General features: G+C 36.4%; 6 protein-coding genes, 1 long non-coding RNA gene and 1 other non-coding gene across 8 annotated transcripts in view; 2 read left to right on the forward strand and 6 right to left on the reverse strand.

The window, feature by feature from the left end:
- The first annotated feature begins 6496 nt into the window (after positions 1-6496).
- On the forward strand, positions 6497-13493 carry LOC111801912 (alpha/beta-Hydrolases superfamily protein). Its single transcript, XM_023686141.2, has 11 exons — positions 6497-6980; positions 8284-8375; positions 8875-8993; positions 9228-9363; positions 9689-9740; positions 9847-9947; positions 10888-11070; positions 11304-11461; positions 11583-11637; positions 11789-11842; positions 12925-13493. The coding sequence occupies exons 1-11, from the start codon at positions 6740-6742 to the stop codon at positions 13345-13347; spliced, it is 1614 nt and encodes a 537-aa protein (XP_023541909.2). The 5' UTR covers positions 6497-6739; the 3' UTR covers positions 13348-13493.
- A 1215-nt stretch (positions 13494-14708) lies between these two features.
- On the forward strand, positions 14709-17597 carry LOC111801319 (DNA-directed RNA polymerases II and IV subunit 5A-like). The gene is made up of 5 exons (XM_023685269.2): positions 14709-14816; positions 15937-16146; positions 16233-16412; positions 16497-16610; positions 17296-17597. Exons 2-5 carry the CDS (start codon positions 15946-15948, stop codon positions 17419-17421), a joined length of 621 nt encoding a protein of 206 aa, XP_023541037.2. The 5' UTR covers positions 14709-14816; positions 15937-15945; the 3' UTR covers positions 17422-17597.
- Positions 17598-19749: 2152 nt separating this feature from the next.
- On the reverse strand, positions 19750-19856 carry LOC147791300 (small nucleolar RNA R71). The gene has a single exon (XR_015422550.1). It is a non-coding gene; the product is annotated as a small nucleolar RNA R71 (small nucleolar RNA).
- Positions 19857-22227: 2371 nt separating this feature from the next.
- LOC111802632 (protein PHLOEM PROTEIN 2-LIKE A9-like) lies at positions 22228-23041 on the reverse strand. Its single transcript, XM_023687064.2, has 3 exons — positions 22907-23041; positions 22757-22848; positions 22228-22683 (listed from the first exon to the last, which is right to left on the reverse strand). Exons 1-3 carry the CDS (start codon positions 22970-22972, stop codon positions 22275-22277), a joined length of 567 nt encoding a protein of 188 aa, XP_023542832.2. The 5' UTR covers positions 22973-23041; the 3' UTR covers positions 22228-22274.
- A 7685-nt stretch (positions 23042-30726) lies between these two features.
- On the reverse strand, positions 30727-32474 carry LOC111801529 (protein PHLOEM PROTEIN 2-LIKE A9). Its single transcript, XM_023685551.2, has 3 exons — positions 32264-32474; positions 32005-32084; positions 30727-31347 (listed from the first exon to the last, which is right to left on the reverse strand). The coding sequence occupies exons 1-3, from the start codon at positions 32354-32356 to the stop codon at positions 30957-30959; spliced, it is 564 nt and encodes a 187-aa protein (XP_023541319.2). The 5' UTR covers positions 32357-32474; the 3' UTR covers positions 30727-30956.
- A 17468-nt stretch (positions 32475-49942) lies between these two features.
- LOC111801993 (protein PHLOEM PROTEIN 2-LIKE A9-like) lies at positions 49943-52136 on the reverse strand. The gene is made up of 3 exons (XM_023686254.2): positions 51923-52136; positions 51754-51824; positions 49943-50526 (listed from the first exon to the last, which is right to left on the reverse strand). The coding sequence occupies exons 1-3, from the start codon at positions 52064-52066 to the stop codon at positions 50097-50099; spliced, it is 645 nt and encodes a 214-aa protein (XP_023542022.2). The 5' UTR covers positions 52067-52136; the 3' UTR covers positions 49943-50096.
- A 15223-nt stretch (positions 52137-67359) lies between these two features.
- Positions 67360-69197, reverse strand: LOC147791301 (uncharacterized). The gene is made up of 3 exons (XR_015422526.1): positions 69125-69197; positions 68671-68909; positions 67360-68583 (listed from the first exon to the last, which is right to left on the reverse strand). It is a non-coding gene; the product is annotated as an uncharacterized LOC147791301 (long non-coding RNA).
- Positions 69198-70433: 1236 nt separating this feature from the next.
- LOC111801528 (protein PHLOEM PROTEIN 2-LIKE A9) overlaps positions 70434-71366 on the reverse strand; it is a 1920-nt gene continuing 987 nt past the window's right edge. The window contains exon 3 of the mRNA XM_023685550.2: positions 70434-70965. Within this exon, the coding sequence (XP_023541318.2) occupies positions 70596-70965 (370 nt within the window). The 3' untranslated portion in view covers positions 70434-70595. The remainder of the gene's footprint in view (positions 70966-71366) is intronic.

Raw genomic sequence — 71366 nt, forward strand, 5'->3', positions numbered from 1 at the left:
AGTGAAATAGAGATAAAGTAAGAGAGGGTTGTGAATATAATTGAAAGATAAAAGAGGGAAAGACACGGTAAGAGGAAAGAAAATATCTGTAAAATGTTAAACTGAAGTCCAATTCTCGAGTTTCTCAATCTAATCGATTTGGGACAACTTTTTTTTCTTCTTTCTAATTTTCGGTTGTTACCTGGTTTGAATATCATTCTTTTATACTTAATCCATACAAACATTTTAGTTACCTACACGTTAGCTTCTTGATGTTCTCAATTCAATCTTACGTTCAACATTCTAATAAATTTCTACTTCAAATGTGATTTTAGATTGATCTTTTAAAGTCAAACACTACCTGTAATTATTGGTGTGAATGACTAAATGTTAATCTAGCTTTTGCGATGCCCCAACTTTTAAAAACAAGAAATTGAAAGATTCCAAATTAGTGGGACACATTGATTTAAAATTGGACAAGAAATGAAAAAAAAAGTCAATGCCAAAATTGGAAGCTTTCCTGTTGGCTATTTGGTTGGTGGAAACTCTGATTTGACCATTCAAATTTGTTTCATGGAAAGTAGAATGATTTGGAAATTCATGTCCTTTTCTATTATTGAATAGTTCTGGTATCATTTTCGATTCAAATGATCGTTTAAGTCTATGATATTATTTTATTTAGACTTTTCTTTTGAGGTTCCACATCGTTCTTCTCTTGAATCGAGGTGGGATCTCACAATCCAGCCCCCTTTAGAACCTGACATTTTCACTGATACTCGTTTCCTTCTTCAATCGATGTGATACCGGTTAGGATCGCACAACAACGCATACACTCGATTTAGATGAACACAAAAAACAGGATTGAGAAAATGCAAGGAGAATATTGGCTAAAATTTTTTTTTATTGATGATTTCCGGTATGTACAGTAAGAGAATACAGAAACTACATTTTCAAAGCTCTAACGGGAGAGATATATATATGATTGAGCTTACTATATGCATAGTTTTACCCGATATAACCATCTACTATATATATATATATATAAACATCTACCCTATATATATAGCTTTATTTATATGACCATTTATTTTATATGTCATTTATCATATATAGTTTTACTATGTATAACCGTTGACTAAGCTATAAATAACCTAACAATATCCCTCAATCCACCCCTTTTGACCTAGCGTCATTACTAGCACACCACCTCGTGTCCACCCCTTCAAGGCTTAGCCTCCTCGCTGGCACATCGCCTAGTGTCTGGCTCTCATACCATTTGTAAAGGCTCAAGCCCACTGCTAGTAGATATTGTTCTCTTTGAATTTTCCCTTTAGGGCTTCTCTTCAAGGTTTTTAAAATACAATCTGCTAGAGAGAAGTTTCCACACCGTTAAAGGGTGTTTCGTTCTTCTCCCCAACCGACGTAATATCTCACATCAAAAGTGATACATCCTTGTAAAAGACCTAACTTTCTAAAACCCTAGATCGACCTATTTTACCATATATATACTTGGAGTGGAAAAAAAAAAAAAACATGCCGGTTGTAAACTCAAATTTTATAGGAGTACTTTTTTAAAAGTCAAAGCAATTAAAATAGAATAAGAGAGAGATTGCACTCTATTTAATAATTTTCTAGGAAAAATCTAGAATAATTAACATGTCAGTTGTCTCCCGTCGCTACTAGAACACCCTCACATCATAGCTTGTGCATGCTTTTGCTTTTACGTGCAAGCGTTTTTAGAGAATACTAGGTGTTGAAAATACTCGATAAGTAATCCCTTGCTAACCGTTCAAAAACATTTCAAACACAGATTTTACCTCGAACTTAAGCTATAACCAAGTTAGAACCACTCGAATTCTCCTTAATTGAGCAAAATACTATAAATTTGGTATCAAAATACCTTAAATCATCATTTTAAGATTTAAATTTAGGTACAAATTAGAAGGTGGGGTTGATGGGCCTCTAGATTGGGCTAGATTTGAGTTAATAAACATGGACTTGGGATATGGGTTTGAAACCACATCAACATTTCCATGGCGTCGAGACATGTGAGGGTTGTTAGATGCCAAAAAGTAGGCCATGTAACTCCAAATCTAGCTTCCAAGAGGAGTGATGACGACCAAGGTATTCAGAACACAAACTACCATAAATCTTTGATAAGGTAAGAGTGTAACCGTCCAAGCTCATCACCGATGTGGAATCTTACAATCCACCTTCTTCAGTGGCCAACGTCTTTGCTGGCACTTGTTTCTTTCTTCAATTGATGCGGGACCCCTCCACCAAATCCATTCTCCTTAAGGGCTTAGCGTCTTTAGTTCTCCTCCCCAACTGATATGGGATCTTACAATCCAGTCCCTTCAGGACCTAGTGTACTCGCTAGCATTCGTTCCTTTCTCCAATCAATGTGGGACTCCCACCAAATCCACCTCTCTTTGGGGCCCAGCGTCCTCACTGGCAAACTGTCTCATGTCTACCCCCCTTCGGGGAACAGCCTCCTCGCTGCACATCGCTCGGTGTCTAGCTCTAATACCATTTGTAACGGCCCAAGCCCACCGCTAGCAAATATTGTCCTTTTTGGGCTTTCTCTTTCGTCCTTACCTTCAAGGTTTTTAAAAAGCGTCTACTAGGAGAGATTCTACACCCTTATAAAGGGTGTTTCGTTCTCCTCCCCAACCGATGTGGGATCTTGCATAGAGTGTAGTACTATGGTATCCTATACGGATATGAGCGAGAGACTATAAGTAGTCTATTTATTGAGTTTTATACTCACTCTACTAATGACTAGAAGTTGTTCAAGGATACGAGCAGATCTAGAGTCGGTATTATGTGTGTTTGTTCTCGAATCTAAAATCATTTGATGTTAAGAATGAGAAATAAAAGTGGGATCTATAGTGCTATCTTCATTAATATTCACGACCTTTAAATATGAAACAAACTACCATTTAATATCTAAAAATAAGGGAAAAATATAAACTAATAAATCTTCCGAACAAGATAAAATATACTACTAATCAAATTTTAAAATAAAATATTAATGATTACTGTTGTTTATAATATATTTCATAACTAATTATTATATTTTAATATTTGATTCTGTAATTCTAAAAGCCAAAAATTTTATTAAGCGGTCATAATTTGTGATAATTATTTTATTTTATTTTATTTTATTTTATTTTTCAAATGACTTAGAAGCTACGTCTACTAAAAGAAAAGAAAGTCAATTAAAACGGTTACGTGAAGAGGTTGAATTATCTGTATATTTCTTGCATTCAAAATTTTGAATTACTTTGCCATTAAAATATAATATAATTAATATATGAAAAAGAAAAAAAAACATGTTGCCACGTGTTAAGTAGTATATGAATTAGGATTAAATTGTAAATTAGTTTTATAAAATTTAATTTTAATCACAATTTAAAATTTTTATAATTTTCATCGTTAAAAATATTATAAATACTAAATGATAATATAGATTAATAATAATAATAATAATAATAGTTTTAGTTGGATGCTACTTTGGAACATAAATTTATAATCAATAATTAAAGATTCCTTCGTTTTTTAAAAATAATTAAATAAGTAAATAAGATTCATTCATCTAAAACTCTCATGAATTTTTCTTATATATAATTTTATTTTATAAAATAGAAAATGTTATTCGAAAAATCTAATTTTTATTTATTAGATAACGAACATTTGCTGCAAGGCCATGACAAATAAGGTCGGCACTGCAAGCATTTCTAGAGCTCTGATATCAATTGTAATGGCCTTATGTTCCTATTAAAAATAAGATCGTCATTGCATGCATGACATATAAACATTTCATAAACGAGGTTATGAGTTTAAACTATTTCAAAAAAATTCATTCAAATCAAAGTAAACATCAATGGAACAGTAAAAACGAAATAACGATAAGTTCAAAGTAATGGTTACGCCTTGTTTAAATCTTAGGGCTACAATTAGACAGAAATGCAACTATCATAACAGCATTCCTATGGTATACATAATGATGTTGTCATTCATACATGTGCTTGAATATTTAAAAATAATCAGTAAGTATCACCACTATTGAAGTCGAGAAATGCAATCACATGCAATCATGGTGGGATCTATCTTTTTTTTTTTTTTTTTTTTTTTTTAAAAAACATCATAGTTTTGAACTCTATTTTGGTGAAAATTGGATATGTAGTTCTTCTTTACACATGACTCGTACACACGTGCATGGATCCACCAGGCAGGCGTATAAATATCTCTGGGCCTGCCCTTCAGCTAGCATACGCTCACGCTACCAGTGCCATATCATAACATACATAGTTATTGTAATGTACACGTCCGTACTAATCATAATGGAGAAATATCTCGATGCACGTGATATATAAAACGGCATGAAGTCGCCACACATAAGCTCATGACAGAGGACTAACATAGTATTTCTATGAGACATACATAAAATTATCACATCTTTCGTAGATACATATATGACTTTCTAATGTCTTATAGACATATGGTGAACATGTTAGCATAGTTTTGGTGTGGCTTATGGAGGGACATGCATCTTACAACATCGATATCACATCATAATTCCACAACATAGCGTAATGGCATCATAATGTAACTTATACATATCTAAGTTGTAATCATGATATAATGCATATCATAGTATAAACTTAACGTAATACATGTAAAAAAAAATCATAAAACACTACACGTGTAGGGGCCCTTGGGCATGCGTCGTTCATACAACAATTAAGTCATCCAACCAAGCCACGCTAAAACTAATTACTTGTTGTCCTAAGTCAAAGTCACTACACTTCGTTCATGATAACTTAAAACTACTTCTCGAAATCTAATTCCACCCAATGAGTCCACGACAATAAATTAGAATTCTATTATGAAAATTGACTTATCTTAGCATAAAATAATCTAAACTTAGCTCTAAATAATTTAAATTAACTAAAAAGCAGTAATACTAACCTTAAAAATCGCTGAAAGTGTAAGAACATTTTCCGAAAAGTCGAAATTGGTAGGAAAGGATCCAAGAATATCAAACTTGAGCCGAATTAGCGAAAAGCCCAATGTAGAGCAGTTAGAAAATGTCTTCTCCAACTAGCTCCGAATGGCCAATGGGATGAAAGGGAGTAATGGTTGTAACTTAGCAAGCTAATGGATCTTCGAGTCCAACTTCCCTCTTTCTCAAGTTAATCCGATAATTTTTTTTTTCTATTTTCTATTCATAGTTCTAATTTTTCGGTTGTTACACTTGTTTACCTGTTCATGAGCAATACTTCGAATTGACATGCTTAATTTTACGACAAAGTTTGACTATGCTCAAGCTGGGCTCTGTACGAGTATTTAATAAGTCGATCTTTATAATTAATTCAATACTTTTAAAGAGTTCGACCGTATGGAGAGTGGAGATATTTTGAACATCTAACCTTTTGGTCGTATGTATAAACGTGCTTGCCATGTGTTGAACTACACTATAACCTGATTTTGGTTAACTTTATTAATTTAAACATGTTTGCGGTTATTAAATAATACCTATGATATTACTATAAATATATAATAATACAACATATTTATCAAACAAAAAAAAAAAAAAAAAAAAGGAAAGAGCTAAAATTCATCGAATCATGAAACATTATACGTGTAAGGGTCACAGGGCATGTGTCGTTCATACAATAATCAAGTCATCCAATCAAGCCACAGTATAACTACTTACTTGGTTGTCCTGAACCTAAGTGACTATGCTTCCTTGATGCTAGTTTAAAACTACTCCTTGAAATCTAATTCTGCCTAAGGAGTCCCACAACCATAAATTAGAATTCTATTATAGAAATTGACTCAGCTCTATCTAAAAAATAGTCATACTAACCTTAAATGTTTCTAAAAGTATTTAAAACGCTTTTCAAAGAGTTGAAAATGGTAGGAAAGGATCTAAACATATTAAACAATAGCCAAATTAGCTGAAAGCCCGACCTAGAGCTGTTAGAAAATATATTCTCAAACTAGCTCCAAATCACAAAATTGGGATGAAACAGAGGAACGATTGTGACTCAGTAAGTCGATGAATCTTCCCAAGTTCCCACTTTTTCAATCTAGTCAACGTGGGATAATTTTTTATTTTGTTTTTTTCTTCCTAGTTCTAATTTTTCAGTTGTTGCACTTGCTTATCTGTTCATGAGCAATATTTTGAATTGACCGGTTTAATTTTATGTCAAAGCATGAATATGCTCAAATTAGGTTCTGTACAAGTATTTAATAAGTCGATCCTTATAATTCATTCAATATTTTTGACAAGTTCAACCATATGAATTGTGGAAATATTTTGAACATCTAACCTTTAAGCATTCTAAATTTAAGGATCAGTAAAAATACAAAATTTTTAAATGAACTCTAAAAAAAAAAAAAAAAGAAAAAACATTGGGAACTCATGTTATTTCTGTGGATTTTTCCCACATTTTTTTTTAAAATTTTCTAAATAGAAATAAATTATGGATTTATCTGTTGAGGTGGAGCCGTGGAGGACATCGACCGACGACTTCGATTCAATCATTTGCAAGTCCGGACAAACCTCCGCCTCTTTCCTTCAGATTTCTGGTTGCCACGCTTCAGGCATTTCCAAATCCTTATCCGATCCTCATTATTCTGCTCGCCGTCGCCGTCGCCGTCGCTGTCTTCTTCTTCTTCTTTCTTCTCCGATTTGGGGTTCGTTGACCAGCTTTCTGCCTGCGAATTGACCTTCTTTGGTTTGATTGGTATGGCTGTGCTCTTGGAGGAGATAGTGAAGTCGGTGGAGTTGTGGTTGAAGCTGATCAAGAAACCCGAGCCGTACGTCGATCCGAATCTCGATCCTGTTCTTTTGGTTCCGGGAGTTGCTGGTTCGATCTTGAACGCGGTTCATGAGGATACGGGCAAAGAGGAGCGAGTTTGGGTCAGGATATTAGGGGCTGATACTAAATTCCGAACCGACCTCTGGTCTTTTTACGATCCTTCTTCTGGTAATGTTATTGGCTTTCTATTTTGTTTCGTACACTAGTTTTTCTTTGTAAATTTCAGGTAGCTTTGGTGATTGGGGGTCGTTTTTATAGCTTTCAATTTGTGTTCTTGTTTTAGGGTTTGGGTTCCCTTGGAATATGATGTTTCGAAATGATTTCATTGCTCAAAAATTTTGGGAAAACAAGGAGATGGAAGTCATCAATGTAGTAACTTGTATATGAAGGTGTAAAAACTTAGCTCAGCTTCTCCAGCTTTAGCATATTTTAGATGGCCTTCTAATTTATGAAGTTTGTTATGATTCCCGTATTATCAGTTGTTCAATTGTGTCGTGAGAACTTCATTAATAAATGACTCAAATGTTGTGAGATCCCTCGTTTGTTGGGGAAGAGAACGAAGTATTCTTTAAAAGGGTGTGGAAATCACTCCCTAGCAGACACGTTTTAAAAACATGAGAGGAAGCCGGAAAGGGAAAGCCAAAGCAGACGATATTTGCTAGCGGTGGGCTTGGGCTGTTACAAATGGTACTAGAGCTAGACACCGGACGATGTGCTAGCGAGGAGGTTGAGCCCCGAAGGGGGGTAGACATGAGGCGGTGTGTCAGCAAGGACGCTGGCCCCAAAGGGGGTGGATTGAGGGGTCCCATAATCGATTGGAGAAAGGAACGAGTGCCAGCGAGGATGCTGGGCTCCAAAGGGGGTGGATTGTGAGATCCCACATCGGTTGAGGAGGAGAACGAAACATTCTTTATAAGGGTGTGGAGACGCGTTTTAAAACTGTGAGGGGAAAGCCTGAAAAGAAAAGCTCAAAGCGGACAATATCTGCTAGCAGCGGGCTTGGACTATTACAAATTTAGTCAATCCTCGGTTTTAAGAAGAAATGGATTCTACTTAAAGGTCATACTAATTTGTCTTGAAGAGAGCTTGCAAAGATTGCCATGAATTAGACGTAGTTTACAATGAATAGGTGGGTACTTAAGTCAATGCTGCCTCAGTATTGATTTTATCCAACGTTACGAATCGATTATAGAACTTGTCAAGTAGTTGGCTGGAAACTGATTTAGTTTTGCAAGACTTGGCTAGTCTGGTTGAGCTGCTAACTTTTCATTTTTCATAGTTATGTCGATAACACTTTTCCCCTCGAAAACTTGTGATACAATTTTTTTCCGGTTTGCTCTGGTGCTTGTGATATGTGATGAGAAAATGCTTTCAATTGTGGAGGGGGGAAAAAGAACACGAAAAAAGACGAGAAAAGCTTGCCATCATTCTATGTCTTTTTCTAGTGCACTAATATCTTCTTGTGAAACAGGTGAGACTGTATGTTTTGATCCAAAGGTCAAAATCAAAGTTCCTGATGAGAGAAACGGATTGTATGCAATCGATACTTTGGACCCTGACATGGTATACTTTTAGTCTTACTATATACTGAATTTTGCTTTTAAAAATACTTAAGTCCAAACCCGTTGGCACTTGGGATGGACCGAAAGATCTAATCCTTTTCTTCACGTGCATCTGCACACACTAAGACATGTACGTTTTATTTTTAACGATCGGTTTGTATATAATTATGTTTAATCATAGATAAATTTGGGTTTTGTAGATAAAGTATCAGTATATACATGCATGTGTTATGCATACAAGCACGTTCCAACTCTCAATTTCATGAATATGTTGTATTGTGTTTAATGTATGTGGAAAATCTTATAGGGCTTAGCGATGATTCTTGTCGAAACCGTGTGTAATTTTTATATTTTATCCCAAAACTTCAAGCCATATGAATTCTTGAAAATATTCGATTCAGTGTACAAATATTTTCTGATTGTCTTTCTTCAATTTAGCCAATTAAAGTAGTTGAAACTTATACCTAATAGACTGAACAAGATTTTTATTTGCATCATAGATCATTGGATGCGATTCTGTTTACTATTTCCATGACATGATTGTCGAAATGACCAAGTGGGGTTTTCAAGAAGGAAAAACGCTTTTTGGGTTCGGATATGATTTTCGTCAAAGTAACAGGTATCAACTAAACTTCGGATTATTTTATCACTACCGACATCTTCTTTCAATACCTTTGATATTTTCATTTTCGTGATGTAACTTACATATCAGGTCATATAATACTGTCCCTGCTTTGCACTTTCTGCACGACTTGTAATATCCTTATTGAGTTTTCCGATATCGATTGTTTATATTATTCTTAGGTTCCTTGTTCGGGGTCTTGTAACACTTTTTCTTACCTGTTTTTTCTAGGTTGCCTGAAACGTTGGATCTCTTAGCTGCGAAACTGGAAGCAGTATATAATGCTTCAGGAGGGAAAAAGATTAATCTTATTAGTCATTCAATGGGCGGTCTTTTAGTGAAATGCTTCATGAGCCTGCGCAGCGACGTAAAGATTTTCGTTCTCCACATTCTTTATCTATAATCATCTATAACCGTTTTCATCCGAACTCCTATGGAACTAACATTTTTTTTCAATGGAGGGGCAAAAATCTTGCATTGTATAATTTGGGTGATCCATTCTCTTTACAATTTGCACTGATTAGTTGATTCACATAAAAACACTCCAAGTTATTTTGTTAGTTTATTTCATTTTATCGTTTCCTTCGGAGAAGGGTGGAGGCTCGATTCTTCTGTTTCATGTCTATTTTCGTGTATTCCTTCTCCGCTACATGAAGAGTTTTAATCAAATAGTTTCTTATGTTTGTTTGCAGATTTTTGAGAAGTATGTGCAGAATTGGATTGCAATTGCTGCTCCATTCCAGGGTGAGATTCAAAAGTATTTAAGATATGAAAGATTTCTTACCATATTTATGAGAGTTCATTGTTTTTGCAATTGCTAGACTGAATAATTGAAATATGGGTTTAACAGGTGCACCTGGATATGTTACATCTACCTTTGTGAGTGGAATGTCATTCGTAAATGGATGGAGAGAGAACTTCTTCATATCAAAGTGGAGCATGCACCAACTGGTATGAATCAAAAGGACGATGTCCATTATATGTTTCACGCTCATATTTATTTTATTTTTTAAGACGGAGGAATTTGGTCTCGTGATTGACGTGGTAGTGTCGAGCCATCTTTTCTCTGGTTACTATCTTTTGACTTTTCAGTTGAGCTTAGTTCTTTCGGTTTGTCGTTAGATTTTAGCCTTTAAGTGGTTTAATACTTATGATAGATTGAATATGTGAGATCCCATATCGGTTGGGGAAGAGAATGAAACACCCTTTATAAGGGTGTGGAAACCTCTCCCTAGCAGACGTGTTTTAAAAACCTTGAGGGAAAGCCTGAAAGGGAAAGCTCAAAGAGGACAACATTTGCTAGCGGTAGGCTTGGGGCGTTACAAATGGTATTAGAGGCAGACATCGGGTGATGTGCCAGCGAGGAGGCTGTTCCCTGAAGGGAGGTAGACACGACGTGGGCACCGCCAGTAAGGACGCTGGGACTCGAAGTGGGTGGATTTAGTGGGGGTCTCACATTGACGGGAGAAAGGAACGAGTGGCAGCGAGGACGCTTGGCCCTGAAGGGCGGTGGATTGTGAGATCCTACATTGGTTGGGGAGGAGAACGAAACGCTATTTATAAGAGAGTGGAAACCTCTCCCTAGCAGATGTGTTTTAAAAACCTTAAGGGAAAGTCTGAAAGGGAAAACCCAAAGAGGACAATATCTGCTAGCGGTGGGCTTGGGGTGTTACAAAATATGTAGAGGTTATTTTGATTTCTTTCCTCTCAAATGTGACTGATACTCGTCTTCTTAAGAAATCGTTCTCCTCTTTTTTTCTTGTGGATTTGTTGAGGTTTGTGTTTTTTTCAGTTTGATATTCTTGTGCAGATTGTGTTTTAGTTTTTGAATTGTATTTAAATTTTTGGATACTCTTCTGGCTTAGTTAATACTCGTTTTTCCCCTCTTCAGCTTATTGAGTGTCCATCGATTTATGAACTAATGGGCTCTCCGGACTTTGATTGGCAACACATTCCTCTACTTGAAGTCTGGAGAGAGAAACTTGACGCGGATGGAAACGCTCACAAGTTGTTGGAATCTTACTCGCTTAAAGAAAGTGTCGAAATACTGACAGAATCTCTTTCGACAAACATGGTGAGTTCTAATTGCTTATTGTAATTTTTCAAAAGGGAACATTATCAGATAAGAACGTTATTCTCATCGATCGTTCTGCTTAGAAAGTTCTTGAAATAGATGATTTTGAAGTAAGGTTTGGAAAGCTTGTGGTTTATGGTACCATTGGTTGTTGTGTGCGCAACTATAAATAAATCACGTACGAGATCGAAGTTATAACACTTTTTTTTTTCTATATACTTGAACCGAACCAGATTCTTCATGATGGAATGGATATTCCCCTGCCATTTAATTTGGAGATCTTGAAATGGGCGAACGAGACGAGGGAAATTCTGAAGAACGCTAAACTACCTCCTCAGGTCAAGTTTTACAATATATATGCAACAGGTCTCGAGACGCCGCATACCGTTTGGTAAGTCTTCGTTATGCTAAATGATATTTGACATGAATTCATTGTAGACGAAATGTTTCGATTATTTTGATGTTTGCTTCATCATGTTATTTTCTGATATGTCGAATTTTTCTTGGTTTAGCTATGGAGATGCAGAAAATCCTGTTGCTGATTTACAAAAACTGCGATACATTGAGGTCATTGTTGTCTATTCTATTGCATCTTTTCAATTATGATTTAACATTTTGCTACGCAATTCAATTTTGTCCTATGATTCTCTCTCTTTTAGCCATCTTTTAAGTTATAAAAATCAATCTCGAAAGCTTACTTGAATTTTCTTGATTTCAGCCGAAGTATGTTTACGTCGATGGTGATGGGACAGTTCCCGTGGAATCGGCAATGGTTTGTTACCTCACCCTCTTCTTCTAACTAATCAATTAGGCATTGAGATTCTGCTCCTTGAAATATGTTTCTGCCCCAAACCCTTTTTACTAAGAGTTCCTTGGAGGTTTATTCTGTTTCGTTTCGCTTTTTAGATGATGATCTGATGTATTTTTTCCCATTGTTAAGATAAAATTATGAAGTTTTTAGCTTGGATCTAGAATTTTAGGTAGAATCCCAAAACGTCCCGTAACGTTTTTTACTAAGAGCCTCTTGGTGGTCTGTCCTTGTTTTGTTTTGCTTCGGGTGTACTTTAGCCTATAGTTTAGATAATTTTCTACCATGTGAATATGTGATCGTTTTCCGAACATGTAGCTTTCTCACACTGTGTTGCTGCTAATTTTGGTTCATTTTCGTCAAACACAAACATGTAGCTTTCTCACACTCCGTGTTGCTGCTAATTTTGATTCATTTTGGTTGAACACGAACATGTAGCTTTCTCACACTCTGTGTTGCTGTTAATTTTGGTTCATTTTAGTCGAACACGAACATGTAGCTTTCTCACACTCTATGTTGCTGCTAATTTTGGTTCGTTTTGGTCGAACACAAACATGTAGCTTTCTCACACTCTGTGTTGCTGCTAATTTTGGTTCATTTTGGTCGAACACAAACATGTAGCTTTCTCACACTCTGTGTTGCTGCTAATTTGGTTCATATTGGTCGAACACGAACATGTAGCTTTCTCACACTCTGTGTTGCTGCTAATTTGGTTCATTTTGGTCACACTCTGTGTTGCTGCTAACTTGGTTCATTTTGGTCGAACGCGAACATGTAGCTTTCTCACTCTCTGTGTTGCTGCTAACTTTGGTTCATTTTGGTCGAACACGAACATGTAGCTTTCTCACACATTGTGTTGCTGCTAATTTTGGTTCATTTTGGTCGAACTCGAACATGTAGCTTTCTCACACACTGTGTTGCTGCTAATTTTGGTTCATTTTTGTCGAACACGAAGATGTAGCTTTCTCACACTGTTGTTTTGGTTCATTTTGGACGAAAGTGATTGCAAAAAATGCTCAGAAGCCATGGTGCTTTTTTCTTTTCAGGCCGATGGACTTGATGCAGTAGCGAGGATTGGGGTCCCTGGTGAGCACCAGCGTGTTCTTAGAGACCACCGCTTATTCCGAAGCCTCAAGCATTGGCTCAAAGCAGGCGATCCCGACCCATTCTACGACCCACTGAACGACTATGTGATCTTGCCAACTGCTTTCGAGGTCGAAAGCCATGTGGACAAGGGTCTGCAAGTAGCTGCTCTAAAAGAGGAATGGGAGATCATCTCCAACGACCAAAATAAACCAGATGAGTTGTGTAATGGGAAGCCATTGGTGAGTTCCATAACGCTATCTCGAGTTGTCGGGGACTGTCCATCTTCGAGGGCTGAGGCTTGCGCAACCATTATCGTTCATCCCCAGAAAGAGGGTAAGCAGCACGTTGAGCTGAATGCTCTTAGCGTATCAGTCGATGCATGAAATTATTTCTCATGCAACGATACGTTGTTTCAAACTAAACTCGACTGCAATCAGCCCCACGAGCGTGCGCAATTGATGAACAATATGTACAGTCATTTGTACTTAATTTATGTGGTGAAAATGTATATTTAAAAATTTGGACACCACTTTTTTATTTTTTATTTCTTATGTATTATATAAAAAAAAAAGAAAAAAAAAGAAACGCAACTGAATGATTGTTCCTCTGTTCTAAAAACAATGACCCAAATAAAAAAAGAAGTTTCTTTGGAGTGGTCTAATTGGAAGAAATAGTTTTGGTACACTACACGACACGAGACACGAGTGATGGGTGGAGGTGAGACACGATCAATATAAAAAATCTTTCTCAAGTTCAGGTGCAGGCAACTCAATCACAAGTGCTCGGACCAAGTTCCAGTCATGGTGCAGGCAACTCAATCACAAGTGCTCGGACCAAGTTCCAGTCATTAGTGATTGTAGCCTGAATCACCGATTCGATTGAACAAATGTAGTGACGCGACCTCCGATTGAACAAATGCAATGACGCGACTTCTGTAGGGATTTAGTTTATGAATTCACGTCCCACGTTCTCGATTTAAAGTGGTCGGATCAGAGAGGGAACCTCGCAAGAGCACCTAGCAACATCAACATCAATTTTCCGTATTAGATCCTTTTGTTTAAAGGTACAACTTAAATGAGAAAGACCCGACCAAGCAAAACCAAATTCGAAAACAACGAGAGGAGAAATCAAATTTGAAAAGAACAACTAAAATGTAAGGAAGAGAGGAGAAAACTCTTCAACTTTCATTATTGTATTTAAAAAATAATATCATTAACATTTTTTATTTATTTAAATGTTTATGTCATCCATCAATTATCATCTTAAAAATTAATGGTTTAATTTCCATTATTGGAATTATTAAACTAAAGAATAAAAATAGATGTCACGTTTGAATTTATATAAAATTAATTTGCACGATAAATTTTAATTAATTTAATCGATTCACATGTAAGCATCAATCAACAACAGCATAATTCAATGATTAAAATAGTTAGACGAACACGACTCTCGACAATGGTATGATATTATCCACTTTGAGCATAAGCTCTCATGACTTTGTTTTGGGCTTCCCCAAAAGGTCTCGTATCAATGAAGATATTATTAGTTGATTATAAACGCATGATCATTCCCTAAATTAGCGGATGTGTGACTTCCATCTTCCAACAAAAACCTCATTGAGAAGGTAATTAGGTTTTAGAGGTAAAGAAAATTAAATTGTTTTTGGCCAAAAGAATGCTTAGAAAGAACACTTCCTTATAAAGCTCCACAATTGTTGGAAGACCTAAACCAACATATTTGGGTTGAGAGAGAAAGCACTGCAAATAAAAATCAAATCAACCATAATTTCCTTCTTAATCAGGTTTTTCAGATACATTTTCTTCTTAGAAGTTCATAGCACTCTTGTTTTCGGGTATGTGATTTTGTTGATATATATATATTTGATGGATTTGATGTTGTTCTCGTTTTTGGCTGGATTAAGGTTTAGGGCTTTTTTTTTTTTTCCTACTTGTACTTCTTTTTGAAATTTGATTTGTTTCAATGTATGCGTCGGTCGGAATGTTTCAATGTATGCGTAGATCAGAACGTTTCAATGTATGCGTAGATCAGAACGTTTCAATGTATGCTTCGAAACGAGAGTTTGTGATTTAGCAATTTTCTTTTATTTGGCTATGGAATTTCTATATGTTGTACGATTAATTCTCCCGTGTTTTTGGTTTAGGGTTTGAGATTTATACCGTTCTTCGTACTACTTATTGAGAATAATGATTGAGAACTGTTTGAAATTTGATCCTAACGTTTCAATGTATGTGTCGAATCGTGTTTGTAATTTAGCGATTTCCTTATATTTGGCTCTGAAATTCCTATATGTTGTACGATTAACTTCTCCTTTGTTTTTGGTTTAGGGTTTGAGATTTATACTGTTTTTTATATACTACTTATTGAGAATAATGATTGAGAGTTATTCGAAATTTGATCATAACATTTCAATGTATGTGTGAGTGTTTGTGATTTAGTGATTTCCTTTTATTTGGCTATGGAACTCCTATATGTTGTACGGTTAATTTCCTCTCTGTTTTTGGTTTAGGGTTTGAGATTTATACTGTTTTTCGTACTACTTATTGAGAATAATGATTGAGAACTGTTTGAAATTTGATCATAAAGTTTCAACATATGTGTCGAAAGTGTTTGTGATTTAGCGATTTCCTTTTATTTGGCTTTGTAATTCCTATATACGGTATGATTAATTTCCCCTCTGTTTTTGGTTCAGGGTTTGAGATTTATACGGTTCTTTGTACTATTTATTGAGAATAATGGTTGAGAACTGCCCGAAATTTGATCGGAACGTTTCAATATATGCGTCGAATCGAGTGTTTGTGATTTAGTGATTTCCTTTTATTTGGCTATGGAATTCCTATATGGTGTATGATTAATTTCCCCTCTTCTTTGGTTTAGGGTTTGAGATTTATATTGTTTTTCGTACTACTCGTTGAGAATAATACTGAGAACTGAATTGTTTAACGATTTATTAGCTAAAAGCGATGGTGTTATCAGAGGAAGAAATCACGAAACTCTTTAGAGTCCGAAAAACATTGATGCAAATGTTGAAAGATCGAGGCTACTATGTTGGAGATTTGGACATTGAGATGTCAAGAAATCAATTTAGGAATAAGTATGGTGATAACATGAAGAGAGAAGATCTTGTTATCAATAAAGCCATGAGAAATAATAGCTCTGATCAGGTAGAGTTTCATGCTATACAATGATAATATGAATCGTTAGTGATCCTTTTATTTGTTCATCTCTTGTTTATGGCTCGTTTCTATAGATATATATATTTTTTCCTGATGAGCCGAAGGTCGGTGTCAAGACGATGAAAACATATACGAATCGTATGAAATCGGAGAATGTTTTTCGAGCTATATTGGTTGTTCAACAGAATTTGACCCCGTTTGCTCGTACTTGTATAAGCGAAATATCGTCTAAATTCCATTTGGAGGTTTTTCAGGTATTGTTTGAGACTAAGCTGCAAAAGTTTTGTGATTTTCATATCATTGTGCTTATAATTACCCTTTTCTACTTGTTGTTGAAGGAAGCTGAATTGATGGTTAATGTTAAAGATCATGTTCTTATTCCTGAGCATCAGCTGTTGACAAATGAAGAGAAGAAGACGTTGTTGGAGAGGTATACGGTGAAAGAAACGCAGGTGAGTATCGATTTTTTTCTCGAAAGGCACCGAAGTGAACTCATTAAAAAGTCTCTTGAAATGTATATTGTTTTTGTGAGATCCCGCGTTCGTTGGGGAGGAGAATAAAACATTTTTTTATAAGGGTGTGGACACCTTTCCCTTCCCTAGTAGACGTGTTATAAAAACATTAAGAGGAAGCCCAAAAGGGAAAAACCCAAAAAGGACAATACTGTTTGCGATGAGTTTGAGTTGTTACAAATGGTAGTAGAGCAAGATACCGGGCGATGTGCCAGCGAGGAGGCTGAGCCCTGAAGGGGGTTGACACGAGGCGGTGTGTCAGCAAGGACACTCGGCCCTGAAGGAGGTGGACATGAGGCGGTGTGTCAGCAAGGACACTGGGTCCTGAAGGGGGGGGGGGGGGGGGGGTGGATTGGGGGTCCCACATCGATGGGAGAAGGGAACGACAGTGAGGACTGTGCCCTAAAGAGAGGTAGATTGTGAGATCCCACATCAGTTGAGGAGGAGAACGAAGCATTTTTTATAAGGGTCATTCCTTACAAGGGTCTTGAAACCTCTCCCTAGTTTTAAAAACTTTAAGGAGAAGCCCGAAACGAAAAAAATCCAAAAAGGATAATATCTACTAGTAGTGAGCTTGAACCGTTACAATTTTGTTCTAACATAATGTTGTGTTTGTTTATCTCAGCTACCTCGCATTCAGGTCACTGATCCAATTGCTCGATATTACGGGTTGAAGCGTGGACAAGTCTTGAAGATCATCCGACCAAGTGAGACTGCAGGAAGGTATGTAACTTATAGATATGTTGTTTGAGATTGCCCTAACTCGAAGAGAAATCATGGTATGGTACATGTAAATGTGTGAGCACTTTGAGCAGCCATGCTCTTCAAATAACTTTTGTTGCTTCCACATCTTTGTTCTTAGCTGCCAAAGCTTTTTGTTGGTTCCATTGTGATCACAACGTTAATTTGCTAGCTTAATTACATTCATTCCAAAAGTATGAGCATTTTGAGGAGCCTACATTGTAAATAACACTTTTCTTCACATTGACATCTTGAAAATTAACGGTTACCATCGCAAACTTAGAACCTCGACAGTCGAGGAGTCAATGCCATCAAAGAGATCTACAGAAACAGAGTGTACGAAAATGTGGATAACGACCAATTGAGGATCTCGATCCTATCAATGGAAAGTTTCTTACGACATTTTATGCGCAAAATATAAATGTTCTTTTTCACAAGAGTGAAGATTAGCCCCTCGTCTAACCTGGATCATTTCAACATGTTTTGTTCATTCACATACTTTCTACGAAAATTTTTAGATCACCCAATATAGGGAAGAGAATGAACTTTTCATTTGCATTGCCAAAACATTGGATCTTGGTTTGATTTTTATTAAAAACTAAATGGATTCTTTTGGTTTAACTCTATACCTATCCGTTTAAAGTTCTAATAATGTAAATTTAATTAATTAAAATTTTTGATAAATTGATATCCATACTTCTCTACTATAGATCTATAGTTGAATTTTTGTTGTGGAATAACTTGTGTTCATAGATATAATCATTACAATAGGAGCTCAATTCCATCACGCTCATAACTTAGTAAGAGATTAAATATTTTGTGGTTTATACAAATTTATTGTATAAGATAGTCACTTACATGTTTCCTACGTGGGTCGCATCAATATTGTAATAAGAATAAGGCACCCAACATTATCCATATATTAGAACCGATAATATTAAATTGCAAATAATATTATTAAAAATTAAATAATTAATTACGAGATTTTAGGATACAAATCTCACTAATCTCTAAATTTATTGTAATAAGAATAAGGCACCCAACATTATCCATATATTAGAACCGATAATATTAAATTGCAAATAATATTATTAAAAATTAAATAATTAATTACGAGATTTTAGGATACAAATCTCACTAATCTCTAAATTTATTGTAATAAGAATAAGGCACCCAACATTATCCATATATTAGAACCGATAATATTAAATTGTAAATAATATTATTAAAAATTAAATAATTAATTACGAGATTTTAGGATACAAATCTCACTAATCTCTAAATTTATTGTAATAAGAATAAGGCACCCAACATTATCCATATATTAGAACCGATAATATTAAATTGTAAATAATATTATTAAAAATTAAATAATTAATTACGAGATTTTAGGATACAAATCTCACTAATCTCTAAATTGCAGTGAGTGAATAAGGCATGTGAGTGAGGGTGTATACTTGAACTTATTCTTAAATAAGTTCAATAAAACTCACTTAATTTGCAAAAAAAAAAAGAAAAAAAAAAAAAGTTTGCTGTATAATCAATAATTTACTTATTACTTGTTACTTATGTGCGGGTGTATACTTGAACTTATTCTTGTGAATTTCACGCTATTTTACTATATACCTTCATAAGTAATCGAGTTTTTTTTGCACTGATGTTATGGAACCTAATTCAGTTACTTTACTTGTGATACATTGTAGTGAGTTGGAGCTAAAAAAAAAGCAATAGTAAGCTGAATTTTTTGCTGTTGAATTTAATGTATGAACCCACCTATTCGTTTGAAATTTATTTTGGACTATGAAATAGAGAGAATCTTTAGGCGAAGGTCGATGCAAATGTTGAGAATAACATAAAAGAATATACAACAAGAAGACCGTGGATCCCAACTAAATTAGCAGTTTGCAAAATTCAGCCGTGATTACAAATCCAGTGAGAATCCCTACTAATAATATTAATTTAGCAGATGACCGAGAAATGACAATTATAAATATGCAAACTCAGCTATGGAGGAGCTAAATCTGTGCATTATCAAACCCAAAATGCAATCTACTACTTTGAGATAAAGCTTGTGATGTTTCAAATGCTACAAACCATTGGGCCATTTTATGGACTACCGTTAGAAGACCCCCCTACATCTAAAGTTATTTTTGAGAGTTAGTGACTCATCTTGATTTAGTGAGTGGATAAAGATGTGATTAGATTGAGTTTATTCCCTTATTATTTGAGTGATGGTGCTAAATCATGGTTGAACACCTTACCACTGGGAGCAATTGATTCTTAGAGTAGTCTAGTAGAGAATTTTTTTCTCAAGTATTTCTCACCCACTAGAAATGCACGGTTCATAAATGAAATTGTTGCTTTTCAACATTTTGAAGATGAAACACTAAGTGATGCTTGAGAGAGATTCAAGAAGATGCTTAGAAAATGCCCTCACCATCGCTACCCCATTTTATCCAAATGGAAACTTTCTAGAATGGACTTAACATTGCTACTAAACATGTGGTGAATCCATCCGCCAATAGACCTATCTTGTCAAAGGCATACAATGAAACTTATGAGATCTCATAAAGAATAGCATCTAACAATTGTTAGTGGCGGATGTGAGAAGCAATCCAAGAAAAAAGAATTGAGGAGTACTTGAAATTGATGCTTTGACATCCATCAACGCTCAATTAGTTTCATTCATTAATATTCTCTAGACTCTAGCATTGTGACAAGGTTCATTGGCTAAAGTCAGTCCAAGCTGTTGTTGTTGTAATTTCTCAACCAGCAACTGAGTCTTGTGTATATTGTAGAGAAGAACACGCTCTTGACCTGTGTCCAAGTAATCCAATTTTATGTGGAAAATCAAACTAGTCAAGGAAACTAGAAAAATAACCTCTGCTTACTGCTTACCACTTAGGGTTGAGAAACCATCCAAACTTCTCATGAAAGGGACAAACCTCATGCAATTAGTAAAAATCCCCTAAGACAAATTACCCTCCGAGTTTTGGACAACAAAATCAAATGATTTATGGTTTTTAACAAACCATAATCCAAGGAAAATAAAGTAGTCATGCTCAACACATACTAGGGTGTAACACTCGAGTCCCGATGAGGTATTAAATACCTGATTTTTTCTATCGAGACCAAACTCCTAAGATTTTATTGACAGTCTTAAGGGTTGAATTTTAAGACTTTGTAGAAGAGAAAAATGCTCGGAAGACTCTCATAAACTTAAGAAAAACATAAATGAAAAAATGGAAAAAATTAGAAAAATGGTCAAAGTCAACCAAGAGGGGTAATTTGGTCATTATGCCCTCCTTTGGGAGGTTAGTTAAAGGTAAGAAAAGAAAAGAAACAAAAAAGAAAAGAAAAAAAGGAAAGAAAAGAGAGGAAAAGAAAGGAAAAGAAAAGAAAAGTAAAGAGAGAAGGGAAGTTCTAGAGAGAGAGGAAAGTAAGTCCGATTTCGGCCACAAGAAGTCCGATTCTGGCCGAGCCTCCTTATGTTCTAGATCCAAAGTTGTTAAGAAACGAAAAAAATCCAAAAGTAAGTTATTGAATTCTTATTCTCGAATTTCTCTTAGATCTATTAAAAATTAGGAGTTAGGTTTTAAATTTGAGTGTGTTAATCTCGGGAGGATTGCACTCGTAAGCCATGAAGGAAGTTGTAGTCCAGTAAGGGGAGTATATGAAATGCGATCAAAATAATGTTTTGATGAATGCTCTGCAAATAGAAACATGAGAAAAATACATTTGTTAATGAAAAAAAGAAAAAAAAAAGGAGATTGAAAAGAATGATTACTAAAAGATGAACAATCCCGTTAAGTTTGGAACTGTGATAATTCTCGAAGTAGAGATACACCAATCTTTTTTTGTATTTAATTTTACAATCATACCATTTTCTAATTAATTGCTTTATTTCTTATAATTAGTGAGCATGCAATAGTCCATTGTGGTTCCAAATGAAAAGAGGATCAACTTGATCAATGACGTATTGATCCACTATACCACCATCTCTTTCTTTCGTGTATACCATATTCTCCGTATCTATGCTTTGTAACTATATGATCAACCAAACCCACGTGATAGGCTATGTGTCTCTGCTATTAAACGAGAGTCTTATTTATAAGAAAATACCCGAACAAATTTTAGCCCAAAAAATAATGACCTAGCGCACTATAGTTATAACCTTCGTCAAGGTATTTTGACAAAACTATCCGTTAGAAAAGGCGACATAAAAACGAGAGGATGAAATGACCCAATTTATTTAAAGGTTAACATACTTTTTATCAGTTGCCAAAATTCAACCAATGACTGACCACAAATAATACCGTGATTCCTTTTCAAATTTATTTAGCAACTAAACATTTGAGTGAGAGGATTGTTGGGAGAGGTAAAAGGTTAGTAAAGAATAATTTCTACTTTTCGAAAACCAAAATAAAATAAAATGAGAGCTTATACTCAAAGTAGACAACAAAGTCGGTGATTCCTAACATTATTCCTAACATTCTTCTATTCGATTGTTTTTCTCAAGAAGATCAATTTGACTAATAAATTTTCCTTCCTCATGCGCAAAAGTTAAAAAACATTCTTCTAATAAAGTCATCCCAATTGTAATTTGTGCCGACAATATTTGTTAAAACCAACACATAGCTTGAAAATTCTCTATTTATAATCATTTAAAGAATCCAATCTAATAAATTATAAAGGATATGAGAATAAATGATTACAACATATTTGCCTATAATAATAGGGAAAATATGATACCTACCGTAAATGAAGACAAATATCTAAATATCTAGGTATTTGCTTATAATAAAAAGATCCAATATGATAATATGTTAAATTATAATTCATGACTAAATATCCTTAACACTCTCAAGTTGATAAAGACTCGTGGTTAACGTTCTCAACAAATGCATGGTGGATCTTGAGTCCACCCTTCCACCTCCCACTCCAAACCTCGTACATTCCGAAGTACAGACAATGGTCTCCTAGTGAACTTGGTGGAGGTTTCACAGTGATAATAAGACCCTCCTCCGGCATACTAAACTTATTTGGAACAGAACATTTGTTCTCTAGCGACATCTTTTTGTACACAAATCTCCCTGCCTTCCCAATCTTAGCCATAATGTAAACGTCACACCCTTTCCATCCAAAAGCCGCTGGTGCCATCGATACGTTGAAGCCAACTCTATAGCTTTTTCCAGCCTCGACGTTATCGGTCGAGCATGTCACCTCGAGCCACGACACTTGCAGCAGCTCCGCAGCTGCGCTCGGGTCCTTCCTGAGAGGTTAAATATCGATATATGTCGACCAAAGCATGTAAGTCTTAAATGAAAACGGATAGAGTCGCTTACATGTTTTGGTACCGGCTAGGCAAGCGCCAGTATCGGTCGTCCTTGCCCCATGTGATGTCTAAGCCTTTTGGATAAATTATGGTCTTTTTGTTCTGTGAAAATGAATAAGATTAGATATTGAAGATGGTAGAAGTAAAGGTTTGGATATACCTTAATTTTTTCTATAGCCACTTGATCTCCTTTGTGGTGAGGTGATGAATAGAAAAATCCAACCATCTTTGCTAGAAATAATGGTGAGGGAAAAGGTCGTGTAATGAAGCTTTTTATAGTTAGCTTTGTGGGAAGATATATATATAGCTTTTAGACTCCATGGAGGAGTGATTAATGGAAGAATATACAAGAAAGAACTACCCTCATAAATCTAAAATGACGTGCTGATGAATATCTGTAACGACCGTATTTTTCTTTTAAAATAAGAGTGTTTTTAAGTGCATGTCATGACCGCTCCGTGCAAAAAAAAAAAAAAAACTATCTAAGAACTTTTTATATTAAAAAAAAAATTGACATCGACTCTGGAAAATATGGTAAAAATATAATTAGAATAAAAGAAAAATATTCCATGGTTCGAAGATGTAACGACTCAGATCCACCGCTAGCAGATATTGTCCTCTTTGGGCTTTTCCTTTCGGGCTTCCCCTCAAGGCTTTAAAACGCGTCTACTAGGGGAAGGTTTCCACACCCATATAAATGATGGTTTGTTCTCCTCCCCAACCAATGTGGGACATCACAATCCACCCTCCTTCGGGGCCCAGCGTCCTCGCTGGCACTCTTTCCTTCCTCCAATCGATGTGGGATCGCCCCCAAATCCACCCCCCTTTGGGGCCCAGCGTCCTTACTGGCACACCACCTCGTGTCTACCCCCCTTTGGGGAACAGCGAGAAGGCTGACACATCGTCTGGTGTCTGGCTCTGATACCATTTGTAACGACCCAGATCCACCGCTAGCAGATATTGTCCTCTTTGGGCTATTGTGATGTCCCACATTGGTTGGGGAGGAGAACAAACCACCATTTATATGGGTGTGGAAACCTTCCCCTAGTAGACGGTGTGACGTTTATTTTGTAGCTTCATTTGCTGGTGTTATTATCTGGATATGAGCCTCTTGTCTTTACCTAGAAAAATGATAAAACATATGACGAATAATTAAAAATACATAGTAAGTGACACAACTGTTAGAGTTAGAAAATGCAACAATTTGTAACATGTCTCATGACGGGTTGAAACTACTTTTAATGATTGTTTCTTGGGCTCTGAATTTCTTTTTTAGGTGGAGTTGGATGCATGGTGCTTCTCCATACACAAATCAAGTATGCACGCATAAATTCATTATGTGGGTTCGTATACGTACTCCCTACGTATGACTATGGGCTAGCACAAACTCACACTAGAAAAAACCAAGGAAAGAAAGGAGTGTATATAATATTGTGCTATACGCATACATATATTACATATTAGAGAAGTAATACATGCTCGTGTGGCATACAACATATCTGAAGTTTTACATAAAGAATCATGGTTCAATGATATGATACACATAATACTTTTTTATTTACCCTAACATAAATTTCATATGAGTTGTATCTATACATTCATGGTCATAACGTGATTGTATTAACCTAACAAACGTGAATCAACAAATAGGAAGCATATGCAACACAAAACTTCACTCCATAAATAATAGCAAGTAAATAACTCAAAAGTCACCTGTTGTTCATGCATCAATCAATTCATTCAACCTAGTTCATAGACATTCAAATTTTGTAACGACCCAAGTCCACCGCTAGCAGATATTGTTCTCTTTGGGCTTTCCCTTTCGAGCTTCCCCTCAAGGCTTTAAAACTCGTCTGTTAGGGATATCACAATCCACCCCCTTTAGGGCTCAACGTCTTTGCTGGCACTCGTTCATTTTTCTAATCGATGTGGGACCCAACTAAATTCACCCCCTTTGAGGTCCAGCATCCTTACTAGCACACCGCCTCGTGTCTACCCCCACTTGGGGAATAGCCTCCTCACTGGAACATCGCCCGGTGTCTGACTCTTATACCATTTGTAACAGCCTAATGATACCTTTGGTGCTTGTCAAATTGCTTTAATCGAATGTTATTAGATTCAGTTTCATATCATCAAATTTCACCTACGATATTTATTTATTCTGAAAATCGAATTTAGAGTTTATCCATGAACCAACAAACGATTAATTATCCTAAAAGCAATCCTAAACATTTCAGAAGCGAGTAGAGGAAGCCGACTAGTCAAACCAAAATACTTTCAGCATGATCCAAAATAGTCAAACCGAACCAATTGAATCCAACCCGAGTAGAGGAAGCAAACTCAATAACTTTATTTTACTTTTTCAATTTGACTATAATTATAGTGAATTTTCTAATTATACCGTAAGTGAGGGCCGGCCAATAGGAATATTTTTTCCTTTAGCAAACTTGTATAAAGTATAAATAATAAAATTAGATTCTCACTTGTTATTCTTCTTTCTTTAGCATTGACTTTTGAATTTACCTTTTATTATTCAACTTTTATGGGTTTCCAATTTTGACCCTACTCTTTTTATTCGTTTTATTTTCTTATATTTAGATATAATAGAAATAATAAAAAATTAAAATGCTAGCCATAAAAATAGAAAGAAAGGCATAGTAGACCTTGATTTGATTAAAATGTTCTAAAGAGATAATAAAGCAAACAATTATATTATATCATGCTTCATAAACCCATCTTATTTTGCCATGGTAATATGAAAATACTATCACTACTTTATACAAAAGTTATCGAAAAAAATGAATTCTCCTTAGTGTTTTTAGGTTTTACTTTCGACGTTGGTGTGACGTTTGACATGCGTGTGTTACATAGCAATATGAAAGGAAGTTACAAAAAATAGTCTTCAACTTTTTAAATACCTCTCATTCTTTTTAAAAAGTTGATCTTCTCTTATCACTATCCATTACATTTTAAGTTCTAAACATGAGGTCACATCTCCATATATCAGTTGGAGAAGAATAGAATAAAACATTTTTTACAAGGGTGTGGAAACCTTTCTCCGTGTTTTAAAACTTTGAGGAAAAGTTTGAAAAGGAAAGTCGAAAGCAGACAAATGTTTCCAACTTTTATCTCTCTTTCTCAAATTGAATGGTTCACTATGTTGGGTGAAAGTCCGACATCGGCTAATTTAGGAAATGATCATGGGTTTATAATCAAGGAATACTCTTTTCATGGGTGTGAGGTCTTTTGTGGCTTGCTTGCCCAAAGCAAGCCATAAGAGATTATACTCAAAGTGGACAATATCATACTATTGTGAAGAGTAATGGACGAGAATACCACAGAATGAAAGCACTGATTCTTGAGCAGATAGGACGGCAATTTGCAGCTAAGGAGAAAAAGAAGAATGACAATAATGAAGAGTAGAAGAACAAAGAAAAAAGTTGGTGGGAATAGAACAATCTATTCGGTCAACTAATTTGAAGAGGAAGTTAGGAAGGTGGCCATGCATGCAGGAATAAGCTTATATTATATAATATATTAGGTTAATCAGTGTGCAACGGGAATAATTCAAAGAGAAAGATACCAAGGCAACTATGCATGTATAAGCTTATATTACGTGAGATCCCACATTTATTGGAGAGAGTAACGAAACATTATTTATAAGGGCATGGAAATCTCTCATTAGCATACATGTTTTAAAAACTTTGAGGGGAAGCACGAAAGTAAAAGTCCAAAGAGGACAATATCTGCTAACGAGAAGCTTGTGCTATTACAAATGTTATCAGAGCTAGACTTTAGATGGTGTGCCAGTGATGACGCTAAGCCCTAAAGGGGAGTGGACACCGGATGGTATGCCAGCGAGGACGCTGAATACCGAGGGAGGGTGGACACCGGACGATGTACCAATGAGAACGTTGAGTCCGAAGGGGGTGGATTGTGAGAAAATTCTATATAAGGGTGTGAAAACCTGGTGTGCCAGTGAGTACGCTGAGCTCTGAAGGACGCTGAGCACCGAAGGGAGTAGATACCAGGCGATGCACTAACAGGACGTTGGGCCCTGAAGGAGGTAGATTGTGAGACAATTCCTTATAATGGTGTGAACATCTCTCCCTAACAGACACGTTTTAAAAATATTATGGATAAGTGGGTCGATGAGTAATCTTCTATGGCTGACTCGACAGCAGAATAGACATCCACGAAGCAAAGATATGCCTTTAATGTAAAGTTCCGTAGTGTGTCGGCTATCCTGTCTAGGATTAGAAGATGATTTAATCTAATGGGGTGAAATGACTGAAGGTTCCATTTTTCTTTTTAATTTGCATACATAATTATATTTAAAAAAAAAGTTAAAAAGATCTTATTCCATTTGACTTCGTAAATTTATGTCAAGAAAGGACAGTGAGATATATGAGAATCTCACATGCTCCGTTTACATCCGACTTAGAACAGACTCCTGATAAAGCTCTCAGCTTCAAGAAGACATCTAGCTTTAAAGGTTTGGTCATCACATCAGTTACTTGATTTTGTGTACTACAATATACTAACTCAACCGTTCCGATTTTTTATAATTCTCTTAGAAAATGAAAGTGTACATAGATATATGTTTGCTTCGACCGTGTAAAATTGAATTCTTTGACAATTTAATTGCAGAACTACTATCATATTGAATGACAGTTGTTTGACCTTGATTTAGACCAAGTTTGTCCATCAGTTATACTGCCTGACATGCACATGAAGCGGCGGCAATGAATTCAGTTTCAGTAGTAGACAAGCTTACAACTGGTTGTTTTTTTTATTGCAAAGAAACAACTGCTAAACTTCTAAAAAAAAACATAACCTGAAGTGCTTTTTCAATCTTCCAAGTCTCCTGCGTAATCGGTATCTGTGTAAGAGATAAGGTCACTATTTCCTCCCTTTTTGTAGAAAATTTCAAAATTAATGGTTCCTTTAAAATATCTTAGCACTCTTTTTGTTGTTTGTAGATGAAGCTCAGTAGGATTTTTCATATATCTACTGATAAGTCCTACTACAAACATCACATTGGGTCGAGTGGCTGTGAGATACATAAGACTCCCAAAAATCTGTTTAAAACGAGTCCGGTCTACTTTAACACCTCCTTCATCCTTCACTAGTTTGCAGCCTGGAACAATTGGATTGTGAGCCAGATTGCTTGTCTCCGTTCTAAACCTTTGCAGCACCTCCCATGCATATTTCTTTTGATTAATAAACACACCACTTAATTTCTGTAGTACTTCACGACCCAAAAAATACCTCATTTTGCCAAGATTAGTCATATCAAACTCATGCTTCCTGGACTTCTTAAATTTAGAAGCCAGAACATTATCATTTCCAGTAAAAATGAGATCATTAACGTACAAACTTACAATCAAAATTTTACCATCTTCTCTAGCCTTGACGAAAAGAGTGGGTTCATAATCACATTTCTCAAAACCTTCCTTCATGAATGAGCTTCTATACGATTGTACCAAGCACGCAGAGGAACCAGATGTGGGAGTTGAGCTTGAGTTGTAGGGAAACTCACCTAATGATGTTGTAGCAAATACTCATGAAACTCCTGAGACTACTGCTGAGGAACCAGATGTGGAGCAAGATTCCAAGACAACGAAGCAAGTGAGAGTTGAGGAAAAAAACCACCTAGTGATGTTGTAGCAGATACTCAAGAAACTCCTGAGACTGTTGTATAGGAACCAGCGGTCGAGCAAGTGACACCTGAACCAGTGTTGAGAAGATCATCCAATACTATTAGAGTACCAAATATGTATGTACCTTCATTACACTATTTGTTGCTGATGAAAGGGAACCAGAGCCCTTTGATGAGACCCTACAGTTGGAGGATACAGCCAAGTGGGAGCAAGCCATGGATGATGGGATGTCTAGGCTTCAAAAATGCGTTGTACTGAGGCTGAGTACGTGACAATAAGTGAAGCTGAAAAGATGACGATGTGGATGATTGCCTATCTGGAAGAATTGGGCAAGAAGCAGCACGAAAATATTCTTTATAGAGATAGTTAGAGTGTCATAGGGTTGGTGAGGAACCCAGTCTATCATTTAAAGACAAAACAAAGAAGGCGATACCATTTTACTCACAGGTTAGTGGAAGATGGTGATGTCTTTGGAGAAGATAGAGAATGCAAAAAATCCAGCAAACATGTTGACAAAATGTGTTGATGTTGAAATATTGAGGTTGTGCAAAGCCTCAATTGGTATAGTGCAGTGAAGATGCTCATGATCGTTTGAGAATGAAATTCTTGGTTGACTGGATCAATCTCCAAGTGGGAGAATTGTTAGGTTATGGAGCTTGATGCTTTTTATACCTTAGTTAATGGTTATACATAGTAAATAGGTATACGTAGTAAACAGATATACCTTGTAAAGCTATATATATTAAGCTAAACGATATATGTATTCACCCGGGCAGAGCTTTGAAAATGTATTTTCTGTATTCTTTATATTCTCTCTTACTGTACATACGTGAAATCAATACAAATTCTGTAACCAATATTCTCCTTCCATTTTCTCTATCCTATTCTTTGTGTTCATCTAGATCGAGTGTATACGTTGTTGAGCGATCCTAACAACCTCCTTAACATCACCATGCTCGATGGCGTCCCACATGCCTTGTGCCTGTAAGTTAACATGCATCTTTATCGACTATGCTGCGTAGTTACTCTTCATGAGTAACGGGTATTGGAGCGTTACACCCCCTCCCTTCCACTCTTTATCATTGTCACTTCTCCTCTGGTGACTTTGTATGGTGATGACATTGTTTCGGCATCCTAACTCCGATACCAATTGTTGGAAATGACCCACGATCGAAATATGTCGAAACAAACAGCTAAAATAGGTAGAGCAACTCGAAGCGAGAGAGCTTTTGAAATAAGTAACCTTAAGCACTTATGCTTTTCAATTCTCTATGTTGTTGTGAAAATAACATACATCTCATGAGTATTTACACTAGAGAAAACACAACTAGTTTCCTAAACTTTCTTCTCAAATTAATCAACTACTAATAATTCCAACAAAAGACTAACTATTCTCTAAACATATTAAGTCAATAACAACTAAACAATTATCCTAAAATTGTTCTTGGTAATACTTCTTTTTGCTAAGTCAAGCTTATTAACTCATAAAGGTCTCTTGTAAACCACATGGCATCTCATCATCATCTCAGTTTCCAACAACACGACCCATGCATTGTGATGTCATCACATGTCTCAGGACACCTCGTCCCTCTTGGCTTGCTTGGACACATCCATTGGGAATTGACCCATGTTTTGATTATCTCATTGGGACACCTCGAACATCCATCCATTTGGGTTCTCATCGAGTAGACTTTCTTTTGCGAGCGGTCATACGCTCCATGCATCATTCTTCGAGTATCCGATTGACACCAAATTTGATGAGCTTTCATCTTTGAGGTTATTGTCAGGGGCCTTACCCAGCCCTCTTCGAGCATATCTTCGACCCTCGTGTCGCATCGTTCTCTCAAACCTTGCGTATGCCTCGACTTGGCTTAAGTGCACACTCTTGGTGTGTTGGATGATGCACCATCCTCCTCGGTCGCATCAAGACACTTCTCAATCATGCCCTTCACGTGGCTGGATGGATGCCACTTAAGGGTCGCCCCTCGTCTCTCTTGCATGTGGGGGCACAAACTACTTTCACTTAATGAGGTTGTGACACAGGGCACATGCTCTGTGTGAAGCCAACCAAGGAACTCGCGCTACGACCCATGTTTTCCTTCTCTCTTTTCTTAGTTTGACCATCGTTTTTTTAGTCTTTTTTGTTTATATGTATGATCCAAGCAACGTAAACTTCATGTTCTTCTACATGGACACAACTTCCATCCCAATAAGTACCCAAAAAAACATGCAAGTTGAAGAGATTCATGTTTTTGATAACTTAAACATGTTAAAACACTTCGTATCCAACTTCTCCAAGTTGAAAGATTTCTAGAGATAGCCAAACATACTCAATATGGAAACTTCCCAACATATCAACAAATACAATACATATTTTTGGTGCATATTCTTCTAAAACAAATAAAATCCACGAAATACATTGCAAATTTAGTATCACCATAATACTAGTGGATGCATAAGTACATTATTCTTCTATTATTCTCATGTTCTTGAAACCACACATCGAGTCGATAGCAATTGTTATAGACACGATCAACACAATTTTTTCTATTTTGGTGCCTCGCACTCCTCAACGAGTGCATGATGGATCCTCAACCCTCCTTTCCATCTGTTGCTCCAAACTTCATACATACCAAAGTAGAGAATGGGATCCTCAGCGGATTTGGCAACTTCAATTTTTAATTCATTATGGGGAATGTTAAATCTTTCGTCTGGTTGTCTATTATGAAGATTCAGCTTCTTGAAACTGAAACGCCCCTTTTTCCCAATCTTAGCCATTATGTAAATATTAGACTCATGCCATCCAAAAGCATTGGGTCGTAGTGTCACATTGAAACTCACTTTGAACCATTTCCCAATCTCAACTTTTTCCGATGTTGAACCAGTTACTTCTAGCCAACTTACTTGTTTTAGTTCTGCAAAACTGTCTTCGTTCTCCCTACAAAATCACAATAACAACAACAAATTATGAACACGATTGAAAGAAACAAAGGAATTTGGATTTGGAACCTGTATCCTTTGTAACATAACCACGTTACTTATTTGTCGATTCTCGAATGAAAACTATTATCTCTACAAATTAACACATGTCCTTGTCCTCAGTCACATCTTTCATAGGAAAATACGTAGGAGGTCATCCAACTTAGAATTGGTCAAAGCATATCATGTTAACTTTAGAGTTTCTATAATTGTGAGATGCCACTTAGGTTGGGGAGGAGAACGAACCACTCTTAGAGTGGATTGTGAGATCCCGCATTGTTAAGAAGGAAAACGAAACATCCTTTATATGGGTATGGAAACCTCTCCCTAGCAGACGCGTTTTAAAAACGAGGAAGCCCGAAAGGGAAAGCCCAAAAACGACAATATCAGCTAGCAGTGGATTTCGTCCTCTAGTATGATGGTTTTAGCAAATATTCTCATCAAGGATAGTGATTATGAAAGAAAACTTTTTTTTTTTTTTTTTTACCTTTTCGTTTTTTCTACATCGAAATCTATAAAATCCGAGTTAACAAAATAAATTTTAGTTTTTAAATGTAATAGATTAAACTTCATAACAAAAAAACATTAAAAAAAAAAGTTGCAGCTTAGAGCTTACGTGTCCGAAAACATCCAATAACGATGGTCCTTGCCCCACGTAATATTTAGTCCCTTTGGATATATTTTGAACTCTTTTTTCTGTAAAATTAAGAACCATCAAATAACGAAAAAAAAATAGAATTTTAGAATTTGGCTAATCATTTAAATATTTTATTAAACTAAAATTTTCAACAAGAAACTTAGTTGTTTTCTAACATTTTAATCAAAATCGGTAAAATTTAGTCCATGAACTTTCAAATTATGGGTACCATACGAACCTTCCCGTTCCCGTCCTTTTTTATGTACTTTGTATCAGCCCGATAGTGAGGGTTGGAACACTCGAAACAATCTATATTTGTAGTCATGGACATAAAAGGAAACAAAGAAAGAAAGAAAGGTTAATGAGCTCTCCAGCTTCAGCTCCCTCTGATGATCAAAGCCTTTGCTTTTCTTTTGTGTTCTTCGAAGCCTTGTTGATAGTAATCTAAGGAAGAGCCAAAGGGTTTTTTATAGAAGACGAGTAGATGCTAATGGGAGGAAGCATCGTATAATACTTAATGGTAAGTAAATGGAGAATCCAATTCTTTTGGATTGGATTGTATGTTCCTTTTTTGCTTCTTTTTGGGTTTTCTTTTCTTATCTTTTTGGAATAAGATAGTCGGATCGAGGAATAGATGTGTAATTCGTTATGATTGATGAAATACTTGTGTGGAAAGTTGATGGGATTTATGGAATTGATTGAAGTCAAAAGTATTTTGATTTTTTTTTTTGTTAATATGTTGTTTAAAGATTGAAATATGTTGGGACATGCATTGAGAAAATATTATTACTACATCATCGACGTTTCAAACAAATTCATGCAAAACTAATTAACATGTAAAGACGGACTAATGCTCTAGAACGATTCTCTTTGTGACTGTCGAGCTCTCGAATGCCCTCCACCTTGAACGGCTCCTGCGAGTATAAAAATAATCAGCAAGCAACTTACTTGTAGGCTCTCATCGCATCCTTAACTTAGTTGGTATCCATAGGTTTACTTGAGCGTTAGGAAGTTCGGGCCTAGCCTCTACTGCTATTTGAGCATCTGAGAGGTCTAAAAGTTTTGAGTAGATCTCTATTTTGAATCTTACCCCTATGGGTTTGTATAGGCTTTCTAACCTTTTGATTCTTTGACTTAGGTAGCTTACTTTGATTATGAAGTGAATCACTAGTATCTTGAGTTGAAGCGCTACATCATAATCGGGACAATATGGTGTTTGCTATCTAGCCCATGAGAGGTTAGCTAGCAAATTCTCCCACATAACCATATAGTCACCCTAGTTTGGGGAAACGACCCCATATATTGGCTTATTGCATGATACTAGATTCCCTCCCAAGATAGGTTTTTACTGCACAATGGCCCCATTCAAGAGTCAATTGGTCATTTTCTCTAGGTAAGGGCACCTAGTCGCCTTGACGCATTGCACTATTTAGCTTAGGCCTGGCTCAACGATACCTATACTACTATCGCTTAATAGGGCGCTACTAGCACTAAAGGCATACCGGGTAGAAGGTAGAGACTCTAATGATGCTATCATAATGCTAACTACTTGGTGAGTTAGCTTAGTCATTCCTGAATGTCGTGGAGGTCTATTAGGTTCTTAGGAGCGTCTAGGCAGTTTAAATCTGATCTCATGTTTCTAGGATGCTCGAGGTTAACCCCTCAGGACTAATCCAATCACTAGGTGCACATAAGTCTAGAACTCTGATCTGATGATCCTAAGGTGCCCAATTAATTGGAAATGTAGTGACCTATGTCAATGTGTAAACTACTCAAAGTGTAGCACCCTAGTCTTAACTTGGTTCACATATGCCTACTTTGTTTTCGAATATGTATATGGACCACTTAAAGCATGAGAAACATAATCTATACATTACCTTGGTCATCTCTAGGAGCTGAGGAGGTTTACTCGATTCTTAGGGTGGCTGAGTGGCTTAATACGAACTTCCGACTCAAGGGTATTGTTCCAACTCCTCGAGTCTTTCTTAGTCTGAAGACACTAGAGTTTAAACCCTCTGATCATTGTTCACGATACCAAGGGGCTTAGTCTATTAGAGGTGTCTTGACCTAGGTCATCATCTAGTCGTTGTAACTCGCGCCCTAATTCTAGCTCTATGTAGATAAACACGCTTTATAGAGAGAACACACCATCAATCAACTGAAGCTAAACATATTATATTATGCATTAGTACAAGCTCTACAGGGAGATAACACCCATCAATGACATAGGTCACAATATCTCATCCTTCATTCTAGCACAGTAGTAAGCATTAAAATCGGGATGCATCATAAATTCTCATCCTAAGGGTATTCCAGTAAATTTTTATAAATACTTGCATTCTCATCCAAACTTTCCCGTATGAAGTCCTAAACATGCATATTCTAACCACCTAAGGTAATATATGCTCGCATGTTAGCACATCCTAAGGGTACTTCAGTAATTTTTTATAATATACTGGCATTCTCATCCAAAAATTCAAGTGGGAGGTCCTAAACATGCATATTTTAACCACCTAAGGTAAGATATGCTTGCATGTTAGCATGTTCTAATTATCCCTACGAGTGTTACTTGAGAAAAATTAGATATACTATTTTCATGGATTACATATGGAGGACAGGGTTAGTATTGAAATCAAGATGAAAAATATTTGAATGCATTCATTGTATAACACATTGCGAGTACTCATTGATGTGTAGAGATTAAGTCGAAGCGAAAGCAAGAGGTTCGGGTCACGGATTTCAGATCAAATTGCAGGTCGTGGATTGGTTCGAAGGCAAAATACGGGTTGGGTCGGGTCGGGTCACTCCACAGATATTTGCATGCCAACCAAACTTCAATACGCGTTTCTCTCTCTCGCACCAAAATGCACTTCCTCTGCCTTTACTCAACACGTTGCAGTGTCCGTGCCGGCCAACATTCTGCAATTCACCATCCAACTTGTCGTATGCACATTGGTTTCATCCGTCATTTTCTTTCCAAATTTTTTAGAATATCGTATTCAACCTATTTTCTTTTGAGTTTGTATCTTTTTGTGTAGCTCAAATCAATTTGATTTCTTCGCCAAAATGGTAGAGGTTTAATCTAAATTTCAAACAAAAGTATTCCCATAATGGTGTAGAGAGATAAATGAGTTCAAAATAGGCTCGGAATTTAAGAAGTCAACATTCTTGAGGTCCATCAGAACTCAATCTTTCGAGCCTGATTCAGATCATCCCTTTTTTCATAGAAGTTGTGTGAAATCCTCCGACTATCAACATATTAAAAATTAAGTACCTAAATCCAAGAAAATCTCTAAAGTGTGGATGAAAATTGAAACAAAAAACTTTAAAACCTTATCTCCGGTTTCTTCGATTCTTGATAGATTTAAATGATTCGAATACTTTAGATCGGTTCTCCCAAGTTTATTGAGCATTGTGATGCCTTTTTTTTCTTTTTTGGGCTAAATTTGGATTCCAAGTCATTGTTTGGAAGGGATTTTAGATTCTCTATCATCTTCTCTCTCAAAGCCATGGACAGTTTTTTTTGGTTGTCATGGACAGTTTTTTTTGGTTGTCATGGACAGTTTTTTCTTCAATCTCATTATCTTCTTTTACATTATTTTTGGATCATTATGATTTTTATAAGCAATTTTCTCGATCTTGAAATTCAGTCTCTAAAATTCTCAATAAAATGATAGAATTTTTAATCTAAAAAGAAAAATCGAAAAATTAATTTTCATTAGAGCTCGTATGCTAAAATTTCAAACATTTAATTGGAATTCTGAGGATCATTAAGTTCAACCTTAAAAAACAAAGACCTCCAACATTTAAAATGTAAAAACTAAACTGTTAGGATTGCCCTAGAGTGTCCATAACTATTATTGTCGGTGGTGTGCAGTGTCTTTACACCTAATGAGTATTTAAAAATGTCGTAAGTGATTTTAGGGTTGAAAAACACAAACACAAACAATATGTTTGTGACCATCATGACTGGTGAGACTTAAATTTCATTACTAGCATTCACCTATGCTAGCTAATTTGAGTCAAGCCAGTTTTGGATTGACGGAATGGACTGTGGGTCGATTGGATGTCGCGCGTAGATTTTGGATTGGGTTCATGTTAGGTCCGGCTAACTCGGGATGCGTATCACTTTCGGCCGAATGCGCTTCACTGTTCCATGCTTGACGTGTGTCCTTTTCTACACAAGCCACGTTCCACCTCTCATTTGTTGACGCATGTCACCAGAAACCTCTCACCTACATTTTAATTCCCGAATATAATGAGTTTTCTGATTTCCAACCTATTTTCTTTGGGATTTCTTAACTTCTCGCGTATATCTGTATCCAACTTTCCATATATAATTTTCTTGTTTTTTTTTTTTTTTTGATGGATCGATCATATATATTAATAAACTTGTTTAAACTTTGGAATTTATGTGATCTTACCGAAACTAAAAGGTTTCTTAAAGCTCCAATTTTTACCTTGATTCCTAACCAAACTTCAATACAAGATCTATGAAGAACTTCTCTTAGAACAACATGTTTAAATTTCAAGTTCTAACTCTCAAAAATACCTTCGGATTTTCGGAAAAAATTTAATCTAAAAACTCACAAGATGTACCTTCGTTTTCTTTTTAAGTTCTTGATGAAAAGGAACGTTTCAACATTCAAACTTCTTCTCTTTGATTTAGTATTTACTTCTTGTGAAACTCTCGTGCCGAATTTGAACAAATCCCTTTTCTTTTCGTGTGTTCTTCTTTCTTCTCCTTTTTGTTGGTCTGACCAAGGTCTCCCGGACCCAGGATAGTCAAAGGGAAAAAATTACTATTTTACTCCTCGGTTGACTTTGATCCAAACATTCGAATTTTTTTCCTAGATTTCGGGAGATTTTCTGAGCATTTTTCACCTCTAACCCCAATTCAGCCTCTAAATTCTTCGATAAAATTTTACTTAACAAATTATTTGTCTGAATTTCTGAATGAATAAATATTCGCACTTTGGCAACATGCATCAAGAATCTCTCATTCTTTTCAACGAAATTCTTTGAGAAATATTCCCAGAAAAGAAAAAAAGAAAAGAAAAAAAAAATTGAGAAGAATCCAAGCAAAGGATATTGGTTGAAGAACCAAAAAGCCTCCTCTTTACACTGCTTGGTTGTGGTTGCAATGAGGAGAAGGAATGCAAATTTGTCTTATATTCTAACACTTTTCCTCTATAGTACCTATCTTATTGTTGTATATCAAATTCCATAGAAAGAGTTTGGGACGTTTTCTTAGATTTTGCTAAAAATCACAATGTTTAAATAAGATAGAAGCTACCAATTAAATCTTACGAGAAAATATACTACTAAACCACTTATGAAAATAAGATAAAATATATTATTAATAAATGTTCCCAAAATATATTTTAAAACATTAATGTTCGGAATCACGACCCTTCACAATGGTATGATATTGTCCACTTTCAGTATAAGGTCTCGTGGATTTGCTTTAGGTTTTCCTAAAAGGTCTCGTACAAATGGAGATGTATTGTTTATTTATAAACACATGATCATTCCCTAAATTAGCTCCCAACAATCCTCAACAATTAAATTATTTTTATGATTAATTTTGCATAGGTTGGTTAGGGTAATGCGTTGAGATGATTAAGTGTGTTCATCTTATGGAAATGACTAGGGTCTTTTGAATAGGGTTTTTGCTTTATGCACTCATCTTGAGAGATGGTGTGGGGCCACACAGGTAGATGTAGTAGCGGGCTAGTGCATGAGTCGCTTTCCCTATTTAGAGTGACACTATGGCTCTTTGGAAAGGTCCACCAATTAACCTTTCATAAATGATGTTCAGACTAGTAAATGTCATATTGTCCTACCATATGTTATTGAGGTAGCGCCTCAATCTAAAATGTTGGTCATTCTCTACTTAGGCAATGCAAAATACCTAAGTTGAAGTACAAAAAGGTTGAGGAACATGCACAGACCCCAGAAGTAAAAATGAGACAAGAGAGCTGTTTGGAACTTCAAGGCCTTCTCAGTTGCTCAGATAGTTATAGAGATTAGATCTGTATTACCTAGAGCCCCAAGAAAAATACCTGGTATCCTATTATGATAAGGATGTGATGAGAGATTACAGGTGGATTGATTACGGAGTAATACTCACTCCATTATGACTACTGGTCAAGACGAGAGGGAGTGCTCTCAAGTTGCACAGTCACAAAGAAGGTCGTCACGAGACATTAGTCATTTTTGTGTATTTTCGATTTTTTATATTTTATTTGACTTGTGACCACTGGTCAAGATGAGGGAGTGCTCTCGAGTTGCACAGTCACAAACGAGGTTGTCCCGAGACATTAGTCATTTTTGTGTACTTTCGGTCTTTTATATTTTATTTGAAATATCCAAAACCTATTTTCTATTTGTAATAAACTCGAACAAAATCCGCTTATAATTAGATTTATTTTGTTTTAAATTTGTGAAGCTATTTGTTTTATCTTACCTTTTATTATATTTACTTTTCTCTTTCCTTTTTTGTCATGCTATAAGATTCGAAGCTTCTTGATAGGCTTTTAGACGTGAGTCATCATCCGTTGCTTTGGAACTTTTATTTGGATAGGTTTTGTACGTTTTAATTTCGTAAATTTATGTTCTCTATTATTTGAATTATTCCCTTTGACATATTTTTAAAAAAAAAAAAATTAATTATCGTCCTCTTCATCCTAAACTCTACTTAGCGATCCATAATTCGAAGTCTAAAAAAAGTGGTCGTTATAGATTGATATCCGAGCCCTAAATTGGTTAGGTCTAATAGACAATTTTCCTTAGATAGAGAGAGTTTTCAGGTCCCCTTCAACTTGGCTCAAGCCATGCCTCACATTAACTAGGTATGATAATTGTAAGGTTAGCAAGTATCAGTTACGCTTAGAATAGTACTTCGTCTGAAATGAGGATGATGGTTAAATGCCATTAAGAGAATAGTTGATAACACTAAAGATGTCTCGATAAGAGGATAGTTTTGCCGAAGATATGGAATGTCATGGATGGTGGCATCGCCTTCGAATGGAAAAGTCAAACTGATTGAGTGTCTACGCATGAAGTTGTTGCCTATGCGTTGGTAGTGAGGGAAGAGATTAAGGCCATAGACTTGCAATTTTGAGTCGTGATGTTGGCATTAGGGTATAGAGGCAATATTGTACTAGCATAGACTGACAAGATTTGAATGAACACCTAGGAGCACATGGTGCTTGTCTAATTGAAGAAGAAACCTCGTATGGTTTAGTTAAAGCAACGTAGTAGGTCATTGCCACTAGACCACAATCGCTAGGCATGATATGTATGCTCATGACCTGTCGTGTCGTGTTAGGCCCTAGTTGACATCAAGATTTAGTACAAAGTTAACGGTAAGCTACCAAGGGCACGACAATGAAAGCACACTCGTAATAGTATACCACCAGCTAATGATGAGTTTGCAAGGACTATGTGAGACCCGATGAAAGCCATGTGAAGCACTTGGAATAAGCGAGCTTAGGAAACAAAAGAAGTAAGCTAGACGAAAGATAACGAAGCAACATTTTGCGTTTGTATGATAGACTCCAAGAATGGAGGTTTCTCCTAGCATTGACCGACCCTGAGTACGTCGAGGTGGGTCATGAGCAAGCTTGGGTGAAAGTAGAGTTTACTACGTCGTGTGAACAATGACATGAAAGATTAACCATTGGGCTATAAAAGCAACCTAGACGAGAGAATATGAGGTGCGTACATCCTACCCTAAGTATTTCACAATTTGGAAACTTTCAAGGACGAAAGGATTTGTAACACCCTAAAAGATTAAGAGCACCTTGAGGAAGAAAGCTAAGAGAGAAGATGGGACTTCAAGTAGGCTGATTTGAATCTCATTATGAGATCTCACATCGGTTGGGGAGGAGAACGAAACATTCTTTATAAGAGTGTGAAAACCTCTTCCAAGCAAACGAGTTTTAAAACCTTGAGAGGAAACCTGGGAGGAAAAGTTAAAAAAAGACAATATCTATTAGCGGTGGGCTTAAGCTGTTACACTCAATGACATTCTTCCTTTCACTTGGAGGTCAAATAAAAACGAATCGAGGGAAGCAAATTGTGTATAGAGAAAAATATAGGAGAAAACTTCTATTCAAGTTGCCATCAATGCTCAAACATTATCAACATTAAGTCTTGGAAAACCAAAAGAAAAACAAAGTTAGATGTTGGGTAGGAAATTGGTGATATGAATGAGGGAAGAAGATTAGTATTGAAAAGGCCCTTTCTCAAGAACTAATCTAAGCCCAACCTAACCCATCACAAAACTCATGAGCCCAATAAAAACTTCTCTTTTTGCTTGGTAACCACGCGAATTTCTTGCATAATATGTGTAATATGCGTGGAAAATTTTATTTAAAACATTTTGTCAACGATGTTAAGATTTATCCATTAGTAAAATCTATTTCAAATAAAAGTAACCATAAAAAAATAGCGGAAACAAAATAATAAAAACTCAAAGTAGTGAAAACGTCTTGACCTAACTTAACGGCTACAATTTAAACATAAATACAATTATCCTGACTTCGGTCTCATGGCCAACTATGACGTGTCATTTATACGAGGGGTGTCTTATCTTTATCTGAAAAATAAAAGTAACATGTAAATTGAGTATTTTAAGAAATACTCAATAAGTAACCCAACTATTGGGGTCAGAAAATATAAACACAAGCAATCATGGTAGGACCTATCGTTTCATAAAAACATTTCACGGTCTTGCACTCTACTTTCCAGTTTGGGCTAAAATTGGATGTGTAGTACTTATTTACACATGACTCACGTACGTGCACATAAACCCACCAGATGAGCATATACGTCCCCCGTGGGCTTACCCTTCAACTAGCACACACTCACGTTGTTAGAGCCACAAACGGAAAGGAGCCAGATAACATCATGGCGTACATAGATATCTTAATGTACGCATCTATATTCATGAAAACGGAGAAGTATCTCAATGCACGTGACATACAAAAACACATGAGGTTTCCAGCTTTAAATCATGACGTAAACGTATGATGCAGGTCATACATTCATTCTTTCATAAACCTAACATGAAAGCATAACCATATCTCCAAAATTCTAAAGTAATTCAATTAACATAGTGTGCATGACATATAGAAGTATTATGCATCATACGACATGGAAGTCACAACAAAATCTATAATATGACATAAGCATCTCATATCATAACTTGCAATATAACATAACATACGGCATACCATCACATAACATAATAAACAAACATTGAACAGTCCTAAGTATGAAATGTGTAAGAGTCACAGATCATGCATTCATACTTCAAGAAATTTTCCAACCAAACCAATAGTTGAAGCAACCAAAATCACAGCTTAGCATCAACTTGCTTTAATAATTCTCCTTGTGCCTTTTTATTCTTCAAATATAACGTGACTATAGATCCTTTTTCTTTTGTGGAACTTACCCTCTTGCAATATTCTTTTATGCTTTCGATATTGACCAAGTTTGCATCTCTGCGTCTTGAGAAAGAATCGTTTCATCAACATCGGTGACTTCGGGGTTCTTGACGAACAAAATTCCCCATCGACTTCACCCAATTGGAATGTCGATCACTTTGTTTCTTCAACTTGGGGAATATGAATAATCGTCTTAGCAGAGGGATTCACCGGAGTGACCAGCTGAAGATTGAGAGAATAAAGGGAATTTGGGTTCAGACATTTTGGATCAACAACACTAAAATATACATTATATTTATATTACATCAAATCAAACACAACATGATAGTTAAAACACAAAATAAGGGACGGACACAAAACATTTTAAAATAAAAAGGGGTGGAGGACGATGGGTGAGGCATGTTTATGGCACCTGTTCTAGAGTTCACTCCCGACCTCGACCAGATCCTTGTTTACCTGAAAAACATAGAATGAGTACAATGACTTCGTAAGTAACCTACTTGTAAGCTTTTAATTGTGTCCTTGATATACTAAGGTACCACACTCTTTCTTTTCTTGTTCTAGTTCTTGTTGTAAGTACTTGGGCCTTTAATTTTGTTCTTGACTTGTGGGTTCTATAATGATCTTATACTGTTCGATTCTTAAACCTTAGTTCTACTCTAAGAGCCCTTAATATTGAGGTTCTAGGTCCTTGTTCTTAGAACTTGGATCTTAGTCCTTGATTGCTATCCTATTCTTTTGGATGCTTTCTAGGTTCTTGCTCTTTTCTTGGTTTCTTGGTTTTCTCTCCAAGACACTTTCCCTAAGATTTATGATACTAGTCATGAACGTGGCAACCTGTGCACAAGGTCTCATACGTTCCAAGCGACACAATCATAACCTACGTCCAAGGCTTCATGTGTTCCAAGCGACGTAGTCTGAACCAGCATCTAGGGCTTACCCTACGATACGGTCTGAAACATATGCCCAAAGCCTCTGGTGTTCCAAGCGGCATAGTCTGAAAACCTACATCCAAGGCTTCTTACGTTCCAAGCGATGCAGTCTAATCCTGCATCCAGGGCTTGCCTTGTGATACAACCTGAATACCTATGCCTTAGGTTTCATACGTTCCAAAGGCATAGTCTGAATACCTATGCTCAAGGCTTCATCCGTTTCAAGTAACGTAGTCTAAGTCATGAACATGTTGTACCATGGAAGGACTTAGAAGGTACTTGATTCATGGCTAAGGTAATTTACTCTATTCTTGTTCCATCATGAGCCTAGAAGACTATAAAGATCAAGTGATCGGTGCGAAACATGAACATGACATCCTGCAAATCGTGAATAGGGTACCCATACATGGTGTAGGGCATCTCATCTAGGTGAGGGAAACATGAGGCCAAAAATGAAATCCTGCTAAGAAAACATGGTATAGGGTATCCTACCTAGAAGAGGAAAACATGGGCCTCTAAAAGCATCGCATGATGGGAGGTCATGGATCACACTTGGACATGATTAGAGCACTACCTAGCATTCTTGAATTTCAGTGTCTGAAGGCCTTGGTCCCTTATCCTTGAGTGGTACCTAGCATTCTTCTTACCTTGGTAGTCATAGAGCTTGTGTGGTATTGTTCTTGGTTCTCAATCTGGTAAGTTTCTAAGGTTCATAATTCATTGAGACATAAGTTGTAACATGCATTCATAAACAAATGAACCTATCGTAGTAACAAGCTTGAGTTATCCTAAAAATTCATGGAGTCATAATGAATTCTTTAGCGGGTTTTAGAAGAGTCTTGAGGTGTTTCCTTTAGGTGTTTCTTGGGTCGTAACTTGATTTGGGTTTCATACTGCCTCTAATCAACTTGAAATCTCAAACATATCTTCATGTCCTTAAGAACAGACCTTCTAGAAAGTAGTAAGTCATTTGGAGTACGTATAGACCTTGAAATATCATAAATAGTCTAAGGGGCAATTTGGTTATTTTACCCTAATTCTTGGTTTTGTTACTTAATGGGTTCTAATGCTTTCAAACTTCACAATATCATCAAACATCATAAAATAAGATCTACTACAGAGTTTCATAGGATTTGGAGGTCATCTAGGTCATGAACCAAAGGTAAATTACCTTAGGAGTATTATGGTCATTTTACACCGTTAGAGAAAGAGAAGAAAGAAGAAGGAAGGAAGATTAGGGTTTTTGAGGAAGGAGGAGGAGATCGGATCAGAACCTACGCCGGAGATCCGAGTCCCCAATCTAAACCGTCAATAGTCAGAGGCAAGGTGCTCTCACGAATCGCACCTTCCTATTTCGTCGAAACGTCCAAGAACTTCAGGTTAGTCCACGAGTGTCTAGATCGAGAAGTCATCAAGATTTTCGTGTGTTAGCGACGTTTTGTGTTGATCCTTGGACTCTTACCCTCAACAGCCTTATCTGGTTAAGTTTTGGAGTGAAGGCGGCCAAAATTGGCGTTCGAATCGGAGTTTCAAGAAAACGTGATTTTCGGTAAGAACTCGTGTTTTTCTCTGAATTCGAACTCAAATATTAAGATCTGTAATTATCAAAAAAATATAAGAAAATTGTTTCGAATGAGTAGAATATGAGATCTACAAGGTTCGTGAAGAAAATCTGTTGAATCAGATTACGGATTGGAAGAAAAAAAATCGGAACGTGAAAGAGGCCTGGAAAATTGAAAATAACGCAGGAGAGGGGGTGGACACGCCGCCACGCGTCGGACGGCGTGCGGAGGAGCGCGACGAAACCGGTGATCGACACGTGTCAATCACCAACTAGTGAGGCGCATCCTCACCCAGCAGCGGACACACGTCAGGCAAGCGGATCCGGCTGGCCCAACCCGGCGCCTCTAACCCGCGTCTGCTCGGGAGGCCGCGCGTGGGCACACGCGCGTAGGATTTGCGCGTAGAAACCCTCCAGGGCGTGTGTGACACGCGTGGGGGCGCGTGAGCCACTGTTTTTCTTTCCATTCGGTCTTTGTTTGCTTTTTTTTCCAACCCGATTTTGATGCTGACCCTATTACTATGTAAATTAGGACCTGTCAAGAAAATTTCAGAATTGTTGGAATCCATTCCGTCAAGAAGACTCAAACTCGGGAAGGCACGCGTCAACCAAGTAAGTAGCCATTTGAATTCCCACGAGCAGTACTTGTAGGAACTGCTAGGAACAAGCATGCATGCTACTACCCATTAACTTAGCTAGCCGGACCTAGTATATTAGTATGGAAACTACGAAAATAAAATGATTAAGGAAAGCTACATATGAAATGTTTATTAAATCTGTTTGATTGAGATTCTGATAAAGTATGTATGCATGAGAAGGATGGAAAACTTGTGAATCTGCGCTACGGGTAAAGATGGACGTTATCTTTCCCGTTGAGCATGTTTGTTAATATTGCATGAACTGCTGCATGTTAACTCTTATGCATGATGATTGCTTGTGTTATCTTTCTTGATGAATAGGAAGAAATTATGAGCTTAGATTAGGGTGCTTGTGACTAAGTAGGCTAGACGAGACCTTAGATTGGGGGACCTCTAGAATACCGTGCAATTAGACCCGCAAAATGATTACCGACGGATCCAGAGCCTAGAATTCCAAACCCGATAGGTTTGTGAGACCAGGCACGAGAATCCTAGAGATACATGAATCCAAGTCTAAGCCACCAAGTTCCACCCTAGAAAGAATAGTGTTGAGCAATGTAGATAGTGTCATCAGAACCTCCACTTCTCTCTCTCCTTCGATACCATACCGTCGAGACAGAGCTCCGGTACGGTGATCGTTGAGCTTGGCAGATCCGGATAAGCAAGTGTGACAGGTGCCCAGACCTAGTGGTGATAGCTAAGGGATCTTCTAAACAGGACTCTTGGGCCGTAGAAACCCATCCTTGAGCGGGGGCAGGGCGACACATAGGATGACTCAGTAGCTGACCGGCACACAGGGGGTCGCACCCCATTTAGTGGATGTATGGTCCTGTGTGAGGGTCGTCAGCTAACCTCCATGGATGATGTTCAGAGAGAGTCACGTATTCAGATCCAGCCATACGATCCCCTCAGATTTACTTATGAGGTCGTGCCTCACCTCAGGATACTGATCATTTTACTGCTTAAGATGGGCAAGCCTCCTAAGATACAGAAAAAAGAGTTGCAGCTTAGATCACTGTCCTTAGAAACTCGAGAAAGATCATGGTAACCTTCCAAGATAAGGATGCGAAAAGAGCCTACAAGTAGGCTACTTACCGAGTATTTTTATCCTCATTCCTTTCTACTCTTTTTTTTCAGGTGAGTGATGCCATGGTTCGAGGCGGGAATGCGTGCTGAATCTTAATGCCACAGAGGAGTGTCTCAGGGCGTCTAGGAGTCTGTGCATACTTTTGTTTAGATCTGTCATGCATTGTTTTGTAAACCATTTACATACTTTTCATTGAACTCATATGCTACTCGAACACTTTGTTTTGGATTTCAAAACATCTACATAATTGCTAAAGTTTTTTTTGTAATTTCGTCTTGTCCATTTGCTTTTACATGTTTTCATTGCATAGTCGGTTGGTCTAGCCCTTGATTTCGAGATTCAAATTTTGGGCTGTGACAAACTTACTCAACTTGATCCTCTGAAGTTAAAGAACTTGTCAATTTGAAGGAAAATGGATCGTAGGCAGGAATTTGACCTTACCCCCAATTTGAGCCCAAAACTTATTTCCTTCAATTGGTCACTTTCCTGAGTTATTTCTCTTCGTGGTCTTCTATAGAAACACTCCTTGGAGTTGTCGAAACTGATTGGAATTGACCTTGCTCGACGAATTTGCGTTAAGCTCGGATTGGATTTTGAAGTTCTTCAATGGCGGATTTGATTGGGGGAATGGTTTCTAGGCACTTTTAGCACTCGATTCCTTCATAGAACTTATGAGTGGTAATCTAGTTTAGAACTGTCGGAACAAGTTTAAGGAGAAATGGTGGAGATTGCTCTCGAATTTGGAAGATACCCGAGAGTATGAGACCCAAAATCTAAATGCTTATTGCTTGTTATTGGGAGCTTGATTCAATTCGATTCTTGTTCCATACTATTTCCCCAACTTCAAACTTTATAGGGAAGCTTACACCGACATTGAAATCTCTAGAATAGTCATGATTTGGAGATTGAATTTTTTTGGATAATTCGAAAAAAAATTTCTCTCCAAAGAGTGAGCTACCGACTTTCAATTTGAATTCTACCGTTGGATGTGGTGATCTGTGAATGTTCTTGATTGTGTTCAATCTTGGAGAAGATTCAATGGCTGGATATTAAGATTCGATGGATTTTGTATACAAGGTCACTGTGAAAGTTCTGATTCTGAGCAAAGGAGCATTTTCGTAGTTCTAAACATTCTTCCTCCTTTGGAGTCAAGTTTTCCTTCTCGAGTATCTTAAAATTTTTTCTAGATAAAAACTAAAAATTCAAAAACTTTCTTAGAAATTGAAAAATGTCCTTTTTCGTCTTTTCACTTGCTTTTTCCTTCCCAATCCTCTATCAAAGGTTTTACATCTTTAAAATTACTTCTTAGAGTATAAAAATGCCTTCCTTAAGACTTTGTCTTTGCTTAAATTCTTTCATTCTTTTCCTTGGTTTCCTTGGATTACTTTTATCCTTAAGTTGGAGTGTTACAAGACAAGTAGGTTTATTTTGGCTAGCATCGATCGATAGTCTGACCATGATACAAGAGAGTTATACTAAGATTTATTGGATTCCAACCTTTGCTAATTAAGGGAAAGATCCAAGGTATATAAATAAGGGACATTATCTCTAGGAAGAATATGTAATGGTACAATGATTAAAAAAAAAAAAATCACGAAGTCACCTGAAAATGCATTCCGGCAAGACGCTAAAGATCCCGCGTCTTCAATTAACCCACCGAACCTACCAGAAGTCATACACTTCAGCCACTCCTCATAACTCACTTGCAAGAAAAGAAAACATGAATATTGAGAGGAAACGACCGAAGCCAAATGGTTTACCTCATTAGACATAAACGCTGGTGAAATAGAGACCTTCAATCTAACACAAACGACCAATGAGACACACAAGCGATTAACATAGTCGTTGTTCTTGAGAATAGAACGGTAGGATTCAACGAGTCCTATGTGAGCCAATCAGGAACCGCAGTCCAGACAACGTATTCTTGAATTTCTGTATCTGAAAAGAAACGGCGATGTAAACGTCGTCGGTCGGGAGGAGAGAGAAAATTCTTAGAAAGACAACGTCTCGGGTCGGGTCGGATCTGGGTTATCCAGTACAAGAATAAATCCATGATCTTTGGCCCAAGTATGCGAGCCAATCAGGAACCGCAGTCCAGACGACCTCAGCAGCAGTCGCAGCCCAGTTGAGAGCTCGGTCCAGCAGACACAGAGCAACGATCCACAACCCATCCTTCCATTTGGCCCAATCATACAACCAGCTTCGGCCTTGACCCACATACCCGAGGCAACAACTCGAAGTCCACGCCTCGACCCGATTCATGACCCGTGCACGCGTCTTCTTCCCACAGCGACACGTGTCTCCCATGAAGACGTCGACTCCTTCCGCTTAATCGGCTCGGCTCGGCTCCTCCACTCAAAACTTGGCCATCCGGCTCGATATAGATAATTTGATACCGATTCCTACATTTTTTTACCCTCATGGAACTGAATTTGACCTTACGTAAGGCAATTACATTCAGTATAATGTTCTATTTCCGAGTTCAAGTTGATTTTGACTAGGAATGTGAATTTTTAACAAAAATGAGATGGGCATTCTAATAGGAAATAACTCCCAACAATACTTTGAACAACTTCGGGAGACGAAATCCAAACGTACTCGAGTTTAGGGAAAACCAAGTAAGTGACCTTAGCATTAGTATGGTTAGAAATTGATGATTGGTATGATGACACGTGCCCCGTGGTTCTGCACGTGTCATATGCTTGATATGTGTGATATGTATATGAAACGATATGACTATGATATGTTTGTGAACGATATGATTATGATATGTTTATGAAACGATATGACTATGATATGTCTATGAATGATGTGTTTATGAAATGATAGGACTATTATATGGTTATGATATGATATGTGTGATATGTTATGATTATGAAATGTCGGTGATATGTTATGTTAATATTATGGTATGTGTTATAATGTGACGTGTTGATGATACGATATATGTTATGGTGTAACACGTTTGACGTAACAAAATATGTTGTGACGTGTTTTATGATATGATATAATATGATATGTCAAAGGATATGTTATGCATGATATGACACAAAAACCATGTATGTTATAAATGATACGAGATTCAACTCCTATACATGCGTTAAAGGCTATGTTGAAAAATGATATGACATGAAGGAAAATGAAATGGGGTTGGCAAAGGTCGCTATTCCCAATAGGTGTCTGGCAACAACAGCTTTAGAGAATGCTCACTTAATCAAGAAAGGGGCCTAGGAGGTGTGTGAACCGACTAGTAGGCCCTTACTCGCATGTGTGGGTCGTGTGTAGAACAGCAAATAAACATCCAATTACCCATTTAGGATAGCCACCCAAGGGAATATACACTGAAAGGATAAGTCCCATTCACGATTTTATGTGTTTGCATCTAACCCCAACAGTGGGGTCACTTACTGAATATTTCTTAAATACTTAAGACATGTGCTACTTCTCTTCCAAGTAAAAGCAAAGCAAGACACTCCTATACAGCTGACGACAGTATCGCAAGTCGAGACCATAGCACATGCATAAGATAGTTCTATTTATTTTTTTAGACTTAGGTTAGAATAGGGTGTTTTTATCTTTAATGTTTATTTATTTAGAAATTGTTATGTTATTTTAAAGACAACTTCGAACACGTAAGTCCATGACAGTATTTTATGTTAAAGTTTCAAATGATTATTTCCACACAAATGAGTATGTCATGCATATAGTAGTGATTTTAGACAATCATAAATCTAGGATGGTTACAAAATATGTCAAATAGAAGTTAGATAAACTTTCACAAGAAATCATGCAAGGAGACTCACAATAAGGTTTGTAATTTTAAATAGTTGAATATATGAGAAAAATGTCAAAAAAAAAATAATTCGAATCGCATCCAAAATGGTTATCACGAGGCATGAAAAAAAAAATTCCCGATCCAAACGGTATAAAGATATGGTTGATTTTTCGAATAATTTTTTTCACTGACACCCATCTCAAAGAATCTACTGCTTGTCAAATTAATAAGAAAATGAACGTCCTCGTAACTTTTCCAACTTCATTAACGTAAAACCTTGTGAAATATTTGCTAGAAATGAAAATTCCCTATTTATAATTATTTACAAAATCGAAAATGGAAATAGTAATAAATGGATACACCGTAATTGCATATAATAAGGAGTCAAATATGATACCTAGCCGCTAAATGTCCTCAATTATACCAGATATTTGCTTATAATAAAGAGGAGTAAAAAAAAGACTAGATATGCTGTACCAGATACTCGTGTATAATAAAGAGTATAGTAAACCATAATTCAACCATAACCGTCTTGAACAATAATAAAACTAAGTATATGATCGAGCTTAACATTTTCCCACAACCCTAAGGAACCCTCCAATGAAACCTCATTTGTTTGGGGGTTAAGAGGAGGACTCCTCATTTTTGGGATCAGCTGGTTCGGTCTCCTCAATGAAGGCGTAATTAATGGTCAACCCTCCCTTCCACTTCTTATTCCATACTTCATACAAACCAAAATGGATTTCTGGGGATTTCGAATTGTCGGATGGTGGAGACGTAGCCTTGATTTTTAAGGGTTCTTTTAATTCATCAGGGATTCTTATCTTTTCACGTTTGTCTGGATTGTGAAGTTGGAATTTCTTATAAATGTATTTCCCTGACTTCCCAACCTTGGCCATCACATAAACATCGACATCCTTCCATCCAAACGCATCTGGCTTCAATGACACTTCGAAACCCACTTTATATGTCTTCCCAGACTCCACCTCCTTAGTTGAGCATGCTACTTCCAGCCATGAAACTTGCTTCAGTTCTGCCGCACAATCTATTTTCCTGCAAAAATGACACAAATTTGTAGACAATAATTAATAGATAGGATTGTGCGATAGCACGTCGGTTAGGGAAAGAGAAAGGGTGTGAAAACTTGTCCCTAGCATACCAGTTTCCGCTCAAGGTTTTAAAACGCGTCTACTATGGGAAAGTTTCCACACCCTTGTAAAAGGTGTTTTGTTCTCCTCACCAACCAATGTCCAGCGCCTTCGCTGACACTCTTTCCTTTGGGCCCCTGCCAAATCCACCCCCTTTAGGGCCTAGCGTCCTTACTGACACACCGTCGTGTCTACCCCCTTTGGGGAATAGCCTCCTTACTGGCACATAGTCCGGTGTCTGGCTCTGATACCATTTGTAACGACCCAGGCCCACCGTTAACAAATATTGTCCTCTTTCGACTTTCTCTTTTAAGCTTTCCTCAACATTTTAAAACGAGTCTGCTAGGATAAGATTTTCACACCCTTACAAAGGATCGTTCTTCTCCCTATGAATGTGGACATCCCACTAGTAATAGTGTGGGCTTAGACTTAATTTTTATTAAGGCAAATTATTAAAATAATTTAATTTTGGGACTAGATTTTAGATTTTTTTAGTTTATTTTGTAATAAATTTTAATACATATCCTTAAATAAATAATTTTAGTAATATTATATTTCAAAAAATCAAATATGGTATGTGTAAAGAACAAAACATTCTTTAGAAGGGTGTGGTAAGAGGATCATATTTGTTAGTGGTGGGCTTGAGTCGTTATAAATAGTATCAGAGCCAGACATCGGGCAATGTGCCAGCGAAGAGGCTGAGCCCGAAAAGGGTGGACATGAAGCGATGTGCTAGCAAGAACGGTAAGTTCCGAAGGGGGTGAATTGGAGGGTCTCACATCGATGGGAGAAGAGAACAGAGTGCCAAGGATGTTGGGCCCTAAAGGGGGTAAATTGTGAGATCACACCTCGATTGAGAAGTAGAACGAAACACTATTTATAAAGGTGTGGACAAACACTATTTATAAAGGTGTGGACACGGAGGAGGAGGAGAATAAAACTTTTTTTTTTTTTATGGAAACTCTCTCTAGCAAACGCGTAAAAACTTCGAGAAAAACCCTAAAAAAAACCATATCAGCTAGAATATATTTATAAATCTAAATTTTAATTTAATTTTCATTCATTAATGAATCGATATGAGTTTGTTTAACCATTAGTATACTATATCGAAAAGCTTAATCGAGAAACTGACCCTTCGAGTTTCTTCCAATAGCGATCATCGTTGCCCCATGTGATCTTAAAGCCTCTCGGATAAATTTTGACCTTCCACGGATCAAATGTTAGAAAACTGATAAAAATCTTGAGTTTCATAGGATATAGTTTAAAGAAAAGAAAACAAAGAGGCTGTCCAATGGGCAAACCTTGTTGCCCGTCTTTAGAAAGGCATTTTCTTCTGGTACTCTGTGAGGCCCCTTTTGCTGTTCCTCTTTTGTTTCCTCTTGCGTGTTCTTTTTCTTTTCCTCTTGCGTGTTCTTTTTCTTTTCCTCTTGCGTTCCCTTTTCCATTATTGGATTATTACAACCTTCCACAACAAAAATTAAGAGCTTCAATGTATGCTTGTTTGTATCTGTAAAATTAGCTTAACTAACTATTTATAAGATGGAACAAAAAGGGTGTTAGTGGATAAGAACAACACGACATTTGAAAAAATCGAAAGATTAACGTGGAAAAGTAAAAGATTTTGAGTGATAAACATGGTGTTAAAAAGCCTCCCCTACTTTAATTAACTTTTTGACTTTGTTCGGGTAAAATAGAGTTTGAAGAATATTTGGTAAATTTTAGAAATCTTGTTTGATTGTGAATTTGCAAACGGACCTTAGTTTTTTACTTGTATGTGAGATCCCACATTGACTGGAGAAGAAAACGAAGCTTTCTTTGTAAGGGAGTGGAAACTTCTCTCTAGCTTTTAAAAACATTGAGAGGAAGCCCGAGAGAGAAAACCCAAAAAGAACAATATCGGTTAGTTATAAACTTTGGCTGTTACACTCTATGTGTTCCTTTGTCTTGTTCATCTCGAAGGAAAGTCCAAAAGTGAAAGTAAAAAAAATAACAGTATCTGCTAGCAATGGGTTTGGGATGTTACACTCTATGTGAAACTTCTTCCTTTGTCTTGTTCACCTTGAATAGAAGTCCAAAAGGGAAAGTTCAAAAAGGATAATATTTGTTAGATGTGGGCTTAGACGGTTGCACTCTATGTGAACATTCTTCCTTTGTCTTGTTCACCTTGAAGGAAAATTCGAAAGGGAAAGTCCAAAGAGGATAATATCTTCTAGCGGTGAACTTAGTAAAACTTCTTCCTTTGTCTTGTTCACCTTGAAGAGAAGTCCGAAAAGGAAAGCCCAGAGAGGATAATATCTGCTAACGGTGAACTTAGGCTATTACGCTCTATGTGAAACTTCTTCCATTGTCTTGTTCACCTTGAAAGGAAGTCCGAGAGGGAAAGTTTAAAGAAGATAATATCTGCTAATGGTGAACTTAGATGGTTACACTCTAATGTGAAATGTGTTCTTTTGTCTTGTTCACCTAGAAGGAGAATTCGAAAGGAAAAGTCCAAAGAGAATAATATCTGCTAGCGGTGAATTTAGGCGGTTACACTCTATGTGAAACTTCTTCTTTTGTCTTGTTCACCTTGAAGGGAAGTTTGAAAGGAAAAGTTCAAAGAGGATAATATCTGTTAGCGGTGAACTTAGACGGTTATACTCTATGTGAAACTTCTTCCTTTATCTGGTTCTTTGTGTTTTGTAACGGTCTACACGTAAAGAATAATAATAAATAAATAAAAAAGATTAAAACTTCAAAGGAATAAAGGTAATATTCTTGGAGGAAGCATGTTGTGTGAGCAAGGATGGATGAATGTTAAACGTATACATGATGAGTCAAATTTGAGCTCTTGGTTAGAAGAATTTTGCTATAGTAGAGTGTATCTTCATCTTCAATTCATCCTCAAATGCTATGTAGAAATGGAGACGTTTCCCATGGTGACCACCTTTAATAGAACAAAGAATTTCCATTTAGGCAAGTAAGGGGAGAGTGACTTTATCCACCGGCTCACGAAAAACGTTATATTGACTGTTTATAGTCTTTTTCAAAGGTCTCGACAATTGATATTATTAAAAATTTACAAATTTTTAGAGTGTTTTTGTATTATGTATTATTGATGATAGAGTACGATAGTATAGGTTATATGCTGATATGAAAATATTTCGTAACGCTTTTGATTAAAATTGTAATATGTTTGTATATTTTTAAATTCTAATAACATTTATTCAATACTTATTTATTTATTTGGTACTTCAAACCATGGACTGTTACATACAATTTTGCATTTTAAAAACAAAAAGTAATGCCATGGAGATTAACAATTTTAGAATATAAATTTATAAAATTAATAAAATCATTCAAATACGTATGTGGGAGTTAAACAAAAGAGTTATACAAACTATTCAAATATGGAATACTATGACAAAATACGTAACTCCTACCAATGACCGCTATTGTTACGAGCCATCCTATTCAATGTTCTTAATATCATGTGTCTATATCATAGGTCATTGAAAGACAACACCTAGGTGCATCGCCTCCATCGAGTTCGTTTGGATTTCTATGGTCTACTAATTCCATGGTTCTTATCACCCTACATTTGATCTATCAAGCCTCGTCACTCCTCCTTCAAAGTATACTTTACTCATCTAGGTTATTCGGGTTTCTAGATGCACTTAGTTGATCTGCTACTAATCTTATTAGTTTGTCTAGGTCCTTACGTGATATGTGTAGGAGAACATGGATGCCTCATCAATCTCGAACTCTAGGGTCATTTAACGGTTGGGATTTATGTTCTAAAGCCTCGTAATTAATTATTTAGTTTTTAACAATAATTTTTATTATTTTATTTGTAATTTAATTATTATCCATCGTATGAAAATCCAAGATTATTGATGTAATCTTGAACAATATGTGGTTGACATACAAGAGGATCGTGTCCTAGTAATAACCTAAAGAGTCTATAATATATGGATAAGGTTGGGTGCCTTATTTTGATAACACTATTGATATGACCCACTTTGTAACTGTTACAAATGATTTGATCCAAATCGTTTATTTGGAGACACGCAAGTGGGGGTATCCTATACAATGAGTTTGTATAAGACTAGACCAAGAAATATTTAATCACTCTTTATAATTCCGTTAATTGAGAAGATTAATATTTCAGATGATGATCATATGCGATTTGATCTTAATCCTGTGGACCGTTAGAACAATAAATACATTGTATGATGATCATGTGGACCGTGTGTAGAACAGTAAATACACATCCAATTACCCATTTACAATAGCCGCCCAAGGAAATATACACGAAAAGGATAGGTCTCATTCACGATTTCATGTGTTTGCATCTAACCCCAACCGTGGGTCACTCACTGGTTATTTCTTAAAATAGTAAAGCCACGCACTACTTCTATTTCAGATAAAGGCAAGACACTCCTATACGACTAATGACAATATCGCAAGTCGAGACCATAACACATGCATAAGATAGTTGTATTTATTTTTTTAGACTTACGTTACAATAAGGTGTTTTTATCTCTATGTTTATTTATTAAGAAATTGTTATGTTATTTTAAAGACATCTTGGAACACGTAAGTCTATGACAGTATTTTATGTTATAGTTTCAAATAATTATTTCCACACAAATGAGTATGTTATGCTTACAATAGCGACTTTAGACTATCATAAATCTAGGGTCGTTACAAAATATGTTAAATAGAAGTTAGATAAACTTTCACAAGAAATCATACAAGGAGACTGTCACAATATGATTAGTAATTTTAAATTGTTGAATATATGAGAAAAATGTCAAAAAAAAAAAATTAAAAAAAAAAAAATTATCCCGATCCAAACGATATAAAGATATGGTTGATTTTTTGGATAATTTTTTCAGTGACACCCATCTCGAAGAATCTAATGCTTGTCAAATTAACAGGAAAATGAACGTCCTCCTAACTTTTCCAACTTCATTAAGCTAAAACCTTGTCAAATATTTGCATATAAATAAAGGGTAAAATATGATACAGGGGAGAAGCTACGAGACCAAGTTCCATCTCTCGAATCAATCTTGCTTGAGTTGAGTCTTTCTTTACTCTTCGTGTTTGAAGGAATAAATAGGGAGAGGTGAATGAGGAGTACTAGTTTTCGTGCTTGAATTTCTCTTTTCTTCTTTCTTTCGGTGTAAATAGGTGAAAAACAAATAGACTCCGTCTTCGTCTTCTGACTTTGACTTCGGATGGTAAAGAAGATCACATCATTTCTTTGTCTGCCTCTTTATTCAAGAACTTGATAAAGCTGCTTGGTTCGCTCCTTCCTGACCTTACTCTTTTTCTTAAATCAGATGAGAGTAAGAAAAGAAGAAAAAGAAAAAGAAAAAGAAATAAATAGGTCAAGGAATAGAGGGAGGAAAAGGCTACGGAGCTCAGCAAGCTGCTCTAAACCGTGAGGAGTATGTAAACAGCACGAAAAGACTAGATATCTTGTACAACGGTTTAACTTAAACAATAAAACTAAGTATATCATCACCTTAACATTTTCCTACAACCCTAAGGAACCCTCCAATTAAATCTCATTCTTTTGGTATGGTGGGTTTGAGAGGAGGACTCTTCATTTTTGGGATCAGCTGGTTCGGCCTTCTCAATGTAGGCGTGATGAATCGTCAACCCTTCCTTCCACTTCTTATCTCAATGTAGGCGTGATGAATCGTCAACCCTTCCTTCCACTTCTTATTCCATACTTCATGCAAACCAAAATGGATTTCTGGGGATTTCGGCTTGTCGTTAGGCTTGTCGGATGGTGGAGGCATAACCGTGATTTTTAAGGGTTCATTGATATCATCAGACATAACTCACATTGACTGGAGAGGGGAACTAAGCTTTTTTAGTAAGGGTGTGGAAACTTTTCTTTAGCTTTTAAAAACCTTGAGAAGAAGCCAAAAGAGAACAATATCGGTTAGCGGTGGGCTTAGGCGGTTATACTCTATTTGAAACTTCTTCCTTTGTCTTGTTCACCTTGAAGGAAAGTCGGAAAGTCCAAAAGGTAAAGTAAAAAAATGACAATATCTGCTATAAGTGGGCTTGAGCTGTTACACTCTATGTGAAACTTCTTCATTTGTCTTGTTCTTTTGAAGGGAAGTCCAAAAAAGATAATATCTGTTAGCTGTGCGCTTAGACTGTTACACTCACGTAAAATTTCTTCCTTTGTCTTGTTCACCTTGAAAGGAAGTCTGAAAGGGAAAGTCTAAAAAGAATAATATCTGCTAGCGGTAAACTTAGGCTGCTACACTCTATGTGAAACTTCTTCATTTGTCTCGTTCATCTTGAAGGGAAGTCAGAAATGGAAAGTCCAAAAAAGATAATAACTGTGTTGAGATATATTATTTATGGAATATATCTTAGATATTATATTTTAATATTTTTTCATTATGATTTGATTTAGAGTATATTTTATTTTATTTTCAATATTTAATTAGTTTATATTAGGTATTAGTTGGTAGTGTTGTATCATATTTAATGGTTATGAATATCAATGTTAGCTGTGTGCTTAAACTATTACACTCTATGTAAAACTCTTTCCTTTATCTTGTTCACCTTAAAGGGACATCCGAAAGAGAAAGTCCAAAGACAACAATATATTTGCTAGCGTTGAACTTACACAAAGAATAAAAAAAAGGGTAAAACTTCACAGGAATAAAGGAAGAATATTGTGTGAGGAAGGATGGATGAATGTCAAAAGTATACATGGTGAGTCAAATTTGAGCTCTTGGGAAGAATTTTGCTATAAGAGTGTATCTCCATCTTCAATTCATCCTCCAATGCTATGTAGAAATGGCAACTTTTCTCATGGTGACCACCATTAATAGAACAAATAATTTCCATTTAGGCATGAAACCGGAGAGTGGCTTTATCCCCTGGCTAATGAAAAACGCTATAATTGACCGTTTATAGTATTTTTTGAAGGTCTCGACGACTGATATTATTAAAAATTTATGACTTTGTTTTTGTATTAGTTATAATAAGTATGAAAATTATCATGACACGATCTTCGAGACTTCAAATCAAACTTGGACAGTTACTAAAAAGACACAGGCGAAATCAATTAAAATAAAAGTAAAATAAGATATTAGATGAAAACCTAATAAAATTTAAATTAGAACACCTAACTTGAATTGGATTATAAGACAATGCAGTTCAAAATATTACACCAATAATTATACAAAAGACTCCAAAATATAAAAATGGACGGATGCTCTGGAATGACTCCTTCTGTGATCGCACAGTTCTCGACCACTCCTCCACCTTGACCGCCAGCCTACGAACACCTGAAAAAGAAAGGGGAAAAGGGTGAGTATAGAAATTGTAATGGTTTGATAATATATATATTTATATATATATATATATATATATATTCACGAGGATAACCGCCCCACCTCCCCCTTAAAGCCTCTCCACTCTCATGCTCTCCATCACCAACTCTCACGTTCCTTTCTTTTGTAATCTACACACGTGGCTGAGAGGGAAATCAAGTGTTATCTGAGAAGGAGACCGAGAGATTATACGACGAGGATTTCAAATTTCAATGAAGATTTTGGAGATTTAGGAACAAAGGAGTGTCGTGGTGCTATTGTACAAATGAGAGGTGGATGAACGACGACGGAATCAAACGTGTTAGTGAAAGAATGAGTGATTGAATAGTTGATTAGAAGATATATTATTAAGAGCAAGAAGCTCTAATATATATAGGGAGAATATAAAAAGAAAATTTAAAAAATCTGCTAAAAATCTGCGAAAAATCTAGTAATATTAAACTCCTAACTCAGAACAATCTAAAACAAATGATCTTTTAACACTCCTTTGTTTAGATGTGGCAAACTCCAAGCTTTTTCCTTAAATCTTCAAACTTGCTAAGTGGCAGAGGTTTGGTAAGGACATCTACAATTTGATCTTCATATTTGCAGTAGCAAAGAGTCTCATCAAAACTCTTTTGAACTTCTCGAACAAAGACAGTCTTTGTCACTAGATCTCTGATCAAGCACTGATTATTCTCAAACAACACTTTATAGCCTTTATCAAGTAACTAATCAGCACTTAGATTTTGATCAATATTAGGTACAAATAAAACATCTTGAATAAATTCTGTACTTGCTTGTTATAGCTACTGTGTCTTTTCCCTTGCTTCAAAGTGTTCACCATTTTCAATCCTCACTCTCTTGACTTAAGTGTCTTTTAATTCTTCAAAAAACTCATTGTCATATGTCATATGATTTGTTCACCCACTGTCAATTAACCAGCTCTTACTTGATTCTTTGTGTTAGTGAAAGAATGAGTAATTGAATGGTTGATGAAAAGATTGTATAATGAAGAGCAAGAAGGCTATATATATATAGAATACAAAAAGATATTTAGAAAATCTACTTGCAGAAAATCTGGTAACAAACCGTAAACAAATCAAAAACTAAATCAAATCAAAACTAAATCAACTCAAAACTATAAGGAGATTTAATCAGATACTAACTGACAACGATCTAAACAAACACGTGATCTTTAACACTCCTCCTTGTTTAGACGCTGTGAATTCCAATCTTTTTCTTGAACACCCATCCTACTCCAATTTTCTTTCTGTTTAGAGGTTGATCAACCAACTCTCTGGTATTGTTTTTCTCGGTCACCGAAAGCTCCTCTGATAGGTGCATCATCAACCAAAGCATCTTGTTGTTCATCTTCAGACTCTTCTAGTCGTTCTTCTTCTGACTCTTTTAACATGCTACCAAAGATTAAATTGTTTGGTGCATTAGAAATCTAATTCACCTTCGTCAGTTCTTCCTAATTCCATTGCTCATTTCCAGCAAAATGAACATCTCGGCTCACAATAACACGACTAGTGTGTGGTTGAAAAACTCTGTAAGCTTTGGATATAGTGCTATACCCAACAAAAATGCCAGCTTCTGCCTTCTTGTCAAGCTTATCACGCTTGACCTATGGAATGTAAGTGAAGCAAAGACACTCAAATACTCTAAGGAACATTAAAGAAGGTTTGTAACCATATTAAACTTCAAATGGTGTCAGGTCCTTCATAGCTTTTGTTGAAATTCGATTTTGCAAGCACACAACAGTGTTTGTTGTTTTTCTCCACAAACGTTTTGGAAGATCTTTCTCATGAAGCATGCATCTTGTCATCTTCATTATGAATCTATTTCTCCTTTCACAGACGTAAGGCACCTTCAATCACCCCTTTTTGCCTCATAGACCTCCTTTGCTCTTGTGCTTGTAAAGAATTCAAGAGCTCTGTAAGAGAAATCTTTGATAGGTCGTTGGTGTTCTTCAGAGTAGTAATGGTGGCTTCAACTTCTCTGGAACAGTAACAAGCAGTTTTTCAACAATCCTGGAATCATTTATCACATAACCAGGCAATCTCACATTGTTGGCAATGCTAAGAAGTCTGTCAGAGTACTCTTTCATCGAAGTCCTACATCTTCTACAACTTGAAATCCCTAATCAAATTCAGGACTTTTATTCCACGAATCCTCTCATCTCCTTCATATTCAACCTTGAGGTAATCTCAGATTTCCTTTTCTGTTTTGAGGGACATTATTCACATGAAGATCAATTGAGATACAGCTACAAATAGGCAAGCTTTTGCCTTTGATTTTCTTGTCTTCTTTTCCTTCTATGCTTTGATTTGTGCTACGGTAGAATTTGCTAGAAGTTGAGGGACCTCGTAATCCTCTTTTACTTCTTTCCTAAGATCCAAAGCCTCCAGATAAGTCTTCATACGAACTGCCCATATTTGATAATTGTCTCCATCAAAGATTGGTGGTGTAACCATTGAAAAGCTGGATTCTCCTTCCATTTTGATCTCATAGATCCCTTGAGAAGACGACTCAGATACCAATTTGTTAATGAAAGAATGAGTGATTGAATGGTTGATTAGAAGATATATTATTAAGAGCAAGAATGCTCTCTATATATAGAGAGAATATAAAAAGAAAGTTTAAAAAATCTGCTAAAAATCTACAGAAAATCGGGTTATCTGGTAACAAACTAGTAAACAAATCAAAACTAAATCAACTCCTAACTATAAGGAGATTTAATCAGAAACATTAACAGAAAAAATACTAACTAACAGCAATCTAAACCAGGTGATCTTTAACAAAACGTAAACGACATTGAAAAGTCGTTGAAAAAGAGGGGGGAAAGACCGAAGGCTTAGTCTATGTTCTCGGGTAGAGGAGATGAATCTTTCGGACTCAAGTTAGAGCCCTAACCCACAAACCCAACCCATTGCATCCCACGAAACAATTACCTACTTTAGACGTGCACGACTCAATGACCCAATTACTCATAGCCTAAAACCAAACGCGTGAGGTCGGTTCAACTGTTGACTCGAAAACCCGCGCCTCGACTCGAAGCGACTTTCGCCTCTCCTTCAACTGCACACATACTCGACACATGATCTCCCCCAGCCGTGGCTTAAATTTGGCTCGTCGTTGGCTTGCATAGCAGCTCAGTTGACTCGGCTTGACGGCTTGACTCGACGTCTTAACTTGACGGCTTGGTGGCTTAGTGTACAAAATTTATACCATTCCCCAAGTTTTTGACCCTCATAAAGCCATTTTTGACCTCATTAAGGGCAATTAAGGCCAGTAAGATTCCCGTTTACTCAATTTTATATAGTTTTAGGACTTATATCGGAAATAATCATCATGTTTAGCTAGATTAAGATATTGATATGTCCTAAGTATGTGATAGGTGTGATTAAACATCGAAGTATAGTGCTCGATACAACTACCGAGTAATTAATAACTTTGGACAAGGCCAATCATGTAAGTGACCTTACTATTGAAGTTAGATAATTGAATGATGTATGATGGTGCATGCCTCATGTCCCCTCCACACACCATATTATTTTATGCTATGTTTATCTGTTCTATGTATTGACATATGATGTTATGCTATGTATGCATGTGATATCCATTACGTTATGTTATGAATGAAATGAAATGTTATGTATGTCATGTTATGTCTTGCCATGTAAATTTATGTGATGGATTATGTGATGACTGTCATGTATACATGATGCATATATGAAACTATCATGGATGAAAGAAGAAAGGGAATGATGTTAATGTTATGTTATGAATGAAAATCATGGGGACCTCATGCATGTATGTATGTCATATGCATTAGGTTACTTCCCTATTATGTTATGCTAGTACGAATTCGTACCTTTGATATTTATATTTGCCATGATATCATGTGGGCTTTTCCTTTTCTATGGCATCTGGTGACGTGTTAACACGTTGTGCCCAACCAAGTCATGCCTAAGGGGTACAGATACGAGCCTGCCTGGTGGGTCCATGTGCGCATACGTGGGCCGTGTGTGGAGAAGTATCACACATCGAACCATACCCATAGCTGGAAAGACCATAAGGTCATGTTATGATTTGAAAATAGGTCCCAATCATGTTATGTTTATTATTGCATTACTAACGTCAAAAGTGAGGTGACTTACTGAGTTTTTCTAAAAAAACTGAAGCCACATGCTACCCTTATATTTTTAGGTAAAGGTAAAGTTACCATAGATGACGAAGAATGCTAGAAAAGCCATGAAGTCAAGATAGGTCAAGATAGGGTAGTAGAATACATTATTTTACATTTAATAGTTAATAGGTAGTTTCTTTATATTTCAGGTTACAAGACTGTTATTTCAAACTTCTTATTTTTTAATTAAATATGTAAGTCCATGACTTTATTTTTAAGTATTAATTGTGAATTTTTGCATATGTATTTAAGGCAATGTAGTGACGTCACTAATCTGGGGCAAGAAAATTAGGGGCGTTGATCGCTTGTGAATGTATATATTAAAATGATGTAAAACTCACAAGAATAAGTGCAAGTATACACTATCACAAGTATCAAGTAATAAGTACATTATCGATTCCAAGGAGAACCTATCCTTTTGGTAAATTTAATTGCTGGAAATTAAGTGAGTTTTTTTTTTTTTTTGGTAACATTCAAGTGGGTGTTGTGATTTTGACTACTTCAACAAAACTAAAGCAGAGTGCCACTGCTGTCGAAAAACAGAAAATAATGAGAAAATCAACTAAGGTTTGGCTAAGAGAGATTAAATAGATAAGTTGTCGAGTTTTGTGGTAGATTTTAGTTCCTTTTAATAGATTCTCAAGCCCACTTCCGAGGGTCATGAATGGTGATTATTTCCATAATCGTTGTAATTTCTATTAACAAGGCTCTAGGAGAAGAATTATTCCTAATCCTTCTATTACCCTTCCAGTCTCCTTGCTATGGAACTAGAGTATCAGAGAGGATTTCATTGCTCCCTCTCTTCTCCCGAATAAGAGAACAACTATGTATGTAAAGTAGCTAATTAAACACACATGTAAATCATTAACAACAACTCTTTAATAAACTAAAAATCATACCGTCAACATACTTAAACTATATAAAACTCTCTCGTCTCCCCTATAAAGTTTAGCTCTCCATACAACCTGAATTAAACAGAGGAATTCGCATCTCAATCATATAAAATTGATGGAATGAGAAAAGAGAATAAGGAAATAGAGAGTTATCCCGGTCTGTTGTCGTTCGTCAATGGAAGTTCCCTTCCCTTGAGCTCTCACGTCCACCTCTTTGCCCTAATCAATCCTTGTTGGTTTCCTTTTCCTTCGGCTGACAACAGCTGCTGGATTAGTATTTTCTTCTTCTTCTCTGGTTTCACAGCAGTTCACAGCAGCGGAGGTTGCTGCTGTCTAATCCGATTTCTCTCCCAAAGTGTGGCTTTCCTCTATTTTAGATATCCTTACCCTTTTATAATGGTTGTTTCTTCTCATTTAGGGCTGAGAAAGAATAAAATCGTCCACCTATGATGTTTTTAATTTGGTAGCCAATGATCCACGTGGACTGCTGATGTGGATTAAAATTTTCAGGTCATCCCCGAAAAGTTTGCTTTCCAGATTGCTTCAACATCAAGGTCAGCAATTTATTTCCAGATTTGCAAGCAGTGTTATTTCCAGATTTGCTACAGCATCATGGTTCAGCATAATTGTTCTGGAATTTTACCAAATAACTCAATTAAGTGTACAATTAAACTCGATTTATGCAAATTGATTTTCTTTTCATATTAAACCACAATTGACTATTTCATGTATACTAATTAGAATAAATGGAGCAATTAATGAGAAAATGATGAGTCTAAGTACGAAATTAACTGTAAAAAAACTTGATATAACTATATTTTTGGAGAGTTATCAAGCATGGAAAAATACTCAATAAGCAATCTACTTGTATCTTATTGCATTCTTAACCTAGTAAGTATCCATTGGCTTTACTTAAGACTTTAAGAAGTTTGGGCCTAGGTTCCAGTACTATAACTGGGTACCGCAACACTCCGTGCAAGTCTTTTAAATTGAAGCGTACCCCCTAGGGTTCTATTTTAGGTTTCCAATCTTTCTTTTCTACGACTTAGGTAGCTTGTCTTGCTTATGTAGTGAATGATCAATGTCCTAGGTTAAGGATAGACCTCATAAGCTGCGAAACAGTATGGCTTGATTTGAATTTGAACATCATACATGGAGGTTAGCTGCCAGATCCTCCCACGGGACCATAAAGTGCCAAAGTTTGGGGAAAACGATACCCCATGTGCTTGTCGGCTACTGGGCCAACCTACATGGTCCCATGTTCCCTCGCTCAAGGTTGGGTTTACAACACAGATATCTTATTCATGAGACCCCTAGCCATTTCAACTAGGTAGGGGCTTGTGTCGTGCTACTCTAACTGGTGACGCCTAGCACCACGGTACAAGAACTGGAGTAGAGTCTCGATGGTACAAAACAGGAGCAGAAAGGGTAGTAGACAGACTAGTGACACTGTTGACACTTCTTTAGCCTGATGAGCCATCTTGGTCGTTCTTCGTTGCTGTGGAGGCCTACAAGGTTCTTAGGGGCTTCTAGGTAGTTTAAATCTCATCTCTGCTTCCAAGACGCTGAGGGCTAACTCCTTTAGGCTAATCCAAGTCTCTAGGTGCACTTAAGTCTAGATCTCTGATTCTTGCTAACGATCCTAGGCGATAAGGTCTGCTGGAAACGTTTTGACCCAGATCAAAGTTTAGACTGTACAAGCTATCGCGCCTTAATCTTACCTGAGTTTCTTTCATTCATGTTTTTTCTAGGGAGTGATACTTATCGACAACCTAAGCGCGTAATATATAATTTAAACTTCGCCTTGGTTATATTTGGGAGTTAAGGAGGTCTATTGGGTTCCTAGGACGGCTAGGTGGCTTAACATGGACTTCTACTTCCAAGTTGTTTTGTTTTGACTCCTCGAGCCTTTCTTAGTCTGGGAGCACAAGGGTCTAAAGTCTCTGACCGTCACTCACGATCCTAAGGTACTTAGTCTACTAGAGGCGTTCTGACATAGGTCATCGTCTAGCCAACCAAACTCTAACGCCTTAGCTCTGTGCATATAAACATGCTCTACAGGAAGAACACACAGTCAAACACATGGAGCTAAGACATACTATATCATGCGCACATACAAGAAAACAAGCTCGACGGAGAGATAACATCCACTAATCACTTGAAGCACATATCACAATTGTTGAAACTTCTTTCTAACACAATAGACAACATATAACAACATTCATCACAAATTTCATCATAGGGGCATTTTGGAAATTATTTACATCATGCATAACATTCTTATCCATATTGCCCAACTAATATTCTTGTCACGCATATTCTCTTCATAGCTTCACATAATACATAAAACAACATGGTTCTTGGAAATCTCAACCAAAGAGCCATAACATACATACGATACAATTGTAAAATTCGCGAGAGTGGAAGACAGATCGAAATGGAGTCAACGATAGTCGGGATCTGAATGGAAGAGCAACGAAGAAGTACATCGGAAACTTTTAGGAAGAGAGTGAAATATAATTGAAACTTTCGAAGAAATTGGGTGAGAAAGAAAGGATCCACGAGTCAAAATGCGGGTCAGATACCCATATCCATACCCGTTTCCACCGTTCTCACAACCCACCTGACACACGCAGCCCAATGGTCCATTAAGCCTAGTAGACGCTCGCAATCGAACCACCTCAGTTTTTACCTCTATGTGAAACTTCTTCCTTTGTCTTGTTCTTTGTGTTTTGTAATAGGTCTACACGTAAAGAATTAAAAAAAGAAAAAAAAAATTAAACTTCAAAAGAATAAAGGTAATATTCTTAGAGGAAGCATATTATGTGAGCAAAGATGGATGACTATCAAACGTATACTTGATGAGTCAAATATGAGCTCTTGGTTAGAAGAATTTTGCTATAGTAGTGTATCTTCATCTTCAATTCATCCTCAAATGCTATGTAGAATGTAGAAATGGCAACTTTTCCCATGGCGACCACCTTTAATAGAATAAAGAATTTTGAAAGGTTTCCGGCGATCGATATTATTAAAAATTTATGAATTTTTATAATATTTTTGTATTAGTTATTATCAATGGTATAATAGAGTATGAAAGTATAACTTATATGCTCATATAAAAATATTTTATAAGGCTATTTATTAAATTTATAATATGTTTGTATATTTTTAAATTCTAAATAACGAGCTTTCATTCATAATTGAAATTTCATAATCTATTTATATTAGGATTGTTATCTAAATAATTAAGTATTTAAGATCACAGTATCATTTAGTTGAACTATCATATTTGATTCTTATAAGTAAATAAGGAAAATCTTTAATAAAAATAAATAAATAAGCTTCAAAAATAACATACTAGTCGTAAAACCCGTAAAGTTTTGCTTTTTAAAACAAAAGGTAACACGATGGAGATTAACAATTTTAGAATATAAATTTATAAAATTAATAAAATCATTCAAATATATTTTCGGGGTTAAAGAAAAGAGTTCACAAAATGTTCAAATATGGAATACACTGCCAAAATACGTAAAGACAATAGGACACGGATCTAAAAGTCCTACTGCAGCTACACGACTCCAAAACACTTCTATCAACGACGGCTTCGTTACGAGTCATCCCATTCAATGTTCTTAATATCATGTATCTATATCATAGGTCATTGAAGGACAACACCTAGGTGCACGGCTCCATCGAGCTCGTCTGGATTTCTATGGTCTACCAATTCCATGGTCCATATCACCCTACATTTGATCTATCAAGCCTTGTCACTCCTCTCTCAAGGTGTACTTCACTCATCTAGGTTATTCGGGTTTCTAGATGCACTTAGTTGATCGGTTACTAATCTTATTGGTTTGTCTAGGTCCTAACGTGATATATGCAGAAGAACGTAGATACCTCATCCATCTCGAACTGTAGTGTCATCTAACATATATGGATCATGTCTCTCTTAATAGAATTCTTGATTAGTAACAACTCTATAGTCAACCCATAGTATCCATAATGTCTAATGTTGTACGCTAGTTGTTGCTCCCTTAACGATACTTAACAAGCTCCCTATTAAGCACTATTTTAGGCTCCCTCAATAGTGCAAGAGAGGCTCATCATTAAGTGCAACTGAAGCTCCTTTAGTAGCACACTCTACTATACCACAGATTTTAGGTGGTGACTTCACATCTCTCTATGTAGACCCTCACCAATTGAGACAAGTTCACAATTTAGAGTCTACCAAAGTATAGTAACTATATGGAAAAAACTCACAATCATGTACATACATCATCTAGATCACACGGTCATTCAATAGTCATCAACATGCTTAAATTACATAAAACTTTCTCGTCTCCTCTATAAGCTTTATTTCTTCATACAAACTGAATTAAACAGACAAAACTCACATCGCAATCATGTAAAATTGATAGAATAAGAAAAGAGAGTAAGAAATTAGAGAGTTATCAAGCTTTGTTGCTATCCTTCAATGGAAGTTCCCTTCCTATGAGCTCTCACGTCTACCTCCTTGCCTTAATCTATCCGTCTTGGTCTTCTTTTCCTTCTATAGTCACAGTTGCTGGATTAGGGTTTTTCTTCTTATTCTCTGGTTTCATAGCAGTTTGCAAAAGAGCCATATGCTGTCTCTTCCGATTTCTTTCCAAAATGTGGCTCCCTCCCTTTTTAGGTAACTTTTTCTTATATATTCTTCATTACTTCCCATTTAGGGTTGAAAAGGAGTAAACCGTCCACCTAGGATGTTCCTAATTAGGTAGTCAATGACCCACTTGACTTGCTGATTTGGATTATAATTTCAATGTGAGTCCCGAAAATTTTGTGTTACGTATTGCTTCAGGATCAACAATTTGTTTGCAGATTGCCAACAGAGTTGTTTCCAGATTTGCTATAACGTCATGGTTCAATATACATGTTTTGAAATTTTACCAAATAACTCAATTAAATGTACAATTAGGCTCGAATCATGTAAATTGATATTCTTTTCACGTTTAACCACAATAAACTATTTCATATTTACTCATTAGAATAAATGGAGCAATCATTGAGAAAATGGTTTGTATGAGTGTAAATTTAACTACAAAACGCTCTAGTCTAGGTTTGTCGTTTCTTCTTTTTCTCAACAAGAAAGACACCACAAGCAATCATGCACTTGAGTTAACATGGTTCATGTAATATTAACAAACATGCTCAACGGGAGATAACGTCCATCTTCACCCGGAGCGCAGATTTCACAAATTTCCCTTCCTCCTTTCACGTGCATACAATATCACAATCTCATCCTAAAGTGAATTCATAGTCGATCGATTCTAGGTACCGTTGATTTGCTTATTTAATTCTTTTTTCATGTCTTATATACTAATATACCAAGTCCAGCTAGCTAGGATTACCAGTTTGACAGCATGCATGCTAATTTCAAGCAGTTTCTATAAGTATTACTAATGGGAATCTTATGGTTACTTACATGGTTGACGCGTGTCTTTCCGAGCTCAAATTTCTTATTGGAGAGGATTCCAAATATTCTGAAATTTTCTTGATGGGTCCTAATTCACATTAAAGTAAGGTCAGTATTGAAATCAGAGTGAAAAACTAACAAATGGAGGCTGAACGAAGTAAAATGGACCACTCACGTGCTTCTCATGCGCTTTTGAGGGTGCTTACGCGCAAGTTTCCTATGTAGCCGCGGGTCAAACGTTGGGTCGTGTGTCGGTTGTCTGTTAAGATTCGAGCCAACCCAGATCCGTGCGCCTGATGCGTGTCTTCTCGCAGCTCAGACGCGTTTCTCCAGTGAAATTGTGGCATGTGTCGCTTGTCGTTTCCATCGCTCTCCTCCGTACAGTGGGCGATGCTTGGTGGTGGTTCCCTTTCTCTGGCGCGTTTTTCAAATTTCCAGAATGTTAGGATTTTTACATTTTTTATCTATTTTTTTCAGATTGCTTTAACTTAACGCACACAACTCGAATCAACTTAGTTTCTTCACCAAAATTGTAGAGTTTCTATCCACCTACGCGGTCGTATTTTTCTTATATTTTTTACTCGAACACTGAGTGAATTAAGAACATTCAAAGATGTAGAAAAACTCACATTACGGTTCTTGACCAGTTCGCCGTTCTCCAACTTGGACTCCGATTTTCATCTAAGTTTTCTTCCAGAAATCTATGTGAATCCTCTTTTAGTTATACATTTCAAAAATTTTAGATCTATCACTCAAGAAACTCCTCATATCTAGGTAAAATTGAAATGAAAATTACCAAAACCATACCATGTTTAGTTCTCGGGTTTTCTTGTCGGAATGGGCAAATCTACCCCCCAAACCTTTCTTCCAGCACCGAGTCTCGGTAGTTTTGATTCAAAGCTTCTTGCCTTGGGTTGATCTCCAACGGTAAATTTAGGGCGGCCGACTTCTCTCTCCTTCTTCTTTCTTCTCTCTTTTCCTTTTCCTCTTTTCTCTCTCTCTTTCTTGTTCTATCCTATCCACATAGACCAGGTAGGAGTAGGGACAGGGACAAAATGTCGGTTGACTTTGACCATTTTTTTTTCACAACTATTTGAGCATAATTTCCTTTTTCATCGACTTGAGTCTCCGTGTCCTCGACCTACATTAAATCTCATGTTCTTATTATATGCATCTATTTTGAATCTTAGGAAGGAAAAATAAGGGTCGTTAATACCTCCTAAATTCGGGTGTTACACGAACCTTCCTTATTATTGTTGATTTTCTCGTTTTTCTCTATTTTTCGACAGCTAGTTACCACTGTGAATATATTTGTTTAGATAGTATAAACTCATCAACACACATTTGAATGATACTAAAAACTCACTTAATTTTCATCAACACAAGTAACAAAAAAAAAAACAATATGTTTTTTTTTTGTGAAATCTATAATTTACTTATTACTTGCGAATTGTGATATAGTATACTTGTAAATTTTACACCATTTTACTATATACCTTTACAAGTGATCACAAGTCTATGGCTTCGTTACGACACATTTAAATGAATTTTCCGCGCATTATAGACATGTTATGTATGTAGTGGCCACATTGATTTCAATAGGAAATTAGGGGTGTTACATTTACGAACTAACATTTTACTTTTATTAAAAATAAAAACTTGAATAAATCCAAACAGACTCAACTCAAAAAGTTTATGGTTGGGTTGGATTGTATTCATTATTTAATAAGAATTGTTTGAATTGAAAGATTACGGCCCGAATAATTGAGCTAAATCTAAAAAGCTTTCCTGTCCGACCTAACCAAATCCATAAACACTCCTAATTTCTAGACATCATAAGTCATCTTATTTCTGAACATCGGAAACAAAATTTCGACCTAAACGATCCTTGTCCTTCCTAAAGCCCGTTTCGAGTTTTTGGCTATAGATTAAGCAATATAATAATAAATAGCATTCAATTAAGCAACAAAACGAGACTTTAACATATCAATGAATCAACAACATCAAAGACATCCTTTTACTTTTACAAACATCATAACATTTTGAAAGCTTAAAAAACAAAGGAAATCTCATATTCCTCGTAGGATTATGGCTCAAAGTTTAGTCAACCTTCTCAATGAATGCATTGTGGATCTGCAATCCCCCCTTCCACTTTGAACTCCAAACTTCATACAACCCAAGGTGGATGCTTTTCTCTTTGGCTGTTGAACGATCAATTGAGATTACTAAAGGCGTCTTAGGAATGATAAAGTTTTGATTTGGGTGGTCGTCTCCAAGAGACACTTTCTTAGGGAAGAAGTTTCCTTTCTTCCCAACCTTAGCCATTACATAAACATCAAGCCCCTTCCATCCAAATGCATCTGCCCTTAGTGAAACATTGAAACCCACATTGTACCTCTTTCCAAACTCTACTTTATCAGTTGAGCATGTCACTTCAAGCCATGAAACTTGCTTCAGCTCGGCCACCGGCCTGCACAAAATGACCCAACTTTGTTAGATCACTCGATCCCGGTGAGTCAATGAGCTTTACTTGTTCAAAGTCGAACAAGGAGCATTAGAAGTTATTAGTCGTGGAGCATTTTTAGAAAATGTTATTAATTGTAGAGTATTTCTAGGAGAAGAATTGTTTGAATAGTGTGTTTTATTCTCAAGCAATCGTGTTATTTATTATCTCTTTCTGTTTCGATTATTTATTTCGGTGTGTTTTGATCGAGAATCAAAACCAACAAAACCCAATAACTTAATTTGATATCAGATTAGGTTGCACACACCTTAGCTAATTTCATTAAACATCATCTATGTTGAGGATTGTTGGGAGAGAGTCACACATTCGCTAATTTAGATAATGATTATGAGTTTATAAGCAAGTAA

This window comes from Cucurbita pepo, chromosome 9 (assembly GCF_057944985.1).
Source record: "Cucurbita pepo subsp. pepo isolate OVF chromosome 9, ASM5794498v1, whole genome shotgun sequence".
NCBI lineage: Eukaryota > Viridiplantae > Streptophyta > Magnoliopsida > Cucurbitales > Cucurbitaceae > Cucurbita > Cucurbita pepo.

Excerpts from the sequence above, each read along its gene's own strand:
- LOC111802632 (XM_023687064.2), bottom strand. The coding sequence starts at position 22,972 with ATGGTTGGATTTTTCTATTCATCACCTCACCACAAAGGAGATCAAGTG. Across the intron at positions 22,849-22,906 it reads TGGCTATAGAAAAAATTAAG|AACAAAAAGACCATAATTTA; the intron begins GTATATCCAAAC and ends TCATTTTCACAG. Across the intron at positions 22,684-22,756 it reads CCTAGCCGGTACCAAAACAT|GAAGGACCCGAGCGCAGCTG; the intron begins GTAAGCGACTCT and ends TTAACCTCTCAG.
- LOC111801529 (XM_023685551.2), bottom strand. The coding sequence starts at position 32,356 with ATGTCCATGACTACAAATATAGATTGTTTCGAGTGTTCCAACCCTCAC. Across the intron at positions 32,085-32,263 it reads AAAAGGACGGGAACGGGAAG|AAAAAAGAGTTCAAAATATA; the intron begins GTTCGTATGGTA and ends TTAATTTTACAG. Across the intron at positions 31,348-32,004 it reads TATTGGATGTTTTCGGACAC|GGAGAACGAAGACAGTTTTG; the intron begins GTAAGCTCTAAG and ends GTGATTTTGTAG.
- LOC111801912 (XM_023686141.2), top strand. The coding sequence starts at position 6,740 with ATGGCTGTGCTCTTGGAGGAGATAGTGAAGTCGGTGGAGTTGTGGTTG. Across the intron at positions 8,994-9,227 it reads GATTTTCGTCAAAGTAACAG|GTTGCCTGAAACGTTGGATC; the intron begins GTATCAACTAAA and ends TGTTTTTTCTAG. Across the intron at positions 9,741-9,846 it reads AATTGCTGCTCCATTCCAGG|GTGCACCTGGATATGTTACA; the intron begins GTGAGATTCAAA and ends TGGGTTTAACAG.
- LOC111801319 (XM_023685269.2), top strand. The coding sequence starts at position 15,946 with ATGGTGTTATCAGAGGAAGAAATCACGAAACTCTTTAGAGTCCGAAAA. Across the intron at positions 16,413-16,496 it reads TCCATTTGGAGGTTTTTCAG|GAAGCTGAATTGATGGTTAA; the intron begins GTATTGTTTGAG and ends TTGTTGTTGAAG. Across the intron at positions 16,611-17,295 it reads ATACGGTGAAAGAAACGCAG|CTACCTCGCATTCAGGTCAC; the intron begins GTGAGTATCGAT and ends TGTTTATCTCAG.
- LOC111801993 (XM_023686254.2), bottom strand. The coding sequence starts at position 52,066 with ATGGAAAAGGGAACGCAAGAGGAAAAGAAAAAGAACACGCAAGAGGAA. Across the intron at positions 51,825-51,922 it reads TTCTAAAGACGGGCAACAAG|GTCAAAATTTATCCGAGAGG; the intron begins GTTTGCCCATTG and ends GATCCGTGGAAG. Across the intron at positions 50,527-51,753 it reads TATTGGAAGAAACTCGAAGG|GAAAATAGATTGTGCGGCAG; the intron begins GTCAGTTTCTCG and ends TCATTTTTGCAG.